At 30.0% G+C, this 72,089-nt stretch overlaps 6 protein-coding genes across 6 annotated transcripts; 2 read left to right on the top strand and 4 right to left on the bottom strand.

Moving 5' to 3' along the window:
* Positions 1–20,065: 20,065 nt before the first annotated feature.
* On the top strand, positions 20,066–22,047 carry LOC114393226 (scarecrow-like protein 21). Its single transcript, XM_028354495.1, has one exon. It carries the CDS (start codon positions 20,207–20,209, stop codon positions 21,749–21,751), a length of 1,545 nt encoding a protein of 514 aa, XP_028210296.1. The 5' UTR covers positions 20,066–20,206; the 3' UTR covers positions 21,752–22,047.
* A 4,230-nt stretch (positions 22,048–26,277) lies between these two features.
* Positions 26,278–30,502, top strand: LOC114393331 (nucleoside diphosphate kinase 2, chloroplastic-like). Its single transcript, XM_028354627.1, has 7 exons — positions 26,278–26,630; positions 26,721–26,777; positions 26,960–27,046; positions 28,382–28,462; positions 28,561–28,673; positions 28,804–28,853; positions 30,240–30,502. Exons 1-7 carry the CDS (start codon positions 26,403–26,405, stop codon positions 30,305–30,307), a joined length of 684 nt encoding a protein of 227 aa, XP_028210428.1. The 5' UTR covers positions 26,278–26,402; the 3' UTR covers positions 30,308–30,502.
* Positions 30,503–30,621: 119 nt separating this feature from the next.
* On the bottom strand, positions 30,622–33,828 carry LOC114393332. The gene is made up of 3 exons (XM_028354628.1): positions 33,727–33,828; positions 31,551–33,124; positions 30,622–31,403 (listed from the first exon to the last, which is right to left on the bottom strand). The coding sequence occupies exons 2-3, from the start codon at positions 31,642–31,644 to the stop codon at positions 30,982–30,984; spliced, it is 516 nt and encodes a 171-aa protein (XP_028210429.1). The 5' UTR covers positions 31,645–33,124; positions 33,727–33,828; the 3' UTR covers positions 30,622–30,981.
* Positions 33,492–41,497, bottom strand: LOC114393330 (uncharacterized protein slr0889-like). The gene is made up of 12 exons (XM_028354626.1): positions 41,146–41,497; positions 40,936–41,064; positions 40,525–40,719; positions 39,598–39,645; positions 39,393–39,521; positions 38,392–38,516; positions 37,158–37,268; positions 36,036–36,144; positions 35,689–35,807; positions 34,735–34,888; positions 34,041–34,185; positions 33,492–33,863 (listed from the first exon to the last, which is right to left on the bottom strand). The coding sequence occupies exons 1-12, from the start codon at positions 41,266–41,268 to the stop codon at positions 33,823–33,825; spliced, it is 1,428 nt and encodes a 475-aa protein (XP_028210427.1). The 5' UTR covers positions 41,269–41,497; the 3' UTR covers positions 33,492–33,822.
* A 1,333-nt stretch (positions 41,498–42,830) lies between these two features.
* On the bottom strand, positions 42,831–46,025 carry LOC114393925 (26S proteasome non-ATPase regulatory subunit 6 homolog). Its single transcript, XM_028355429.1, has 8 exons — positions 45,783–46,025; positions 45,598–45,712; positions 44,461–44,551; positions 44,236–44,381; positions 43,922–44,141; positions 43,693–43,801; positions 43,294–43,462; positions 42,831–43,197 (listed from the first exon to the last, which is right to left on the bottom strand). The coding sequence occupies exons 1-8, from the start codon at positions 45,916–45,918 to the stop codon at positions 43,023–43,025; spliced, it is 1,161 nt and encodes a 386-aa protein (XP_028211230.1). The 5' UTR covers positions 45,919–46,025; the 3' UTR covers positions 42,831–43,022.
* Positions 46,026–63,228: 17,203 nt separating this feature from the next.
* LOC114392493 (GDSL esterase/lipase At3g48460-like) lies at positions 63,229–64,981 on the bottom strand. The gene is made up of 2 exons (XM_028353649.1): positions 64,299–64,981; positions 63,229–63,944 (listed from the first exon to the last, which is right to left on the bottom strand). Exons 1-2 carry the CDS (start codon positions 64,932–64,934, stop codon positions 63,438–63,440), a joined length of 1,143 nt encoding a protein of 380 aa, XP_028209450.1. The 5' UTR covers positions 64,935–64,981; the 3' UTR covers positions 63,229–63,437.
* Between the last annotated feature and the right edge of the window lie 7,108 nt (positions 64,982–72,089).

The raw sequence follows: 72,089 nt of genomic DNA, 5'->3' as shown, positions 1-72,089 counted from the left end.
TTGCTTAATTTACTTTTAGAGGATTCTACCATGTCACGCGAGCACATGAGTTTAGAAAAATGAACAATTGTTTTCTTCCATTATACATTTCTTAAAATTTTAGAATATAATTGTCTTATACTCCTTTCTTATCAAAACTTTTGATGTTTTAGTTTTTTTTCTAAACTGTTTATGTTTTACGGATTTCAAGTCTCATTAATTATTTTCTTTTACATATATTCGTATTTAAGATGGCATAAATTCCGTAATTATTCCCATCATAAAGAGAGTATTTTAGACTAAATATATATTGAGTAATATTAAATATTTGGTAAGTCGTATGCATTAACCTTAATCATCAAAGAAATTTCGTATGAAGGGAGTAATTCTTAAGAACTATATTAACAACAGCTGCATCGATTACTCTGACAATAAAAAGTTGCATTATTTATATAAACAACAATTCTCACATAAGAAACTGCTACATCAATTACTTCAACAATAAAATTGATATTAGTTCTTAAGTTGCATGTATAAACAACAGTTCTCATACAACAAACTGCGTATGGGATGATAGACAGTTCTCATATGAACACACGGAAGTTAGTCAATAGGATGATGGAAGAATTAATACATGTATACGGTTTGGTAGGAAACTTGCTTAGCAATTATGCAGAGTTCGCTGATTGTGTAGTTTCTGCAGATTGGTTATATTAGGTAAAATCTTAATGCAACTCCTGTGCAGAAATGACTGCTGTTGATGTTACTATGTGGAGGGTGTTTAAAAAAAAAATTAGGATTGAACCGGATTTTAATCGAAAGTTAAATTGAATTAGTTTATTTTTTCTGAACTAGTTTAAGTAAAAATAAGTGTACTATTTTATAAAATTAATTTGGTTAATCGAATTGTTTCTATAAAATCAGTTTGGTTAATTGAACTGGTTTTTATTTAAAAAAAATAGTTTAAAAATTAGTTTGAAAACTAATTCAAAACTAATTCGGTTCTTAGAATTAATTTAAGATTGATTAAAAACTAATGCATTTCAGAATCAATTTTTTAAAATCAGTCCAATCTTGAATCAATTTTTAAATCAATTTGACTATTTGAATATAAAATCAAATGGGTTAAAACAGTTCAAAATTAATTCGGTTTGATTTGTTTACCGAACTAATTTTTGCACACCTCTAATTATGTGTCTTTTGTAAAAGGGCTGCCACCCCCTGCCATTTAGAAATGTTAATTGATATTGTCTTTGCTGATAAATATATATTATATATAAGAAACTGCTACATCAATTACTCCAATAATAACAACCCACAACCCCATAGTAGTTCTTAAGTTTAACAACCTGTTAGGAACCTAGCCTAAGTAGATTAATTATTGTAAGTGTATTAAAGGGATTACCATTAGAGATACTTATAATTTGTTATAGCAATTTAACGGTGGATTTAATTTAATTGATTAAATAATAATACGTGAGTTATTTTAATCTCTCCAATATTGTTTTTGATTTCATAAAAAAAAAAACCAATTTAACAGAATCTCCAAAATGTAGTTTTTTTTTTTTACTGAATGTAGGCTCTTATCTTATGCATAGTTATTGGTTAGTTGCAAAGCAACATCTGCTCTGGAAATGTACTGCATCAACACTGAAAAGGGAAGCAATGAATTGAGCCTCATTTTCCTTCTTTAATTCTGGAGGTTCCCTTCCCTGGAAAGTAAGGATCTATCACAACCCCAATTAACAACTCTCACATCTCTAAGACGATACTTTAACCGAGATAAAACCACCCGCATGATTGAGTTCAAATGTTCAATCAATTAATTACATCTCTGTTTCGGTGTGCCCTACTTTTATCTAGTACTTCAATCGGGTGACCCCGGGTGTTATGATGTATTTGATGACAAAGTGACCACCATTGTCATTTGACAACAATATAGATATAGGCTGATTCAGAATTTTCTTCGGTGGGACTAAAAAATAGTTTAATATTTTTTCAAACAAAAAATTATATAAATTTTTATTGAAAATGGTAATAAAAAATTTAAAATAGTAAAATTTAAAAGAATAAAATTAGTATCAATTTATTCTCTCTTTTATCTTTTACAACTATTTATATTCATCTTTTTTTAAAAAAAAATTATCTTATCAGAGCAACATTTATTTTTTTATAGGGAAAAAAATATTTATTCAGTATATTTAAATAAAAAAATTTACCTTATGGGAACAATTGTCCTATTATCCTCCATTTAGACCCGCCACTGAATATAGACAATTGCACTGGCAACCTTCTCACTCACCAACAACCAAATTCATGAACCAATTGTGATGTTTAGCCTGGACTCCTTTATTAGTGATAACAACAACTGATGATTTTTGTAAATAGGAGGATAGTGTCTTTGTCACAAAACTTATGCTAGGAAACAAAGTTGATGTGAAACACTAAAACGCCCAGACTCCTCATGTGACCAACTTAGTTATATAGTACCCATTTACGTACACACTCAAATTAATTCATCTTATGTTCCAATATCTTATATTTAAATTAATTTTAAATACAATTTTTAACATTAATTGTTTAATAATTTAGAAATAATTTGATCAAACATAGGAGTTAGGAATTAGGACCCTCTCTTACCTAAACATGGATGTGTGTTTTGTACATGTCCGTAGCTGCGTGGAGAATTAATTATATGCGCTATACAAAGAAATTCCAAATATTACAAACTATAAGCAAACTATATATTATTCTTTTTTTTTCTTTTTAATAAAGAATAATAATTCATAACGTACATTGTGATATCTTTATTCGGATTGATGCTCAGAGAAGCAATGAATTTAGGCAAGTGACAGGGTAAACTAATTCCTCCACTAAGGGCCCTTGGGGTCAAAACAATCAAAATGGCCTTGTTCATGGAATGGCCAACATCCCATTTTCTAAAATCCAGGGCCCTGCATGCCTAGAATTATGGGTTCATGTCCTCATCCTTCCTTTACTTGCTTGTCGATTTCAATTGCGACAAACATTGGGTTTATGAAGTTTAGCATTTCAGTAAGTAGATTTTAGGTGAGTTATTAGAGTTAGAATTTGATTTTAATTAATTGGGTTAGGAGGAGGGTGCGAATGTCACTGTAAGAACCGTTTTAATACAAGAATATATAATTAGGTTATTAAAGCATGTCCAATGATAGTTTTATGCAGGGTACTGAAAGTTAAGTTCTGTCCCTAATTGAGTTTAGTATTGGAAGATAATGATGTGGATGTGACGTACCATAACCATTCTTATAGAATATAATTATATAAGAACCTCTTTTAAACCATAAAAAAGGTTGGAATTTGTGGAACTCATTTTAATTTTAATTTTGAATTCCAGTATATTAGTAATTTTCTTGGAAATAATTTATGAGTTGAATGTTTATCCACTCACATTATAAAATATTTATATATCGTCATCTAATTACAAATCATCGTTTGAATTATTTTAAAAATCAATAAATTTATCATATATGATAGATTACGATTGAATGATTATGAAATTTTTTTCATACATAACTTTTTTTCTCAAAATCAAATTAAAATATGATTGAATATTAAATATAACCATCATTTTTAATAAGAATTTAAATAATATTTTGTTATATTCTAAAAGACCATCTCTTTCTACTAAATCCAACCCAGTCCCATTAGTTATGAGAGTCATTTTAAAGGAACATTAATTTGTTAGATGACTTGAAGCCCATTTTTAGCTACTAAAGAATTATGTCATTCGAGTGAAAAATTCCTAAAGTTCATAAAATGATAAGACCTATAAAAAAGAATTAAAATCCAGATGTTGTAATTGTATAAAACTGTATAATTAAAAATAATTTAAAAAAATTAATTAGTATTATTTATATTAATAAGATGTATTTATTTTTTTATAACATATAATAATTTATCACATAAGAATAGAACAGTTAAATGTGTATTTAACTTTAAATAATAAATAAATTTTTTAAAAGTTTTCCAAGAAGTTGAGGATTCTGACCATTATTTCAAATGCTCTTAAGTCTTAACTATTAAAAATAATTGAAAAATAATTTTTAAAACTTATTTGAAGAAGTATAAAAAAGTAAAATAATTTATAAGGTTTCATCGTTAAAGTATTCTTTAAAATGATATAATAAGATAAAGATTAAAGATAAGACTGATCATCAAAAGAGAGTTAGGAAGCTCTGACAGAGTTGAATATTGGAGATGTTCGCCTTATCATTTTCAATGCAGCAAACACCGCAAGCATCAATAGCAAAAACTTTTGGCTTTTGGCTGTACATATGTTATTAGCATTTAGCAATTAACCTGTTTCGGTTGAATAGAATCAAAGTACACTAAGATTGGCCACCCAAAAAAAAAAAAGTACTCTTAAGATTTTTCAATTATTTTTTAATAAAGTGGATATAATTTGGAAAAAAGTTGTTTTTAATATTTATACAAGAAAGTTGTACAAAACAAAACAAACAACTTTTTTAAACCTCAAAATAAGGGACGTATTATATATAACTAGCGTAATGAAAATTATCGAACTTAATTTGGAAGTAAGGTAAGTTTGAATGTGGACGTATACGAGTTGAATTATTATTTGTTAATTATTTGAAGTCAACTGGTTAAACGTCCAATTAACTAACTTGTTTTTTTTTTACTAAATTAATAAGTTTAAGCTTGACTTTAAATTTAATTATGCAAGCAATAAATTAAGCTTAAACTTAATTAATAGATTTGACGTTATAGATTTGTAAATAGCTTTTGTGAGTGTCTATATCTATACGATAACCAAAAAAAATGTGATTTTAAATAAGGAAATGATAAGATAATAAATAATTGTTTCAAATACTTAAGAAATTATATTTTTATTTAGATAATTATATTCATTTTTAAAGAATTTTTATCTCTCTCTTCATCTTTATACTTTATCTTCTAGTATGAAAATATTTATAGTAGACTAAATATATAAAGTTAAAAATATCGAAAAAAAGTTTAGATATAAAGAAAAATAATAATAATCAAATATAGATGAGTTAAACAAGTTTTATTAAAAAAAACAAGTAAAGCAATCTTTTTATTTCCCACATATCTCCTCTCTTAGAGACAATCTTATTCAAAATATCATCAAACATTTAATGTGAGTATCTCTTTCCCTGACTATTTAAATTTTTGATTCACCATATTCTGATAAACTTATCCTTTCTACTAAACTTAATCCTGTTGCTTAGAGTTAAACAAGTTGGCTCAATAAGTTTGATGTTTTAAAATAACTGAAGCCTAAATTTTAAACCACTTTTAAATAAAAAGTCAACTTTGAACATTTTGTTTGTTTGCTAAGCTGAACTTGTTCAAGTCTTAACTATGCTTAAATCGTTTATATTTTTTTTTAGTAAATGAAGGTGTATATCTTATATATTATGGACAAAAATGTAATAATGACAGTGCCAAAAGTTCCTTTATGTCTAATCTATCTCATGTGATATGTTGGGGGAATGTGAATCAACCAAAGGTTTGATGGAAAAGAATTCTCAAATGGTATTGTTCGAGTTAAGATTTAGTTTGTTGGTGATTAGATTGTTATTGTTCGAGTTAAGATTTGGTTGGTGATTAGATTCTTCTGTTATACATGGTAGATGCGTATTCTTCACTGCAAAGCCTATAATTAACGAGTGTGAGAGAGTGGCCATGGACATATATAAAGACACTTTAATATTTATGAACTTGAGCGAAGGAACAATATGCATACCCGAGATCATGCATAATGTCCCTTATCATTTAAGTTAATTCCTTTTAATCACGTCTTAACCATTGAGAATGGCAAGATTACCAGCAAAGATAAATCCATTAAGAATGTATATTCCAAAAGCAAATTACTCAAGTCAAGCCACAACCATATTCTGAATTTGGGTTGTAATTGCAAATTTTCGAACTGTTTGATTTGAGGGAAAAAAAATCTGTTTCCATTTTGTTTCTTATTTTAAAAAATCTGTTATAGAAAATATTAAAAGTGAAAATAAAAAATATTTTCATTACTTTCTATATTTTTTTTCAAAAAATGAAATAAAATGAAATTTAAGTGAATTTTTTAAAAATAAAAATAATAATAATATTTTCTTAAAAAAATAATTTCTATTTAGGATAAAAAAATTTATACTATCAATAGATATTGTTATTAGCATAATTTATAATTAATTATTATAAAAATTAACAAATTTATTATATATTTTATTTTATAAATTACAATTGAATCATACCGTGAAAGAGGTTTTTAAACTTTTTCTTTGATGGTGTTTGGCCCTAGACCACGTGTTGTTAGTAAAACAAGTAAAATTTCAGTATTAATAGTAGCAGTAATATTTGTCCAAAGACATTATATTACTTTTAATTTGAACTCATTTTTCTTATCATTGAAAAAGGTATGGGTATTGATGAATAAAAAATTCCTTCAAATATTTATAAAAAAAAAAAAAAAAAACTGCTACATGGTGCAGTGGTTGATATAATGGTTTAAATTTTGCCAAAAATAAAATGGAACATATTTTGTGGCTATTATTTCATGCAATTCATTTAAAACTACAAATAATTTCAAGTTGACTATTGATATATCTATTAACATATTGAGATTCGTTCAAAACACTAACATCTTTTAATATAGAGATGATATATTATATATATATTGACCTAATAATATAATATAATATGATTGACAGATAAATATGTTTTTAAGTATGTGATTAAAAGTTCAATTCCTAACTAGTCTCAATCTTAACAGATAGATATTGTGTCTGATGGGTATGAAGTATCAAAAAATACATGCATGTCCTAATGATTGTATATTGTATAGACAAGAGTATGAAGAAATGCATAAATACCCCAGGTGTGGGGTATCAGAGTATCAAGTGAAGGATAATGATGAGTGTAACAGTGATGAAAGCACAACGAAAGGTCCCCCAGCGAAGGTGTTATGATATTTTTTTGATCATTCTAAGGTTCAAGCGTTTGTTTGCTAATGCAGATGACGCAAAAGATCTTACATGGCATGCAGATGAGAGAAATTATGATGGAATGTTCCCTCATTATTTGACTTATTCCTCCTAATGGAAGAATGGTCGTTTGTATCTAAATTTCGGCAAAGAGACAAAAGATATTAGGCTTGGACTTACCACTGATGAAATGAATCCTTATGACATTTTAAGCACTCAGCACAGTTCATGACTTGTTTTGTTAGTAATTTACAATTTGTCTCCTTGGTTGTACATGAATAAAAAATACATGATATTGTTTATGATGATATCAAACCCAATACAACCAAGAAATGGTATTGATGTTTATCTCAATCCCTTGATTGAAGACTTGACAAAGTGTTAGGACGAGGGGGTTGCTATATTTGATGGGTATCGAAATGAGACATTCAAGTTGCGTGCAATGCTATTTTCTACTATTAATGACTTCTTAACTTACTGAAGTTTGAGTAGATACAATGTTAAGAGCCATCATGCATGCCTTATCTGTCACTTAGACAAATGTGGATTGTATGTCGATGACAGTCCTCTCCGATTGGTTGTATGTCGATGACAATCTGTCACTTAAAAAAAAATCACATTATATAATTATTTTATATATTTAATAATAATAAAATAAATTATATTAAAATGAATATTTCAGGAAATTAGATATTATTTTGTTTGTGTTGTTTAATGCATAACATAAAAGTTTTATAACTCAAGTATTTATTTTGTGTTGTTATTCTTGTATAGTCCTGTGTATCGAATATACAGTAATGGTCTTCAAAATTCCATTTATGTACAGAAATTTATGATTCATTATATAGAAGAAAAAAAGTTTTTATTCTGAGCCAGAGAGAGTGTGCGTCGCTACTCGCAACATCAACACATTAATTATCATTAATCGTTCATCGAAAACAAAAGGGTCACGTGGAGTTCAGTTGATAACATGTGAATTAAAGACGATATTCGGCTATAGTAGATATAATAACTTATAATGGTAAGCTCACATTGTGAAGGTAAATTCATGTACCAACCTAGAGATACGTAAAATGTTTTCTCATCACAGACACGCTTTAGTATATGCTTATTAATCATTATTTTGGTGATTAGGTGACTAAATATAGAAGTGGGCCATTAGAAAATCCGCAGACCACGGCTAGTTATTGTTGTTGTTATTATAAGTTACAAAGGAAAACCGTTGGGCCCAAAGGAAGTGGATCAGAGTAGAAGTGGACGAGAAGTTGAGCACATGCTCACATGGTTTCGCACATGAAGAGCTCTCTATCCCACAGGGTCACGACAACAATTCACTGTACAACGTTTATGCCGCACATAGACTTCAAACCAATGCTGACCCTCTTCGTATCTATCCTTTATAAAAAAAATTTAATCATCATAATTATGATTTTTAGTTTTCCGGTAAGATCTCAAGATATTCTCTTAAACTTCAATCAATTGAATATATAATGAAACTAATTTTTCATTTCAGACTTGATTATACTTAAAATTTCTTGTTATTCTCTAAGAATGTATTGAAACCATTTTCCATAAACTCAACTTGTATAATTAATTGAGCTACACTGATTGGGTTTGCCCTTTATAATTTGAATCCATTGAAATAATACTATTTTTGTCATGTAATGGTAGGTGTTCAGATTTTAATTGTATACATGTTCTCTTTTTATTACAACTTCATGAGCTTTTGTATGTACTAATTAATCATTGATTCCAATAATGAACTAAAACATCGTTAATTCTTATTATTTGATTCTATCATCAATAATTCGACATGCAAGAGGATGATGATGCCTTTTGATAGCCAAATTAAAAGAATTACGCACATGCTGATTCAATTAATGATTACTAATTGTTCCTAAGCAATGTCAATAATATAATAAAGACAACCCTGGTTTAAGTTCTAGTCTGGCAATTGCACATTCGTAATCCCATTTATTATAATTTGTAATTATACAATCATCTATGGTCTATACTCTATACACCTATTTTTTTGGGATAATTTTTTTTCTCTTTCTTTTAAAAACTCTCATTTTATCCCTTGTTCAGTTATTTGTGAATAATTTCTGCTTAGGTGTCAGTTTTTCTATTATGTGGACATGGAAGGGGGACCAAATAATTGCCATCTTGTTTGATTTATATGGGTAATACAGATTTGCGAAATTTACCATCAAATGTTGGAATTCATCAAGTTTGGCATAACAGTGCAAAGTAGGGATCTGTCTGTGATAATGGTAATATGTAGTTGTCATTTGTCAATGGTACTAGTTCATTCCAAGTTTACAACTTGGATATATTGTAAACATATATACAAGAAGAGCAAAACGTTCTTGGTTGGCATCTATCTCATAATTTTTATTAATATGGGAAAGGGGGTCCCAACCTTATACCACTTGAAGTAACTGATAGCTAAGTGAAACCTGGCAAATATCCATTGTATTACACCAAGGGCAATTTCGTACCAAAAAACTCTATAAAAGGAGAAGGTGCATGTAGGGCTGTTTCCATGCACAATATTCTCTCTCTTGTCTCCTAATTTTTCTATTTCAGTTTGCTTATCAACATCACTTAAGGAAATAATGGTGTCTAAAGTGGAAGAAGCAATGAAGAGGAACAAGCAAATGCAACCACAAGCACAGAATCAGCAACAGCAGCTGCAGAAACAAATTCAGTGCAACAAAGGAAAAGCTGGCAAGTTCAAGAGGAGCAGCTCCAATCTGGAAGAGGATGGCGCTTCTTCTGCCATTCTCTTTCTAGCTTGCATAGCTTGTTCCCCTTCCTATGCTTAGCGCGCATAATCCATATATATATATATATATATATATATATTATCAAATAGAAATATATAGATATGTTCTGTTCTGTTCTGTTCTTCCTATGTCTCTCTGTATCTTGTTTATAACCTTTGATGTTTAGTTAATTAGTAGACTATAGCTTTTATGCCTTCATTCTTTTTTAGTAAGTGTATCATTGTTTAATATATTAATTGCAATTTATTTGAGTAAGTTTCTGAAGTATGAGTAGTCAATATGTCCTCTTTCAAGTATTAACACTTCTGTTTAGTTCCACTTAAAGGGCTGAATATGATTTTAGTATTGTAGTACATAAGACGTACAGTTTTTTTCCCCCCAAAAAATAAATTGTCTCATTTTATCTCTTAAATGGATACGTCTTTTATAAAAAAAAAATGTCTGCCTTTAATCCTTAATAAATTTATAGAAATAAAATTTATATATGACACATTTTCAAGGAGATATATGGTTTATTTTTTAAGGATTGATAGTCGTCAAATATTTTAGTATACACCTAATTGTATTTTTGCCATTACAATGAATGAAATTATATATCTTCTTGCAGTTTTAAAAAAAAAGCAAACATTATCCTATTTGTAGAAATTAAAAATATATTTAATCCCAATTTAATTTAATATGTTTAATTTCAAATAACAAAAGAAGTTCGTGGACCATGTGCCAGTAGTTTACCGTACTGCATTTCATATTGCAGATAAAAAAGAAGAAAAAAGTCATTAGGTAATTTAGCAGGGGTTCATTGGATTGGATGTGTGTGTGTGTTCTTTCTAGGACAATATCGTTTTTAAATAAATAAAAAGGAATCATTGAGTGGAGTGCTTTGAACATATCTGAGTAAAGAAGTAGTTCACAATATATTTAAAAGCAATGAGCAAACTAAAGGACTGTATATTAAAATGGAAGCATCCGTATACCTTAAAATTTAAAGCTGATTTTTTTTATAAAAATAAAAAAAATATAAAGTTGATCAGTTAAAATATGATATTAAATTTATGATAATTAATTTTAAAAAAAACATTAAAATGAAAAAATCATTTTTAAAACACGTGATGGACATGTTCTCGCTGTTCAATAGCATGTTATGTATTCAATGAGGTAAAATAATGGCCATGCTCTGATACGGTAGAAATTAAAGAAAGGAAAGTGGCAGAAGGTTCAGATTTTCACAACGGTTAGAATGCATAAGATTACAAGTGTATCAGATAAGATAAGATAATTATCTTTCTGTTACAAACAGTGTTAATTTGAGAACATCTGCATAATTCGAATTAATCCTACTAACAGCAATTAGCAGATTAAATCTGTTACAAAAAGGATATTTGAATATATTAGAATCTGTTATCCTTTAACACTACTCTCACAGTTTAATTACACGTAACATGTTTGCAATGGGGGTAAAATAATCATAATTAATCATCAATCGGTATACATTTGAGAAACACATAATAAAAAGAACATATAAAAACTAAAGATATTCAAGAAAGCACTGCAACTGAAAACCACTGGTATGGACCTATGTATTAGTGAGAAAAAACCAAAGAACTGCAATACTCAGCAATAGAACTGTCATACTCACAGCATTTGACCTCCTTAATAAATGGATGCTGTCTATATATTGTCGTCTAAGTCCACGTGCATGTGTGTAACAAAAATGTAGTTTTCTTTTGTACCTAGGCCTGAAAACCCGAACAAGTTGTTTGATAGGGCTGGTACTGCTCGAACACCAAAAACTTCCATTGGTCCACTGAAAGTAATTTCCACCATACTGTACTTGTAGTTTTTGTTTTCTAGATCTTCATCTTCACTTGTGCTCAAAGGCCCAATATCGAGTAGCCTGAAATTTAGTACAATGCCAACCTGCCAATGTTTTTTTAATTTTTTACCCTTAATTAAATCAGTAATGACAGTAATTAATTTACTGTTTATTAATTTAGTCATCAATTAATACTACATATTAGTTATATAAAAATATATTTATTATATTATATAATATAATAAATTATAAATTAATCTATAATTATAAAAAATAAGTAAATTTTTAAATTTACTTGAAAGACCATGTTTTATGCTTTAAAAAAATAATTAGAAATGAAAGTTGAATTAGTAAATAAAATAAATTTTATAAATAAAAATTAATCAATATTAAATTGAATATCATTTAAATTGTAATACTATCAAAAAGAACTTAAATAAAATGTTTTAACATCTAATGTTGACATAATAATGAGCTGCGTTGATGGTGTATCAAATTACAATTTTTTTTTCCCGAAATCATAGAAAGATACCAAGTTTGAGCCATCAAATTAGAGCTTTGTATTTTTTAACCTATTTCATCCGTTATAAGTAGAGATGAAAATAAGTGTAAATTTAATCCGAGTTAAAAGTATATGACTTGAGTCTTATTTGTTTGTTTGTCAAGGACTTTTTTTAAAAAACATAAATTTGACCTTTGATTAGACTTACAAACATATTTTAGGGGTTTAGGTTGTAACAATTTATGACTAAAATATAATTTTTTTTAAAAAAAAATTAACACTAAAATAGAGATAAAAATATGTTTTATAAGAAATAAATTTAACTTATTTATATAATATAAGTATATTTTAAGGTTTAACATACATTAATGATCTTATTTAAAATATATTTTACAATAAGAAATTTAAATATGATATAAATTTATTTTTCAATAAACTTAATTATCAACTTTAACTTAATTTTTTATGTAGATCAACATGATTAATATTTAAAAAGATAAACAAATGTAAGATTTTAATAAATTATAACAAATTTAATATAACAATAATACAATGAATAATTATTTATTAAATTTTTAAATAAGATTAAAAGGCTTTTTGAATGATTTAAGGCATATCCTGTTTAATTAAATAAATCTTACTAAAATCCTTGATCTCATTTTTTAAAAAAAAGTCTGACCTTACCTAAACTTGATATAGACTAGACCATATACCCCTCTCGAGTAATTTGAACTATTTTCACCCGTAGTTACACGTATTTGAGGGATGTTGATGGATTAGTTTCCAATTTGTTAGGTACACATATAAAAGTTTTCATATTAAATGTTAAAATGTTTGAGACATATTATTTATAAAATAAATAAAATGCATTCACAAAAAGTTACAGGTTAACTTTTTTGTATATTTTAAAATTTGCAAGAAAATTACCTATGAATTCAAAATCTGTAGAAAAATTAAGTGCCAAATTTCTTGTGAATTTAATATTTGCAGAAGAATTACATGTGAATTTTAAATTTACAAGATTTCTAGCAATTTTTTTGGTATGAAAATTTGTAAGAAGCATTGAAAAACAGAAATTCCACGAAAAGTTTTTCTACATAAATTTCTACATTTGTTGCAGAAAAACTCAAAGAAATTTCACACGGATTTAAAAATTTGAAGAAAACTAATTATCCACGAAAGTATTACCTTATTAAATCAAATTCCTTAATTTGGAAATTCCACATGTTGTTAAGAAAAATCTAGTAGCATCAATAATAGTACTAGACAAAAAAAACATTAAAGAAAATAAGTTGAAAAATGCTGATGTTTATTAAAGAACAAGTGTTAATGTATTTATTTTTAATTTAACTTATTGTACTTTTAACTCATTAAAATAAAAAAAGACATATCTCTAATTTTACTTTAAAATAACTGTTTTTTTTTTTGTTTGAAAGATAGTATAAGCTAAGTAACCATGCTAAGAAAGTTGAAAGTATCATGGGAAGCAAACAAACTCAAACAAGAAAATTAACAAGACTCGTCTATGATTTAGTCAAGGTATATTGTTTCCCTTAGCTTCCACATCCAATTCCAAGATTAGTTATGGAGAGTAATATACTAATTTTCAATGTTAAATTTTATGTATCGATTGATTTAGTCTTATTAAATTTGGTAGTTTATAAGCATGTTTCCTGTATCCTATGACAAGACTGCAGATATCCTAAAAAAAAAAATGATAAGACTGCAGATATATATAGCCGGCAAAATTAACCCAAATATTCTTGTTCTCGATATTTTTTATTTTATTAAAATAAGAAGTATTTTTTTAACAGTTTTATAATGTTGGTTAAACTAGATGTTTATAGAGAAAAAAATAAATTTTCTATAATCAATTGAATTAAATTATAAAATGAAAACTAAACTCTCAAAATGTTGCTATTTGTATTTGCTTAGATAACATTTTGTCATTCATAAAAAAATAAAAGGATAATCATCATTTTGTCAATCAAGTAGGATTTCTGTTTTGAAGAATTATTTTTGGAGACTCAAGCATCACAAACACTTGCTTGGCACAATGACACCCTCAATTTTCCTCTTATTACATTTATTATTTTCTTCTCTCTGCATGTATATATATTAGTCTATGGGTTGTCCAAAGAAAAACATTCTCCTTCTATTTTATATGTATTCTTTCAAATAAATTAAGGTGTTGCTTACTTCATAGCTTACGAACAAGATTCACTATAGTATTATTTATATATTTTAAGGCAAGATGTTAAATGGATATAGCTATGCTTGATGAGATGACAGGTCTAGCGTCTAGGCAATGGATTTGGATCCTGACCAGATTCCTTGTCACAAAAGACAAAGATTATCTCCATTATAAAAATTCTGTATCCATGTTGGTTTGCATATTACCCATGATGTATTGGGGCCAAGAGAAAAGTACCTGTTTCACATTTTGGGGTCTCTCTCTTTTTTTCCTTTTTTTTTTTTTAACTCTCGTTTCCTTTCATCTACAAACACTCCAAATAGATTTATCTTTATTAGAGCTCGTTTCCAAAATGGGAATATGTGTGAGGATCAAATATCCATATGGTAAGTATCTGTAAACTTATAAAATGCATTTTTCTCATGGAGCATACTATATTTTTTTTCCACTTTTGAGAAAATAAAAATTTATAAATTTTTAATCAATTCATGATGAGAAAATAAATAAACTTCTGTAAATGTAATGATGTATAATTATTAATATAAATTATATAAAACATATAACCGAATATAGTATATTATTTTGATATATTATTTTAATTTTATAAAAATTTAAAACTTAAACAAAATTGTGATATGTTATATTAAAGTTTATGTATTTTATATATTTTTTCCAACTAATAAAATGTTATATCAAAACTCTCTTTTTTACTACTGATAATAAATAATTGTAAACCAACGGAGATTATGTTCAATGCAAGAGATTAATTTCTCACTGTGTGATAAACTAAAGTTCGAATGTTCGTAGAGAGGAATGCTAACATTTAATATCTATAGAATTTCAAACAAGAGAAATAAAAACAAAAACAATAAATAGATGGGGGGGGGGGGGGGGGAGCATTCCTTGCTTAGTTGCGTTGCTCTGCTTCTATTCCTTTATTTTATTATTATTTTTTCACATTCCAATTTATAATATACTAGCCACAGGTGTTGTCGCATTAAATAATGAAATAAAGAAAAAAATTAACAATAGAGAAATAATTTTACGAAAGTGATATGGGATATTTGTGAGAATTTATTGAGTTAGAAAAAATATATACATACAATTATATTATGATTTTTATTATAAATGATGATAAATAGTAGAAGCATGAAAATATACTCCTTTTGTTTCTATTTAAAACATCCAAGTTCACATTCCATTTTAGTAATTAATTTTTAATAATTTATTTTATTAAGTAGTTTTATTATTATGTAATTACAATATATAATAAGAAAAATCGTTATAATATTTGATATTTTTTGTAATTTTTATTATATGCTAAAATCAATATATCTCATATTCTAATGGATGTAAATATTAGTTTGAGATAAATTATTTTTTTCTAATTTAATACATTTTTACCATGTTATTGTATTTTTTGTGTTAAATTTAATATATTATAATGATTTTTCTTATTATATATTGTAATTACATAATAATAGAACTACTTAATAAAATAAATTATTAAAAATTAATTACTAAAATGGAATGTGAACTTGGATGTTTTAAATAGAAACAAAAGGAGTATATTTTTATGCTTCTACTATTTATCATTATTTATAATAAAAATTGTAAATAAATAATATAATTGTATGTATATATTTTTTCTAACTCAATAAATTTTCACAAATATCCCATATCACTTTCCTAAAATTATTTTTCTATTGTTAATTTTTTTTCTTTATTTCATTATTTAATTCTTGGTACTTTCTTTTTCTTTTTTATATTTAAAAACCTCAATTTTTTCACATACTTTTAACAAACTAATGCTTTAAAGAAGAATATTGGATCTTGAGGTGTTTTATAATTCTCCATGTTCAATTCATATTTTAACTATCATTTTTTATAAGGTTGTTGGATATGTTATAAAATATTTATTGACTATTGACCAGTATTATGTTTGTTTCTAATTTAGAGACATGATTCTTCTTATATGCTTAAACGTATTACCCCAATTTGAAAAGATAACATAACAATTTAAATTCAAATGCAATAAGATAACATATATTAATGTAGCAATTTAAATTTAACTACATTGTTAATGTGATATTTTGTGTGAACTTGAATAAGTGAATATTACATGTTAAGAAACATGTACTACAATTTTTCAAATAAGTTTTAAAATCAAAATGAGTTTTAAAATCAAGAAATAACAAAATGAAAATGAATTTTAAAATAAAAAATAGACACTTTCAAATTTGGTTTAATAGAGATGATTGTGTATATGAATACTAAAAAGATGGTTGTACATTGTCAAAAGAAAAATATAAAGACAATAAGAAAAGATGAAAATAATTATATAAGAAGGATATTAACACAAGTTAGAGATTATTTGTCTTACCATTTAACTACTTTTGCTTAATAGCATTAACATAAAACCACCAAAAACTATAAAGACAATATTTATACACATTTCTTCGCAGTCCTCCTTGATACTCTTGTAGTAAGACTACTGTGCTGCCGCCATGTTGCGCTAAAACTTGTTTCAAATTACAGTGTAAAACATTTGTTATGGCTTCGTTCATAAAAAAAATGAAAATATAGGTAGTTATTGTGTTTTGAAGAAAGTGAATAGTTTATATAAAGTGAGTATTTCCATGAATCATTTATGTAACTTGAGTGGTTACATGAACACAAAAAAAATTTTGAAGAATAAAATAGTTCTCATAAAAAAAGGAAGTTTTGAAGGATAAAATAGTTCTCATAAAAAAAGAAGTTTTGAATGATAAAATAATTATAGTCTCTATGCCGCCGCCATGTTGCGCCAAAACTTGTTTCAAATTGCAGTGTAAAACATTTGTTGTGGCTTCGTTCATAAAAAATGAAAATATAGGTACTTATTGTATTTTGAAGAAAGTGAATAGTTTATAGAAAATGAATATTTCCATGAATCATTTATGTAACTTGAGTGATTACATGAACACAAAAAAAGAAAGTTTTGAAGGATAAAATAGTTCTCATAAAAATAGAGATCAAAAGGTGGTTACCAAAAGATATATCTCTTTATCTATTAGTATAGATATGTTTTTCTTTTCCTTTTAATAAATATTGTTTGAAGCATTTTTATGCTAGAATATTCATGCTGGCGCGACCTCGAACAAGAGTTTTTTCTTTCGTCTATGAAAGAAAAACAAGAGGGGAAAAAGTACATGCTAGAGTTTTGGGAGCAATAAAAACTAATAATCCATTCCTAAGAATTTAAAAGCACTGCAATTTTTAATATAAAGTTACATTAAGCAACGTACGGGACTCAATTAGCAATTCAAACGGGAAGCACCTGGCATGTTTTGTTCCTTATTTTGTTGTTCTTTCTCGCTGTCGTTACTTGTCACTAAAGCCGGCAATTCAATTTTGAGCAGTTTTTTTCTCTTAATTGGATCACTTAGAGCATGTTTAATGGTGTAATATATCATTGACTTATTTTTTTTTATACATATGTTATTTAACTTATTTAACTCTTTTTTAGTCATATAATATCATATTAATAAGTCTCACAAATAACTTTACATCCTTATATCTCATCAGCATTAACTTTTTTATTATATATATACATATATTATATTATTTATTTTGTCTTGTATTTTCTGGATTCACACAGGATGTTTAAAATAGATCAAATCCAGGGTGTTTAAATAAACATTGGGTAGTGTTTAAATAAGCACCCATTAGTGCTTGTTAAGAACTCGTTCCAATAGTTACACGTTAAGATTTGGGGCTTAAATAGAAGATCCACATTCAGCATCGTAAATGGAGATGTCCTAAGAAAAATAAATTTTATTTTAATACTGTTTTAGTCTCTTAAACTTTGAAGAAATTAGTGTAGAGGAATATTGTTGTTTAAAATTATGAGACTAGTCTTTCTTATTATGTTTTACTGTTATTAATTAGTAGATCTCTTTCCAATTCTATTTTTTCTCTCTTAAAGTTAACATTGTTATGGGACAAACTATTTCTCGAGAATTAACATGATTAAAATTTAAAATAATATTTTTACAAGAAATTTCAGAATTTAAACCTTACGAAGAGTTTGTTTTATAAAATCTTTTTACACTTCCCTAAATGTTATTCTCATTAATATAACATGGAAATCATTCCGGGATATTTAAAAAAAAATATGTTTGGTTACATTTTAATATTTCTAGAAATAATTTTTAAAATTTTAAATAATTTAAATAAAAAAGTTTAACATGCATGTATTTAACAAGAAATTCTCATATTTTCATGAGAATAACACTTTCCCATTCCTTTTCATGATAGGAATGTTGAAAAACATAATAATAAAATTATAATATTTTCATAAACCAATAATATCAAAATATTTTTTAAAAATTATAAGAAACATGATAATATTATATTTCCATTTCCAAATTCTAAGAAATCTTAGAAGATTCCGTGAAACAAACACCTGTAGAAAAATGTGATTAACATACCATTTAATATTTGTTGATTGATCTCCTATCTTTGAATTTGAATAAGTCATTTTTATAGTCCTTAAATATATATATATGTATATATATAATTAAATAGATAAACTTATCACACAGATATAAATTCCATCAATAAATAAATGTCATTAAAGTTAGTGTATGCGATTGTTAATTCAGTCATTAACATCATTAAACATGTATAATTTTGACTAACTCAACTTTTAAAAAAATCGACTAACCGAAATAAAACTTTAGTATAGATATTGTTAATTAGTTTGTAATATGATAATTAGTAGGAGGATTTAGCTTAATTGATTAAATAAGATATGTAAATGTTGTAAATCTTGTTTAATTTATATGGATAAAAAAGATAATATGATAATGACTAAACACATATACTAACTAATATGAGATTATTTTAATTTAGTAGGCTCAAGTATGAAATATGTAACTGCATTAATTAAATACTTAAAATAGATCTTTTTTTACCCGTGGTCTTGTATAAAATAATTTAATAATGTGATATATTATACAGAAAATACTTGATATTTTGATTGATATATCAAATTTCTAAACCAACAAAATTATCTATAAATATGATATATCATGTGAGAGTGTAGTTCTCGTTACGTTTATAGACATATATGTATGTTTTTTTGGCGTGTTAACCGCAGTATAATGCAAATTGTGAAAAAAGGAGGTTAGAAAAGATTAAGCCTGAATTAGTGGTAGAGTTAAGAATAACAGCGGCAGCCGCACCCATAGAAAATTTCCCACGCTACAGTAATTACAATAATACTAAAAATGTTGAAGCCACCTCTCACCATGCACTATACAATAAGTTGTTTTAATATAAAGTAACTGATTTGATTGGTATTGAATTTAATTTTCTTAAATAAAATAATAAATTTAAATTCTGTGAAAGAAAAATAATTAATTAAAAGAATTTATTTTATTAAAAGTGGTGGATCAAATTTTTTCTAAAATTAATAATCGATAGAATGAATATATATTTGGTATCAATAAAATAATAAAAAAAATTCAATATGATATATTGCATGGTTCTCTCTCTGTAAAGGACAAACTAGAAAGGTACAAAATGGACAATGTTGTTTCATTACGGAATATATTATGTAGTGGCTACCAATTAGCGCGTAAAACCGTTCAGGAGAAATTCCAAACTCCTAGGAAAAACATGCTTCGGGGATATCTAATTGATCTGTGCATTGCAATGCTGGATTTTCAGGTGACAAAGATAACTTATGCTACATATTTTTATGTATATCTAGTGAAAAATCATAGTAGTTAACGACTTCACGCGTCTATGAGGAAACCAACACATCACCTCCGTGTGCCTTTATATACTGACATCATTTGGACGAACTTTCTTTCAGAGCGTTGTTGAATATCTTTAGAAAGAAAAGGAATAAAAGGTTGCAAAGATTTAATAGAGATGGCCCCTCTTTATAGTGCCTTCAACGGCGAAATCGATGGCGAAAATCTCCCTTTAGCTTTTGATATCTGGGCAACCAATCTATGGGCCTATGGCTATTATCCTCATCAACCTGCTATATCGGAGAATAGCACTTCTAAATTGGTTGATTTCCCCTTTTGCGATGGCACCATCATCAGGGATAACAAAAGGGTCAAGAGAACCGTGTGTTTCCCCATTTATAACAGCGTTAGTTGCCATAGTTTCTTCAACACCAACAGCAGTAGTAGGAATAGCATACCAAAACTCCACTTCAGAGATCACATACGGACTTACACTCAAAGATATCTCGCAGCTGAACCCGTAGAGGAGGCATCAGAAGATACAAACAGTTCAGAAAGTAGTGGAGGCGAAGAAGATGGGTGTGCTGATGGAGTGAGGCTTGTTCAGCTTCTAATAGCGTGTGCGGAAGCGGTGGCTTGCCGCGACAAGTCACACGCTTCCATATTACTTTCCGAACTTAAAGCGAATGCTTTAGTGTTCGGATCCTCATTCCAAAGAGTTGCTTCCTGTTTCGTCCAAGGCCTCACCGAGAGGCTCAATCTGATTCAGCCCATCGGGTCCGCGGGCCCGATGATGGCACCCGCCATGAACATCATGGACGCCGCCTCGGACGAAATGGAGGAAGCATACAGGTTGGTTTATGAACTGTGTCCGCACATCCAGTTCGGACACTATTTGGCTAATTCCACAGTATTGGAAGCCTTTGAGGGTGAGAGTTTTGTCCATGTCGTGGACCTAGGCATGAGTCTTGGTCTAAGACATGGACACCAATGGAGAGCTCTGATCCAGAGTCTCGCCAACCGTGCAAGTGGCGAACGCGTTCGTCGCCTGCGGATCACGGGGGTGGGACTCTGTGTCAGACTTCAAACCATTGGAGAAGAACTCTCCGTATATGCTAACAATTTGGGTATCAACTTGGAGTTCTCAGTGGTTAATAAGAATTTGGAAAATCTGAAACCAGAGGACATAGAAGTGAGGGAAGAAGAAGTTCTTGTGGTGAACAGCATTCTGCAGCTTCATTGCGTGGTGAAGGAGAGCCGCGGGGCTTTGAATTCGGTGCTGCAGATGATTCACGGGCTTGGACCCAAAGTGTTGGTGATGGTTGAGCAGGACTCGAGTCATAATGGACCCTTTTTTCTAGGGAGGTTTATGGAATCATTGCACTATTACTCTTCAATTTTTGACTCGTTGGATGTTATGCTGCCAAAGTATGACACTAAGAGGGCAAAGATGGAGCAGTTTTACTTTGCCGAGGAAATAAAGAACATTGTGAGCTGTGAGGGGCCGTTGAGAATGGAGAGGCACGAGAGGGTGGACCAGTGGAGAAGGAGAATGAGCAGAGCTGGGTTTCAAGCTGCACCTATAAAGATGGTGGCTCAGTCTAAGCAGTGGCTTCTCAAGAACAAGGTTTGTGAGGGTTATACTGTTGTGGAAGAGAAGGGGTGTTTGGTTTTTGGATGGAAGTCGAGGCCTATTGTTGCAGTTTCTTGCTGGAAATGCTGAGCTGAATCATCATCAATCTCCACTGTCCCAGCAGTTTAAAAGTTGGTGTCTGGGATCAATGTCAATAAATAACAGTTTCATGCGAGCTGTTGTGTGCTAGAATAATTTGTTAGGACCCAAATTGTGTTGTTCAACACGCTAAAACTTTGGGTGAGAATAATGTCTTTTATCAGTAAGTGTTGTGGCTGCTCGGGATCGAATGGATGAAATAAAGTGATAACTTGTTTGGTGTGCATATGGGAGAAACGTAAAATTATATGGATAGCATTCATATGACATAAATCCACAGTTTCTAACTGTACAATTTTTTTAAAAAATTCACAGTTTCACACAGAATATTTGACATCGCACAGGATAAAAATGTGTAATCTAAAGAAGAGTTAGAGAAAAAAAAAATAGATTATAAAAAGAATAGTAAAAATACAATATAATATGAATGTAATGTTACTTAAACATTTAATTATTTATTTAGTACATATGGTTTTTAACCTTATTTCTTTTAATTCTCATAGTTAATAAATAAATTTTTTAGTATTTCAAGTTTATCTTTTAATGTTTAAAATGTTTATGCCGTTAAAATTTTTTAACTAAGAAAATTTTTGGAAATTAAAATGTAATCTTCATAAATTAAAAAATTCACTTATTAAACTTTATAAATTAAAAAATCACTTATTAACTATAGAGATTAAATTTTTTTAAAAAAATTCATTGAATTAAAAAATCCACTTGTTTGGTTATTTATAATTCAGTGTTGTTATAACTAATTATATAAAAAATTATCTTTAAACGTGTTAAATGAAAAATATTTATATATTTTTTCATTTGAATTGTTTAAAAATTATTTTATAATAAATTATAAAAAGACTTAAGATTAGTTGCAAATTTCAATGATTGATTTTATACTCAACTGTTAAAAATAAAATTTATTTTAAAAGTGATTTAATATCTTTTAATCATTTTCAAATTTTACTTGTGATTAAACAATATTTTTACCATAAATTTATTTGGCTTAATTGCTCAAAATTTAAAATCTTCAATTGTTCAATTTTGGTTATCAAGTTTTCTAAATTGTGTAATTTTTATCCATTTATTTTCTAAACAATAAATATTTGACAAAAGGAAAAAAATTAATTCTTATATTTTGGTCAAACATTTAGTTTCTATATTTTCATATTCGTATTGATGAATTTAATTCTTACCATGTTTTTAAAGAATATTTACCATGCATTCATACCTAGGTCCACAACATAGACAAAATTCTCACCCTCAAAGTCAAAGGCTTCCAATAGTGTGGAATTAGAGGATCGGTGTCTGAACTGAATGTGCGGACACAACTCATTCAATATAAGCACATAACTTTACTTCTTTGCCTTGTATACTTCTATTATTTTGGCTTGCGGACTAAGATAATTAAGCATATGAATGGTTTTGTAGTCCTTGTTTGATTTTAAACTTACAAATTGATTTTTGGAATTTCTAGTGAAAAAATACATATATTTCAAGGTAAATATGATGTTCATATTAATGTGAGCATACATCTCATTCGTATTTAATGATTAAAACCAATTTTACTAAACTCTAAAGTAAGCAAACACACAAATATCTTACCTTGGCTCCACTCGATCACCATTTTCAATCAGCAGCATAAATCTCCATGATGTAATCAAGTTATCCTTCTCAAGATTGAGAAAAAAAGAGTGAGTTAGATAGTTATCTCTAATTTTATGCAACACATTTTTTGAACTAATTTATGCAACACATGCATGATGTACGAATTTTTTTTATACAAAAGCTATACAACAAAAAATGGAGATAGAAAGAGAAAACTAGAAGAGACTCTGTCATAAGTGATGTGATAAAAAGAAACAAAGAGAAAGAAAAAAAATGTTATAAAAAATATTTTTCTAAACAGTATTATAAAATAGTTAACTTATTGTATGAATATTTGAATAGTTGTGTAATCTCTTATACCTGTCATGTTGCAATCCGTATCATAGTATCGTATGCTTGTTTGCTATACGACTACTGTATATCACTGTCATCTGCGATCCTCCACCAAATATGCGGCCATATCATCTCCCCTGGAGTAAATATATATTGGTATTTGTGTGATACCCACTCCTTTAACAATTATCATCCTTAATTTAATTTGATAGTGTCTTCATACTTTTATTTTTAAAAAAATTAAGAGAAATCATTCACGTTAAGGACCATGAATTCATGATCTTAATAAAAAATAGTATATTATATTCTCGAGTCTTAGATATCCGTGTGTTCTAGCTTTGGCACTTATCTCATATATTTATCCTGTTAGTCTCTAACAGAAGAATGCTCCATTAATTTTCTATCTTTCAAATATATTAAACATACCATAATGTATTAAAAGCATTTCATTGCTTTTATACCCTTTTTCCACACACGTAAAATAATTATATATAGCAAAAGAAACGCGACTTTCCTCACCAATTAAAGATCGGGAGTCAGTGAGTAGGTTCTTCACAGCAAGGTTGTCACAGTCTGCAGGAAGCAGTGGCTGGCTGGGGAAAGAGGAGCCAATTATAAATACCGAAGATTGGCTTGAAGTTCAGACAGTACTGAAATGGAAGGGTAGAATTAATATTCATGTGGTGTTTTTCTCACTCTTAATTGGCATTGCAAATTTGCAATTCCTAGCTATTGTATTTGTATGGGCTTGGCCTTTTATATCTAATGTGACTTGTCGTTAAGTGCATGTGGAGGCTACATGTTTCACGGGAGTGTCTTACCATGCATACATATATATATGGTTCTCTCCTGAAACGGACAAAATAGTAAGCCACAAAATGTCGAAAATAACTTGGTAATAACAGTAGATCTGAATTCGACAACAATTAAATAGAGTTCATGAAATTCCAAAATCCTGGGAAAAACGATGCCTCGGGGATATCTAATTGATCTATGCTTTGCTTTTCAACAGGACAAGTCGATAATATATTCATGCTACATAGTACATACTCGATCTTGTGTATCTAATGAAAATCATAGTACTTAACGTCCACGAGAAAATCATATTTGTTTTGCTCTTGTTTGATTAGTTGGGTCTGGGCCTTTATATACTGGGATCATTTGGAGGAACGTTCTTTTAGAGCATTGTTGAATATCTTTAGAAAGGAGAAAAAGAAGCAAAAGGTTAATAGCATATTGGAAGTTGAGGTTGGTTTATAAAATCTGCGCCCATATTGGAAGCCTTTGAGGGACTGATATTGGAAGCCAATCCATTGAGAGTGAGAGTTCCCCTGATATTGGAAAGGCTAATCAGGAAAATAATTTTATATCTTGAATCAACTTTTTTCAGAGTGCAAATCCAAAATTTAAAGGAAGTGTATGGAGAAATTTATGGGAGCAGGAAGAAAGAACCCGTGGGGACTGATCCGAAGCCCTCCTTGTTTGATCACTGGGCTTGGCCTTTGCATTGCCAGACTCCAAATCATTGGTGGTGTGGTGAACTCTCAATTTACACAAATAAATAATGCATTAATTTGGAGTTAATGGTGGCACGCTCAGAAGAACTTTGGAAAATTTTGCTACATGAATCATGAATCATGAATGCGTGATACCTGTTTGGAGTGGTAGTGAATTTTTAGTTTTTAGTTTTGAAATACAATTTTTATAACGTTGAGGTTCCTTGTGGTCAAATAAAGTTTTTTTTAATGATTTTTTAAAGTCACACTTTTTTTTTAATAAAGTCACGTTGTTATGTATCTATCATGATTTGTTTTATATAATTGTACAATAATTAAGTGATATTCAACCATGGATCTAATTCAATTAATTAAAAAGAATATATAAATATTATATAGTATAGTATTCAATAATTTTTATAGATAAAAAAGTGACATATTATGAATTAAGTATGATATGCAAGTGATCCGTGTACTTGATGATAAAGAAGAAGAGTTTAATCACTTGTTAATTTGTAAAAACATCAAGAGATGTGAAATTGAGAAAAATTTCAATTTTTCCTTATTCTTAATTAAATTATTATTATTATTATTATTATTATTATTATTATATACAATAATATAATAAAATAAAAAAATTAATTTTATTAAGTTACATAATTGTGTTTAACTATATTATATATGAATTTTATAATATCAATCAATGAAATATTTCAGTTATTGTATTTGTGTTTTTGACATACATATAAATAATAGAATACTCTAAACTCATTTTTGAAATTAAAAAACTGTTTTAAAGTTAAAAAAATGATCAAATTGACATAAATAATTAATTAAAGTAGCAAATAAGTAAAAAAAAAACAAATTTTATAATTTTTTTTAGTTTGAATTCTGTTCAAATTGAATAAAACAAATAAAAATTATAATTTTTTTAAAAAATATTTAATGCAACGGGCTAAGCAAGAGACTTGAATAGGGGACCAAGGTAACCTGAAATAATTTCAGGCACATTTGATGATTTTTATAAATAATAGTATAATACTACCAACGAAACCATATTTGTCAAAAAGAAAAAAAATAAATTAAAAAGTGGCTTTCTTTCTTTGCTACCGCATCCAATTAAACCCAAACTGGACACAAGAAAGGAGCGAGATAGCGAGGAAATTTGGTTCGTACTTCTTACCCGCAGACAGAGGAAGGAAGGGAAATAGATGGAAGCTGTGTGTGGAAGTGGAAGCAGTGTTTGGGTCACATCCTCCCTTACACGCTCACCCAAGATCACACTCCCTCTATTCCGCGCCAGTTACCAGCACCTAACAGCATTTCCTTCACAATCCCTTCTTTTCTCCTATCACCCTTCTCGCTATGCTAATGCTAGAACCCTCCAAGCCAGAACCTCCTCCAAACCCATTTTCCTTCCCCACTTAATTGCTTCTCTGGTTTCCTTTTCTCTCTTTTAACTATTTCAATTTTCTTTGTCTAATTTATCCCAAGCTTCATCTGTAATTGTTAATTATTCTAATGGGCAGGAACAAGTTGACCAGACTTACATTATGGTGAAGCCCGACGGCGTCCAACGTGGCCTCGTAAGCCTCCTAATTTTTTCACTGCAATTTCATCTGTTCTTCTGGTTTTAGGAATAGAGAAAAAGAATAATTGAAGTTTAAGCTTAGAATTGTTTATTTGTTTTTTATATGCTGATCTTTAGCTCATTGTTGTTTTGGATAATGGTTACTTATGGCTGGATACCTGTGCTTGAGAATTTTAGGTGGGAGAAATTATTTCTAGGTTTGAGAAGAAGGGGTTTAAGTTAACTGGCTTGAAGCTCTTCCAGTGCTCAAAGGAATTGGCCGAGGTTAGTACTCGCTGCTATACTTGCTTGTGTGTATATTATGTGTTGAGTGCAGTGGTTTTTCTTATTGTTGGGATTATGGGGTTCAGGTAGGAAAGGAGGAAAAAAGAGAGATAGAAGGCTCCCGGTAATATTTTCTAATTTCTATCTAATTGATATGGAGTATAATAATGTTAATGATATCATATGATATAAACTATTAAGTCAATAGTCCAATTCAAACTAAGAATACAGTAAACCGTAATAAGGAAATATGATGAGAAGATTGATTCTTTCCTTGGTTAGAAAACTAATTGATTCCTCAATATGTTCTGAAGATCTTCTAAGATGTTCAAAGATACACAGAGGATACAATGGTAACACTCCCTCTATAAACTAGCTTGTTACAAAATACAAATTAACATAAAAATAACTGCAAGTGGAGTAGTGCATGCAATGGGAGATGTGCTCTTGTTAAGGTGCATACCAAGAGAGGCACCTTCATTAGGGCACACAACGGGAGAGGAGCCAAACCACATTTTCTGTAGAGCTAATCTGCAAAAGGACAGGTTGGAACGGAGCCAACATGCTGTTTGACAGGTTCAAACAAGGTCAATCTGTGGTAAGAGCAGGTCTGCAACAGAATTCTACAGTTCAAAATGTAGCTGGAACAGAGTGATAAAAGATGAGAAGAAAAACAATATATGGGTTTGGTGGAGTTGAATAACTATTTAATGAGCTCCATAAACTTGAGACGGGAAACGCTCTTCAAGGTGGATACCAGGCCTGATATGGGGTTTAGGTGGGGAAGGAGGAAAATAGAGAAAGGAGCCTCCTAATAATAATCTATTAAATTAATAGGATATATAATGATATCAATACAAAATATTAACTCAGTGGGACTAATTATATTAATGATACAATAAAGAAGATTGTTTTTCCCCATGTAAACAAAGAAAAAAAATTAGAATATGCAATATGTTAAAAAGATCTTTTAAGGCTTTTCAAGATACACAGAAGATATTATGATATATTCTAACTATTATATCATCTGAAAGGTATGTTAGAATCATTTCGTGTATACGATTTCAATAGAACATTAAAAAAAAACTTGTCTAATAATTGTTAACATATGCTATTTGATTTGATTGTAGTTTCATGAAGTGCAACAATATGGAATGCTTGAATAACTGATTCCAACCATCCAATTACAAATCTCTTGTATCCATGCTTAAATTATTGATTACTGAACCATATGATGTGGACTTACATCTTGTGTTTGCAGTATTGTTGTTCTACTGTGTTTTTTAATGTACTTATTATATTTATTAGGCTTACTGTGACTGTTTATGGTTCCAGGAGCATTACAAGGACCTAAAACAAAAGTCATTTTTCCCTAAGCTGATTGACTATATTACTTCAGGTCCTGTTGTGTGTATGGTATAACTTGCTCCTATAGAATTCCAATTTCACCTGCATTTTTGCAATGTACCTGCTGAATTTATTTTCTGGGTTTCATATGATGCTATGTTTGCAAGGCTTGGGAGGGTGTTGGAGTAGTGGCATCGGCACGCAAGCTTATAGGGGCTACAGATCCTCTTCAAGCTGAACCAGGCACAATAAGAGGAGACCTTGCTGTTCAAACAGGAAGGTAAGGCCTTTTTTAATTTTGCATCCGACTTTCACGTTTGAGTGCCTTCACTCGGTCAATAATCAAGATAGGCTTCAGAGCATCTGTATCAAGATTTAGGATTGACAATATTTTATGTTGAACTTGCCAGGAATGTTGTTCATGGCAGTGACAGCCCTGAGAATGGCAAGCGTGAAATAGGTAAGGCCTCATAAGCTATCCAGTTTAACCCAAATACTTGTAATAAAAACAGATGTGAATTGTGAAAGAGAATAGAAAAGTTAGCCATTGATTTAAACATTAGAAGGGTGCAGAAATGCAGAAGTATTATGGATAAACAATAAAGTTTGAATTTTAAATTTTATTCACCAGCTATAGTTTCTGCCATGCATTGCTTTGGTGACAAGTTTGAATTTCCAAGAAAAATTTATGGAATTGACCCATCTTAGGACCTGAACTTTGCAAATATAAAAAGATGTTTTATTGCAATGCTTAATGCTGGTGATTATAGAATGTTTTATAACAATAAGCAATACCTTTTAGAGTAGTGATTGTAGGAGTGATTTTGTGGTATTATGGTAAACTTGAGATTTTTGGTTAAGTCATAAAACTCTAGTAAACTCAAATCATAAGCTTCACTTGCAAACTCTTCAAAATTAATTGTTTAGAAAACATATCTTAGTACCCAAACATAAGTTTACCATATCCTTACTAATATCCAACATTACAACTTCATAATAAAGCAATTTAAAGTATTAAAATATGTCTCTTAAAAAAAAGTAAAGTATGAACATAATTCAATAATTGACCTAACTGTAATATTATACTTAACCCAGCACTTGATTATTTTGTTGTTGGACAAAACATGATAAAATTAACAGTGGAAACTTCAAACTAGCATTATAATCCCAATATATGTTGCTAAACATTGAGCTACTGAGTATACAAGAACATCATCCAAAACTGTATATTTTGAGGCCAAAACCATGGATAAATCCGAGTCAGTAACTTCAACGAGTGTACTTGATTTAACTCATTTGTATTCTTTGTGTCATATGCTTATAAACTCACAACTGTTGAGAGTTAAGCTCAAGAATCAAGATACATATCTAATCAAGATACATGCAATTGTAATATATATTGAATATTGAATACATTATTTGGTCAAGATCTATGCAATAATCCAACCCATTGTTATGAACTTCTAGTCTTCTACCATCAAGTTTGCCAGTAACTCAATTGCTACCTTAGACTATTAGCTTACCATCTATATTGTTAATAATGCAATCATATAAAATTATATACTTAATCTTTTGAAAATGTCTTGCAAACCAAATAATCTTGTGTTAAAGATAATAAATGGTTACTTTTCTTGCTCTATTTTGTTGACTCTCCCACTTCCTTGATTATTCTTTTAAACGAATATGGGTGGGGGGTGACTTTTTTTCCTTTAATTCTTGGTGTAGTTTTGGGTGGATACAATTGAATTGGGCATAATTTTTAGTAGTTAGGGGAATTTGGGCAGCAATGTAAATGTTACCCATAATAATGGGATTCTTGATTAACTGTTATTTCCATGTATGGCAGCTCTATGGTTCAAGGAAGGCGAAGTATGCGATTGGACCCCAGTCCAATCACCATGGCTGAGAGAATAATAAACCACAGATGCCCAATTAGAATGATTCTTGCCGTTTCTAGGTTCAATAACTGCATTAATCGAGTTTAAACAGTAACTCAAATTTTGTAAAATTTTGCTTTTTGACTCGGATTCTCCAAGCCTATTCCTGGCATTACATTTTCTGTTTCTATCAGATTTGAATGGGTCATGCGATGTTTTGTTTTTTTTTTTATCAGCATGGGTCATGCGATGTTACCTGAATAGAAAGTGCATACAGCACATGCACTGAAAATTTACTCTTGAAAATACAGCTGTGTCGATCCAGTTAACAAAATTGATGAGCAAAACAAGAAAAAAAGGGGGAAAAGTTTTGACTGAGTTAAGTTCGGAGAATTCATAAGAATTCAATGAATGCTTACAAAAATACTTAGTGATTACTCATCAACCAAATCACTAACCCTAACTAAGCAACTTCATCTAATTTTTTCACTGGAAACACACTCTTAATTTACCAAACTTTGGTATATGAAAACAGTGTATCTGATATTACGATACATGGTCCACACACGAAGTGTAACCAGAATGGGATACAATACAACACAACAGAAAATATTTAGCATGGAATTTAACTGATAGCAGTGGAAGCAATAAATATTTGCATAACCTTGGCACAATTGCTCATTCCCGTACTTCCAGGTCATAAATCCACCATTAATCCAACATTTCACAATCTTCCAAAATTCGAACACCTTCCACTTCACCACTGTAATCAGATTCAACAGAAGTTGATGAGATAGATTCAGAACTTCCATTCCCCGTTGATGCCGTTGCCTCTTCGGAAGAGGACACACCGGCGTGTCCGGTATCCTGAACTTTGAAGAAATATAGAATGGAAACGTTGCTTTGCTTTCGCTGTTCCGAGTTCCCACTAGAAACGTGGTCACTAACCCTAGGTGAAGAGTTATCAGACTCTGTGTCCATCATCGTTGTCTCGGAACAAGAAGTGCTTGTTGCAGGATTTAAATCTGGCTTGAGATTTGCTTCTTCCGCACAAGGTGAATTAACTGAAGAATCATTTGTAACCTCACTTGTATCGCGTCGCGCACCAAGCTTTAGCTTCATGAGAGTAGCCTCTGAATCGAAATCAAAGCCAACTTATTAACAAATTTATACACAAACGCTATGCTTCATACTGGATCTGAACTTGCAGAAATTAAACATTGAAAATGATTTTATTTCAATTAAGCGAATTAACAAATGAACGACGAGAGAGAGAGTACCGTAGATGGAGAAGGTGTCGTCTTTGAGAATCTTGGACGGAGAACCGTCTAAGGTGTCGAGGGACGAAGTGGATGCTCTGATTCTGCCGAACATTTCCGATGCAGCAACTCGCTTCGGGTCGGGTCGGGTAATGTGCAGAGATTAGAGAAATGAAAATAAATAGACAGAGAGAGAAGCAGAATTTGTTGGCGCCCTTTCGGGATTGAATTACAGAGTTAAGGCGGGAATCGTACTCCGCACACTTCTTTTCCGTCCACTTGCTTGTGAGAATTTTATTTGCAGCTCTTTTTCGTCTGGGCCCAAGCCCATGTTACTGGATTGCTATTTACATAGTTCTTTTCTAAATACACCATCCCTTGCTTGTTTTTAATGATTATTCCAAAATTAGCTCTATTTAAACATGATGACTATGTTTTTATTTCAAAATTATTATTCGAGAATCTGTTAAACGACCGGAAATTTAAGGGCCATTCTCTGTTTTTATATTTTATTTTAAATTTGCATGAAAATAGAAAATTAAAAATAACAAAAAAGTTGTTTTGATTCTCTCTTATATTAACTTTTAAGATCAGAAAATAGTAAAAGTAATGTGACATTTTTGTAATTAAAAGTAGAAATAGACAATATTTTCTTAAACTGATCAGGCCCTAATTCCACAGGTATTTATAAAGAGAAATATTATGTGTACATTACCTCGCACAACAAATTTTAACATAGAGAGGGAGAATGAGAAATAAAAGATCTAATTAATGATGATAGAGAGAGAGAGAAAAAAATGTTTTCTATAAATTATTTTAAAAATTGTTGTACTGCTCTTTTGTAAATCATTTCTGAATTAAATTTTCAAAAGAATATTCAATACATTTTGATATTAAAGTTCCAAAAGGATTTCTAAAATTAAAATCTTTTCCAAAGTTAAACACAAGAATAGTTTTGAATAATTGACAAACATAAAAGATGCTGCAAAAAGATAATTCCATAACAGTTAATACTGCAAGTCAATGATGTCATGCTTCTGTTCCCGGCCGACCTACACAAGTGTGGTTCAATTTTTTTTTGGTATATACAAGTGTGGTTCAATTTATCATGTCGTTAAAAATGCGATGAATTGGAAATTGAATAACCCTCAGCTACGTACCGCAATGGGAATTGGATATAATTTTGCAAAACAATATTTATAAATTAAACTCAGACCAAGCAAAAGCTCTCTGCTGGGCCAACACTAACACTAAGAGATGAAAGCAAAGAGAACGAATGGGATTAGATATGCCAGTAGTCCTACCCATAAACGATGGATACTAATTGCACAGGTCAAGCTGAGATTGGATTGGTGTTGACTGCTGAGGGACTCAAAATCACTGACTGCACCATGAAAAAGTAGAAGCAAAGTATCTCTATGTTGCTTTGCTTTTAACATGGAAAATCTGAATTATTGATTTTGACAAAAGTGAAGTCGAACTAAACATAGTTTTTACAGGAGTTACTTGAAATATAAGGAGAGGAGGGGTCTGCTAAATCTCCCCTTCAAAATGTTGCCATAATACTATTATTGTGCTTCCTATGAAACAGGTGCCTGCACAAGCACTGTATAAAATTCATCATGTGCATCCACTGAATAGGAAGTCATCTTTAACCGTGTTTCTTAAATTGTCAAGCAACATTACAAAACTTGTTTTATTTACCACTAGAGGAGTCTGCATAAGTACGGCAAAAAATTCATCATGTGCCCCACACTGACTAGGATGTCTGTTGGGCCATCTTTAACCGTGTTTCTTAAATTGTTAAGCAACGTTGCAAAAAAATTTATTTACACTAGATGAGTCTGAAACTGAAAGAGCAGTTAAATTTAAGCTACGGTTGCTTGTGCAAGTAACTCTTAAAACTTCAAGAAAAGGGTGGGCTACCTAAAGAATTGTGTTGAGTTGCACGGCTATTGATGCTCTTAATCAAGCATTCAAATGTAAATAGATTGCATGCTGTTGTTAAACATTCTTCTCAAAATTTCAAATAATGGGCTAATGGTAATGCAATTACTCGTTTGTGAAATGTGTACAACCTGGAAATATTCTTAATTCCCAAAAAAAAAAAAAATTTGCTGAGGCACCACAAAATCTTATTGTGATTGCCATCAATGTTGAACTTATATATCGTATTTAAGAGATAAAGTGAATTTACCTTTCTTCAATGTCGCACAAGAAATGACCAGTTAATCAGAATCAAGAAAACTCGATCGATCCAGACCTGCCTTTTTAGTTTCTCCAAATAAATATTTTACTTAACTTTTTGCTGCCTCTGGGGCTTAACATCCTTACCTGTGAAAACATCAAGTGACATCATAATTAGATGTAGTTGGTTTAGTAGGATGGAGAGATATCTGAATATGAAATAGACATATCAGAAGTGACCAACAAATGATAATAATACTAGAAATCATGCAAGACACCACGTCATTCTGAAATGTCTGTCTTAAGCAAGAGTCACAGTGCCACCTTTTAATCTGCCAGCTCGGGACAAAGCTTCTTCAGCGAAGGGTCTCCACTGTTCTGCACAAGAGCAATTGATTCCAAGTCCAACACTAAGTCCCCTCAGTAGATGCACTGTCCGAAGTACAGAAAACAGTTCTTCTGGAAAAGACTATCATAAACAGGCACAGAAAGAATTTAAAATTAAAGGAATAAAAAGTAGCAGCATAAATTAACAGGTTATTTCCTTCTTATTCTATCACTATAAATACCATTAACTAGCATGCATCAATAGTTACTACATTATTTAATAATTTGATTCAGAGAGCCAACATATTTTCATCTACTAACACTGAGTCGTCATAAAAAGGTTTGCCACCCCCAACCTTGGACATAAAAGAGACTAGACTTTTTTTCTTTTTCTTTCATATTTTAGTTACTGTAACATTCAAAAGCACCACACTATCGATACACGGACATTTCTCAGAGGTTACGAGGGGAGTTAACAACCTTAGATTTGTTCGAGTATAGTTGGACTTCCTCCCTTCGTATTCACCCCCCCTCTTTTTCTCACCTTAATCTCTGGTTTTTTACTTTCAATGTGTAACAGAATAACAAGACAAAATTTATACACTGATCTGTCCCCTACTCCCCTGTATGTGTGTTCTCCAAGAACAATTAAGAAATGGAAAGTTGGATTTTTTATCATTCTATAACATACCTGAACAGCAATTTTTTTAATTGAAGATTCCTCTGAGAAAGGTTGCAGCATTACCACTCCTGGAGGCAATTTTGTATCAAACATTGTTTGTGCTAGTTTAAACAATTCTTGTAGCTCGTTTTCACATTTGGTAAAGGTTTCTATACCAAGCTCCCTATAAAATAAAAGTAAGACAAGCAGTTAGATAATTTGATTTGAACATACCAACTAATTGAGTGTCATTTTCAATTAAAAAATTATGAAGTTGAAAGTCAACCGTCGTCCAATGAAGTTATTTGATATTTCACATAATCCATATTCTGGTGAAACACTTTAACATCTATAGTGAAAGATAAAATAAGAAAAAAATCAACTTTAGGAAAGGATACCAAGGTATATGGGCATTTTGTGATTAATGTTTACTATATTTCATATACATTCAGCATTTGAGGATTCAATTTTAGTCCAGACAAATTGAGATTCAACTCACAGTTTCTAGGATTTGGCTCCACAACAAAGTGAGAAATTACGGGAGGATCCACCCTTGACTAGAAGTGGGTTAAGTTAGGGAGATATTTTAATCTAAATTAAGGGTAAATACATTCTTACTTCCTCACTTTAGAAGAGCCAAATCCAGTTTCTTTTGTCTTGGTATAATGAGGGCAATTCAGAAAGCCATCAAATCTTTTGTTAAAAATGAAGAAATAAGTAATATAGATTTTTCATTTTTTCCAATATTCCCTTAATTTCTTTCTCCTCTCTAGTCTTCTTTCTCTCTCCTTGACTCTGGAATCTATTTGTAACCAAAGTCATATTATATTCTGCATCAATTAATCCTTGCTTTCATTATCTATTCCCAGCAGCACTGCTAGTTCAGTTTGTAACTTGGTATTAGCAAAGATATCTATTTATGTTCTTATTTTCAACAAACAAGATAGCATTATATAGATAAGACTTAAATGCATGTTTCAGTACCTATAGCTCTCTGCAGCTCTTAATGGGTCACCATTAGCAATCGCAAGAACTAGATTAGCATAGGCAAGCCTCAACTGATCTGGGAGATCCTTCACCTGTCCATAGTCTAGCAAGGCAACCTGAATTGAGGGAAGTTACTACATTACGATAGTAAAGAGTTAAAAAAAAAAAAAAAAATTAGACCCTGATGTCTATAACTAATTCTCAATATTCTACCCACTATTATGGTCATTTCCATATGTAATTCCTCTTGATTAAAACAACTCTACAATAACTGTAGGATACTCACCTAGAGATGAAATAACAGTTAAGGAGATATTAGAAAACAAATATAGCTGATGACTTGCCTCTGATCCTTTACAAATCAGGATATTTCCTGGATGAGGATCTGCATGGAAGAATCCACTTTTCAAAATCATTTGACCATATGCTAGAGTCAAGCTTTGAAGAATTTTCCTGCACTTTTACAAGTTAATAGTGTAATACACTTAAAAATGCATATGAAAAATCATCTATATTATAAATCTTCAGGGAAGAAGTTGGTGTTATTGTTATTAAAACTTCCATCTCCCCTTTGTTATCTGATTCTGGCATTTGTGTACATTGTAAAACAATCAGGAGTCAGGACAGCAACCAAATACGTTCAAAGTTGAATGAGTGCCAAGATTTATCAAATCTGTTGTATTCTTACAATTTGGTAATTTATGGTTCACCATAAGAAGTATAACAATTTTCTTATTTATTGTTTGCGCCAAATGTATGGCTTACATATTTTAAAAGTATAGGTTAAATTAAGCATCATTGTATATACATTTGATCATGGAACAAAAAATCATTGTAGGAATTCAATGTCAGATTGTTCCTAATATTGTATTCCCTTTTTCAATAGTAAGAGTTTAAAGACAATTATTATCCATATAAAATTGAAATGTCTTCATGTAAAAAAATAAGTGCAAGCAGACACTTTCATTGTTTTCTTCAGACTATGTTGCTAAAAGACAATGATTTGATTATTCATTATAGAGGTTTTGGCAGAAAGCATGCAAACTGAACTTTGGTTCATTTAGTTGGAGCTGAATGCTCACATCTTTAAGGGCATGTTGATCTCTTCAACTCATTATGAGATAGGATTAGGTTTGTGACATAACATTCTTCTGAAGGTTTATTCGAGAGTGGCCATTTTTTACATTATGACTACCACCTTGGTGCATTATTAATTTTGTTCTTGTTTATGGTGTCCTTTTCTTGTGGAGGACATCACAGCCCCTAGTTTTACTTTCCTTCTCAAACTTATTTTTCAATGTAAAAGACACCAATGAATAAATGAATAAGTTTATCTTGATGATTTAAAAAAGACGAGAGCTAAAAGCAAATGTCATAAGTAAGAATTTAGGCCATGTATAAGTTATTAACTGAAACAAAAGTGTGGTGTAAAAGACTACTTTAGGATATATAGCTCAGCAGCTTACTGTTTAGCTGCTGTTGCAACTTTGCCATGAGGATTTATGCCCCTCTTTGCTATTTCATCACCGAGGTTCATTATAGGAATCCCATCAATATATTCCATAACTAGGACCCTTCTGTAACATCCAAGAAGCACATTATTACTTAAAAAAACTTATCACAATATTCACAACTAAAATATGTGAGTAAAAATTTAACCAAGAAAAAAAAAAAAAAAAATATATATATATATATATATATATATATATATATATATATATATATATAATTTGCTAACGTACACCAACTTGTCTTTTAGAAGGAGTACGCTAGCAACCTGCACACGAGTGTATTTTAAGATCAATCGTAGTTTTAGTTTGCTAACACTTTCCTTCTAAGAAATAAGTAAGCATACATTAGCAAACCCCACAAGCATTTGTTAATGTACACCCACTTGTTTTTTAGAAGGAGTACGTTAGCAAGCTAAGTGTTGTACTTTTCTTGTCTAAATACACTTGTGTTAGCAACTTGCACACGAGTGTATTTTAAGATCAATCATAGTTTTAATTTGCTAACACTTTCCTTCTAAGAAATAAGTAAGCATACATTAGCAAACCCCACAAGCATTTGCTAATGTACACCCACTTGTTTTTTAGAAGGAGTACGTTAGCAAGCTAAGTGTTGTACTTTTCTTGTCTATTTGATTAAGTCATCATGATCAAACATGTAAAATAGGAAAAATATTTTTCCATAGTGGATATTTTTTTTATTGTTTTCAGTTTAACCTTGTTTTTATCAATAAAGGGTCTTTTTATAACATATAGAAAACTGAAACTTAATGATGACATGCTTGAGGCACAACATAGAATTATAGATCCTGATTGCTGCACAACTTAACAGTGCCCTACCATTCAAGTTTTTTCTATTAGTTTTACTTTTAATATTGTCCAAAATCCAAAAAACAAAATATTACCTAAATTACTCAATTTGCAAAACTAGTTTGCTAAAAAAAACTCATGTTAACATACAGAAATTAGTAAAGCTGGCGCCAAGCCAACTGGCATTTAACATGTAATTTTGGACTTTGGGAACAAAAACTAAAGAAAATATCAATCATTTCTAAAACAGCCGTACGCACTAAGTCCAACGAATTAATAGCTAGCACTACTCCATGGAAATAATATACCGAGTTAAGCATTATTGTCCATTACTAAAACTATCTTATCAAGATTATGTAAGATGATAAACTGCATAATATACCTAGTAACCATATCATGTATTACTCGCGGCACCAAAACAGGAGACTTTTTGTTATTTTCATACAAGAACTTTCTAATCCTTTGCATCGCATTAGCCTCCCTTGTGAAGTCAAATTCATATCCAATCTAAAATGTCACAAATTATCAAGTAGATGTTCAGAACTTGTCATAATAAATTGCAGGAAGAACCTCAATATTAACATGACTATGAAGCTATATAAGCATGGAAAAGAAACTAAATAATTTATAAAAATTCTAAGATAATCAACTAAAGGTAGAAGGGGGTAAACCGGTGGTGTTTTCTCAAGCATCAAACTATGTTGTTCATAAATAAAGCAATTTTAGTCCAGTATTCTGTACATGATTTAAATGCTAATAAAAGATGCTTGTTCGGATTTCTTTACAGAAGCAATAACTTGGTTTTACACAAAATATATGTAGCAAAAACAAAGGAAAGCCTGCTAAAGGGTAAATTCCTATTTTCCTCCCAAAACCTCCATAGTAACACAATTTAGGAAAGAAAAATCAGTGATAATAGTCGCATTCATAAAGATTTCAGTCTAAGATTTAATATCAAAATACTCCAAGATACCTCTGAAAGAGTGATGACATCTTGCCCTTGGACAAAAAAGTCATTTAATGTTACTCATTCAAAAGCACAAAACAATTAGGTAAAAAGGTCAGGTATGTTTGGAACTTCCTTACCACTTGATTGTATAATATTCCTTTTAACTCATTGCATGTTTCTAGTATGAATTGCATCCAAATTCTAAAACCAATCTGTCATACATTTCACTATAATGAAGGTACACAATCCATTTTATTCTTAATAGGAACTTTCTACATTAATCTGTAATCGAAAAACAAATCCAGCAATATGTTTCTTCTTTGATTAGGATGCTACTAATAAACAAACCCATTTAAAACAGGGGAAGAAAACAGGTGGGAATCAAATAATTCACATAGATTAAAGAAGAAATCTAGCAGAGAAATAAAGTCCACCTGTTTTTCCATTTCCTTAGTCACTGAATATAGATCAAATTTGATATCTGTTTTTTGCATGTACAATGCAAACGCTTGCAAGTTATGGATATCCGTCATCATCAGATCCTGAATTCCAGGATGTTGAACCTATTATATGCAAAAGAAATCAGAATCAGAGGTTTACTGGCATCTCAAATCCATTGGGCTTATTAGGTTCATTTACCTTGACAACAACATCACCTGTATCACCTTTCAGTCTTGCTCTATGAACCTAATATTCGCACAAGACATATGTCAGTTACAAGGTACTAAATCCTAATATAGAGTTGAAGACTGTTGCAAAATATACTTCTTTTAGTGACTAATCACCCTTCTGAGGGCTTATATGAGATATGGACATGAATATGAACCCCAAGAAGCAAAGCAAAAAATGATTAATTTTATAAGCCTAAATTGAATAAAAAAAATCCAATCATCATTTGATATTTTGATATTAATGTTGTTCCACCTTACCACCATGCCAGCCCTATGGCTGATCCACCTGAGTTTTACAAAGAGCAATAGGTAAACCATGTATCCCCTTAACCAATCAATTATTACCCAAGACAAGAAACTCACTACATAGCAAAGGAACCCCATATAAAATATTCTCCCATAACAGAATGGACACGCATTATCTTCCGATACTGTAACAGAAAATCTCACTAAAATCATTGCAAAGCATGGGCCAGTACATACACCTGTCCCCAAAATCTTTGCACCTTATAAATAGAAGTGAGCTTACTTATTTTTCAGGTATGTCTCTCCTTTTAGCTGAAAAAGTAAACAGTATAACCTCCTTTGGTAAACACTAACTAAGGTGTTGGATAGACTTGGAGTAGCCTTACAAGTTACAGACCCCTCCAGTGATCTGAGCAGCAGTAGCTGATCCCCCTCCCCTCAAAAGCTCCAGGCAGCAATTGGAACTTAAATTGTTATCCATAACTAATTAACTAGTGTCCTAATTAGTAATTAATCAGTGCAAGCATGCATAAACACTTGATCTTGGAGAAAAAAGAATACTAGTGCAATTCAAATGACAACCATTACCGAGGGGCAGGGCAATGATAAATAAGAATATAAGATAGCAGGTCAGAAGTTTGACATGGACCTGAGCAATTGAAGCAGAACCAAGGGGTTCGACATCGAACCTGTCGAAAACATCATTAATACCCTGTCCCAGCTCATTCTCCAGCACTAGCTTCACCACATCAAAAGGGGTTGGAGGAGCCCTATCACATAGCGTAACAAGCCGTTTCACCCACGCAGCCGGGGCCAAATCGGGCTTCCCAATAATCTGAGCAATCTGTACTACATTTAGTATCACACGTCAATTCCATAGGATGAGCAAAACAATCCAATCATAAGGGAAAATGCAAAAAATAAAAAAATGCCAAGTCATTAAAATCCTCCAAAAATTAAAGGCCAGGGTCCATAAAAGAGTCTCCTAATCGAGGAAAGAAAAGCCATTAATAAAATTGAAAAAAGAGGAATGAAAAAACAAAATGAAATGTTGGAAGACCTTGAGGAAGAAACCTCCAAGGTCATAGCACATGGAGAAAATCTTATCGGCGGCAAGCTCGTGCTGCCTCTCCCACATTGCTTCCTGCTTCTGCGCATCTTTGACGAAATTCACTCTCACTTGAAACACCTGAACAATGAAGACAGAAATTGAAGTGAAAACATGCATTATAAGAATATTAATGAATATAACAATGGTTGAGAGAGAGACCTTGTATCCGGTGTAAATGTCAATGGCTCGAACCCAGAATTGGAAGGAGCGTTGCCAAGGGCGGAACTGATTGGAGAGCTTATCTTTTATACCGTTGATATCGAAAGCAATAGGAGGCAACATGGTATGCTCCCACCAATACGATGTTGCAGCATATAATAATGTAATGTTTAATAAATTGCGTGCTATTGCTGCTGCTACGTTCTAAACTCAGTGAGTCAGTGTCAAGTGTGTGTGGCTCGTAAATGATAAACCAGCAATGGAATGGAATGGATACAATACAATTCTCTTTCTCTGTCACTTTTAGCACTTTGCTTGCAAGGCTGGTATTTGTCATACTGAAGAAAGAAAAAAAAAAAGTCAGAAGGTCGTTAGAAATAGAAACATTACTCTCCACTGCATAATTTTGCCCCTTGTCACCCTTTTTAATTGTTACTACTTCTCTTTTTAATTAGAACCACAAATAAAGGTTGGTTCCATTTTGTGTTTTCCTCGCCTCTTTACATCTATCTATTTTACTCTGTTGTTTTAGATTTTTAATTTAACTCGTTAAAATTTAATAGCGTTTAAATTTAAATTTATTTTGTAAATAAGAATAGTTAAAAAAATTATTTTAAGTATTTTTAAAACTGGGTTTAAAACATTTTAACAAAAAGTGAAGATATTTCTTAATTATTATGTGTTAATTGTATTTATTTATTTATTTATTACGTTTTGTAAATATTTGTTTATTTAAGTTTTATTTGTACAAAATTTAATATTTACATGTCAAATGAGTATAGTGAGTATAAAAGAAAGGAAAAAATGTAAAAATTCGTTTAATTGTGAGAATTGATGGGTTCATCAAGTTGATTTGATTTGGTGAAATTTTTAATATATGAAAGAGAAAGTAACTTTACTAAGACTTATGTTGAGTAATTTGATCTCTCTTCTAAATATTAAGTATTCTTATTTTTTATTTCTTCTAAATTTCTTTGTTTATTTAGAATATCCAAATACCATTTTTTTGCTGAATATACTAATACCATATTATCATCCAATTAATTCGGATCAAAATAATAATATGGAATTTAAATGATAAGTTTCTGTTTCTTTTTTGAAGGAGATAACTTTCTATTTTATGAACCTTCAAAAACATTTAATCTTTCCGTATCTAGTAGGGAGATTAATAGAAAAAATGATTTTGTGCGAAAATTTAAAGTCATTTTCCATCTCAAAATTTGGTCATATTTTAAGTATCATCATCAATAAATACATTACTAAATTTAGAGTAGATTCTCCTGTTCTAATACGCCAAAAAAATCCCACTAATTATACCCTCCTTAATCCTCCAAGGCATGCATAAAAAAATGATAAAAATCGCCTACAACCATGACAACTCACCGAGCAGTACTAATTAAGGCACAGCCTGGTAGTTAAGAAGAATAAAGAACAGAAAGCAACTCCTTCTAACCGAGGCACACTCAGTGATTATGCAAGTTACCAAGGGCTGTTTAGAACAGAAAGCAACTCCATCTAAATATTGGTAACACTCACTGATTATATAGGGTACCAAGTCCTCCGTTTCAACCTAGCAGGACTCGGAAGAAATCGGGTGAAGGGATAGAAGGGAAATCTCGTCGAAGGCAAGCACAATGATCAAACATGTGTTTGCATCAGCCAGTCATATCCTATACGCAATCAGATAAACAATTGAATACATTCATCACAGAAATAATTGAAAACTGATTGACATATTTGGATGCAGCAAGTTCAACCGTTCATATTTGGAAATCAAATGGACTACAGAAATGTATTCAAAAGGATGTCCTTCAAATTTGAAATTGTCATTATCTCTGCCTTTCCAGTAAATTTTAATCTAAAATGCAAGAGATGACCTAAAGATCTATCACACGTGACAATTTCTGGATCCGATTCAGCAGGAAGTCCCCTTGCTTAATAGTTGCTTGGTAAAGAGCATTCTTAGCATCAGGGCGATTAGTTTCAAGAACACCTGCAACTTTATCAATCTTACAATGAAGCTTCCCTGCTGCAATAAAACGTGATAGCTCCCTGGAAGCAAAAAAATGTAATGAGTTGCCTTCTATGACATCTAAAAACTAAACAAATACTAAGCCAAAATTGGGTTTGTGATATGCATTTACTTACACATCAATGAAATCTACTGTCACTCCAAAGGCTTTTGCCATGGCTTCAATTGTCACACTCTTGTAAGATTCCAAAAATTGGGAATAAACAACTGTTCTGACCTCCCTCATGTAATAACGGAAGTGTGGATGCAGATAGCGGTCCAACTTAATTTGCTCCGTCAGGCCAGCTGAAATAAATTTCAAAACAAAACAAAACTATTAGCCCAGAACCAACCAAACAGATAAGAATGAATTAAGTGCCAGCACATTGAAGTTCCTATTGTACATTGGATGATTTCCACAAATTGTCAAATTATATCACCAGAAAAAAAATTGCATACAGCATAAAGTGTCTCCAATGAAGAGTGAAAACTTCACAAATCACTTAATTACTGAGATTTGGCAGATGTCAGCTCACCAAATGCTGAGAAAAAAGACTTGTATTGGCAATCATATAAGGAGTTCAAAAACTCTGAAAGATATGGGATTTTGCCAATCACTGTCAAGATCTCTGGAGCATCTACTACCTGTGCAAATTAACGTAAGTTAATAATTAATAATATTCAGAACACTTGCCAAGAAAGATAAAACAACAGTAAAAAAGAAAAAGATAAATACTGTCATGATCACAAGAAAGATCAGCATACCTTTTGCTTTAGGGAAACTCTATCCAATGATATAATGCTGGTCAAAACAGTATAAAATATAAAGGTGTCATAGGGAAAAAGTTCATAGGTGGTGAAGGTTGAAATAGAATCCAAAAATAACTTAGCAGCCTTCTTGAAATTTCGAGTGGACATGCAGTACAGGCCTTCATACACTTTCAGCCTATTCTTCCTTTCCCAATCACCACCTTCCTCAAACAAGCTGCCACCGTGATGTAAACAGTTAGAAAACCAATACTTAACAGAAAAATATGGCAGAGGGCATAACTACAGATGTTTGTAATTCAAAGCATTACTTTTTGGCTTTGTCTATGCTTTTGGAAATGAGATCAAAATCCATGTCAAAGAAACCAAGCTGCAATGTATAAAACACCAAGTCCATTTTCTGGCCAACTGCAACTGTCTTGGTTTCTGTTACCTTCAGATGTTCCAAGGCTTTCTCCTGATACATAAGAAAGAACGCTATCAAAATTTGATTCCAGTAGCAGACAGGAAATAAGCAAGTTATAATTGTTATATACCTTGTCCATAATCCGGATGAAAAACAAGGATTTTGCCAAATGAGCCTCACGAACTTCACTCTCTCCTAAGTTTTCCTCGGCATCAGCAATCCTAAAAAGAGGCATCCACATGTATTATCATGACTGCAAGTATTATTAGACTCGAAACTATTGAAATCATAGTTCACATCCCAAGAAATCACAAAATAGAAAATGCAATGAGTGCGATATATCTGTCCCAGTCTAAGCAGTTTTCATTCTCCTAGTATCATATTTTTTAGTTATATGAGGATATACTGAAATTTCCTTGTTTTCACTCTAACAATATTGTTTCCAACCTAGAATAAAAAGAGAAATCTATCCTAAAGCATGTGAATCATTCATTATTGCTGTAGAGGTGGGCCAAATTTCATGCAAGATTCAAAACTTCTAGCCTCTACGAGATACAACAATGTTGTAGATGTGGCCCTCATAGACAAGTGGCAAGGATCATTATGTTTACCACAAATGTGTGACTTGTGGTATTGTATGTTCTCCAATAACTACCTCAAAGTTATTGTTATTGCATCTCTAGCTAAACTTTGCATTTGTTTAATTCCAATTTATTTCTTCTCTCAACTCTCCAACTAAGACTATGATATCATATTCTTTTCACTCATGGAACTCAACTTTTCATATTGAATTCAACACAAGAATTTCTTTCACAGAACATTATTTAGAGCAACTGCAATAACTTTGCTAGATGGGGAAATTTTAACTCTAGAGAGATTCCTGAGTAGGAGAATCATGAATCCATAACTTCAAACATACTTCAGCCCCAGGCATGCAGCACCTTATTTCTTAAATTCCATAACCTAGATACAGACCACAACCTAAGTGACAGACGCATAAGAATAAAATAACACGAATCAAAATACATTTGTATAATTCAAATAAGCAAATCTCATGAAAAACAGCGGGTTAATTGAAAAACATAATTAGCATATTAGAATCATATAATCATATATGCTACGGTGGTACAAGTCCCCATCACTACCCTTCAGATTCACGAACATTCCCAATTTAATCTAGTAAATTTCAAATCTCAAATCCCAAATCGGGGTCCAGAGAAAGCATCGTAGTTAAAGTAAGAGAGGACGAGAAGAGAGAGAAACTCACTTTTCGTCGAGCTTGGTGAGCTCGTCGTCAATTTTAGCGCGCATAGAGTCCAAAAGGGCACGATCCAAGTCCAACACGGAATCAGCGACTAGGGTTTCGTACAGAGGGACCATATCTGCACAGAAAGGAGAGTGAAAACACGTTTCAGATGAGAAAAATCGAAAGGGGGTGAGAGGGGGAGTTACCGTTTTCCTTGACATGAGTGAAGACATCCTCTTTGTAGCGAACCTTGTCAATGTCTTGCACATCGGGTTGCCGGAGAAGGAATAGCTTGTCCGCGAGCACCAACTGTGGCTGCTGAGAACCCTCTTCTCCTTCCATCTTCTCTGCCGCTTTCGCTCTTGCTCTTGCTCTTGCTCTTGCGTTTGCTTCCTTTACCTTCCTTCCTCCAAATACACTTTTTTTTCTATTTGTTTATCATTTATATATATATATATATATATATATATATATACACATATACTTAGCTATACATATTTATCAGATCTGGTTAGATAGTGGTTTAATAGGTGGATTAATAATTGATTCGATTTGATCTGGTATATATTAAAAATTTAAAATTAAATATGTGTCTATCTTATTCAAAATTATATAACTAATATTATTTGAGTAAGAAAATCTCATCCATACAACAAAAACTAAAATAATAATTGATAATAATAAAACATCAAAACGACGTTGTAGAGGGAATTCATTTTTTTTGTAAAATCGGTCGAGTTAAACTAATTCAACTAAGATCTGTTACCTAACCGGTCGAGTCATTCTAGAGCAATTGCATGATCGATACAATGGTGAAAATGGTCTAACTAGGCTACCGAATCTCAATTGGACCAGTCTAACCAGTCAAATCGAACTAAGTTTTCCGGTTATGTTACCAAGCTTAAGTTACCAACCCGGACTTTTTCAAATCTAACTAAACTAAATATTAATTGCAAAATGATTATAAAATAATAATAATAATAATAGACAAATTATTGTAGTTTTATTTTGTTTTAATATGTAAATGTAATTACTTTTGCTACTTTAAATATTTTAGTTAAATAAGTTGCATTCTTCGTGTTTGGATGGAGAAATTTAAAATTTTAAAAATTTTAAATACTTCAATTGAAATTTTTTTATTTTTAAATTTTTGTGTTTGGATAAAGAAATTAAATTCGAGAATTTTCAATATTTTAAGGATGATGAAGTTAGTAAGGAAATACGTGAACGTTTTAGAAGATCCTTTTGTAAGAAGAGAATTTCAATTTCTCACCTCTTAAAAGAAAATTAAAATTTCACATTTTTAGTTGTTTAAAATTATGTTTTAAAATTTCAAAAATTTAAATTTTTCACAAAAATACATCCAAATAATAAATACTAGATTAAAAAATTCAAATTTTCTGATAAATTACTTTTCTTATTTAAAATTTTCTATCCAAATACACTCTTAGGTATTCTTAAATTACACCATCTTATCTTATTTTAAAAATTAACTATTATTTTCTTAGAGGTTAAAATGTATTATATGCTTTTTTATCCGTTAGAATCGAAAACTATGTGAGAAAATTTATAAAAGCACATTCCTTCACTAAGTTAGATCCCTTGAGGCCTTGACAAGTATATATAGATGTCATTGGGAGAAATTGAATTAGGTCATTTTTAATGTTCAATAGACTAATCAATTTCATTAAATTTGAGTTGCTTCAAGTTTAGTCAACAAGTCAAAAAATGAAAAAAAAAAAAACTTATTTTAAAATAAAAAATTCTAAATAAGTCAAGTTCGCAAAGTACTACTATTAGAACTAGAGCAAACTAATTAAATAAGTAGTTATTTTTACATGATTTACTTCTTTTTTATTTATGTTTATGTCTGTTTAACTTAGCGCATGTTTATATTGTTGTTGGAATTGTGACAATGCAAAGTCTAATACTCCTTCCCCGCGAAAGTATCAAAGACAGTGCTTTTGGAAACGTAGGTTGGAGTTGCTTGAACGACAATCCAAATATGCGCTTAGATATTGAGTCGAGTTTGTGAGTTTATGTAGACTTATGTTCACCTATATTACATTTTAATCCATTTCTATTTAATCAAATTCTTAAGATATTTCTTAATTGTTGATAATTAGTTTTAAACTCGTACAGATAGTTTCGATAACTAATAAATTCAAGACAATTGGTAATTAAATCCCTCGTACCATTAGTTTTAAGAACTAATAAATTCAAGACAATTGGTAATTAAATCCATTAGGCATATTGGTTAACGAAGTTGCATTTCTCACATCCTTACTAGATTCAGACCTTCAATTGTTGTTGATTCATGTTCATTGATTGGTGGTTAGTGTCAGTGTCATGGATGTTCTATCCCAATTTATTACTCCTTCCTGCTAATTGGCATGTTTGCTTCATTTGAATTCTACAATGGCAACATTTCCGAGCAATTGTGTATCGAACACCTCCCACCCCCAACATTGGAGGGATCACAGGCTGCTGCAACCACAGTCCACCATGACCCGGTTAGCCTGGTTCCTGAACCATCACTTTTTCTGTGAAAAACTAAACTCTTCTTATAAACAACTATTGCCAAGGGTATTTTTCTTATTGTATGTCATATGATATTTGATCTACATTTGAAGTTGTTGTTGGGTTGCAAAGTGACATACTGCCATGTTCTGATTCACTCAATATCTCCCTCTATCATATACATAGCCATTTCCTTGTTTTTTGTTTCATTGTCCTGTATATACCCACAACAAAAATATAATGTTGAGAGACTTACATATTTGAAATTCATCCAAACCAATACACACTCTCTATACCCATTTCATTGCTCTTTGATATCTCATAAATAAGAAAGAAAACTGTGTTTATTTATCTTTGGTTTACTTGAGTCACAGTTTTAGTTTAAACAATCCAGCTAATGGAAATTTACACAGCAAATTCATGCTGAAAGTGGAGAGTTGTAAACTTATAATTACAATTCTATTTTTTTTTTTACAGAATATAATTATTTGCATATAGTCTTTACATATAGACATAGTCTGACTGACATGAAAGAAAGGATAAAAGATGCAATGAGCTTTTTTGGGATTCTCTTAAACACATCATAATTAGTTAAGTATGTCTCAGCAGAGTTCAGACCAACATCAACATAATGAATCTCTCACTGATGTTGTTTAGTAAGCCTTCCTTTGTTTCAGGTACAGCATAAATCTCTTCAGAACTGCTAAACTTTCTGTCCTTAGGGTGTCCCACACCCGGTGAATTCACATTAAATCCAATATCTGAGAAGCCAAGCTCAGTAACTATCTGGTTAAGAACGGTTCCACCTTTTCTAAATCCAAGGATGAATGTCTTTGTCTGAGAAAAACAAAAGGAAGGAGTGCAAAAAGACTTTGTATCCATTTGTGTTTCTAAAATGACTTTTTTTTACCTGCATTACAAGAAATTCAAAACATGGAAAGCATTCAACACAAGTAGTAAATTACAAGTTGAAAACAGACACAAACAGGAACTGTTGTTACTATTGGATTTGGATAATCACATAAGCGATATCTCCTGTTGTGTAACATATAGGTACCTGTATCAGATCAGAATAATTTTAAGTAAATAATGTTTGGTCTGCAGAAAGGCATCGGTATTCTATTTTACATTTTCCAAGTAGTGTAAACCTTTATACAAAACTCCCTCAGTTCACATAATTCAACTACAACTTAGGAAGTAACCAAAAGAAGCCAATCTATAAGAAATAAATGTTCACTATTGATTACATAAAAGAGTAGCAAATGGTTAACCAATTTCTTCTCATGTATGCACAGGTGAAAGCATTATTAAGCCATGATATGATTCCATTTTCTGTAAGTCCATTACAAAAAGAAACTCAAATAACTTGCGTTCATCCCATTGCACGATTTTCTACTTCTGTAAAAATAATTATGCTAAGCTACATACCTACAGCTAAAAGCCTAAAACACAAATTTAAAAGACTCGGGTAATTTTGATTCACTCAGTATCTCCCTGTCGTCCCATATTCTACATAGGCATTTTCATGTAGTTTTTCTCATTGTTAAGGTTGGATTTCATCTTAAAACCAATTGAGTAAAATTGTCCAACAGATATATAAGGTGCATTCCAAGGAGTGAGGCAACCGATGTGAAACTTGTGTATTTACCAACACACCCTCTCACGCACAACACTTCTTAGGCTTGTGCATGAATAACAAATGGTGGGTGATCACAGTGGAAGTGAAAGCGAGGTCTCGGGAACAAAGTCTGACTGTGATACCATGTTAGATTTCATCTCAAAATAAATAATTAGCTTTATTTTAAGCCGATGTGAGACTTGGGTATTTTCCAACAGTTACATGCCCACAACAAACAATATGATGTTGAATATTTTTCATATTTGAAATTCAAGCAAAATGTACGTTTTCTCTGTAAGCTTTTTCTATACATACCACATATCACAAGATTTTTTACATCCAAGTATCCCCACCAATGTTTTAACTTTTATCTACAACATTAAAGAGGACTTTTACTTCGATACCCAAACCAATACGCCCTCTCGATTCAAATAAACTACTGTCAGAAGTTAATATAATTGCAAACCTTGTGGTCCAAACGATAAAATGAATAAATATCATGGATTTTAGAGTAGATCTCACTAGTTGAATTTCCTTCATTACTCTTTTTCTCTTTATGATACCGTCCCTCCATTTTTCATTCTGTAAGATTTTTGTTCATAAACATTAAACAGAATCGGTACTCAGTAGAGGTAAAAACCATGGGATGAAGGTTATGGTTGAAATTAGATGAACACCTATGGTTGCTATGTCTTTACTCAAATTTGAGATAATTGAGTTGAGTTGAAGAAGAACCATAAAACCACATGTTGTCTTGTTTGTGAGTTTGTGAGTTTGACTGTTGCAGGTACTCCACATCACTAAGGTAATCAAATAGCTATGGTATTTATCTTAATTCATAATAATCAAATATGCTGTTAGATCTTAAAGTTTTTGGTTTATTGTTAAAGGATATATGTCTTTGAATTTTTAGCTTTTACATAAAAAAATTAAGAATATTAAAATAAGGATTGGAATCAAATAGGATCCTCTTGAACTAGAAGACACGTGGTTATTTACCATTTCAACGTACGCAAGCAAAAGTATTTTGTTTGGCGTGCATATTGCCCAACTATATAATTTTGAATAATTTTTTTGCAAATTCAACTATAAGAACAGAAATTTGGTAACCTCCAATTTTATAGTACTAACGGAGATCTCATGCTGCACATGTTATTGCTACTTCACAATCTCATCACACACTAAGTGCATGTTTCTACATTTGACAAAATTGGATTCATAGTTGCTTCTGTATTTTACTATTTTTCTCTAGTCATTTGTGTGGAAATTTTGCTAGACACACGTATTGAATGTGTAAACAAATGCTCCGAACACTCAAGTGGTCATCATAAATGCATATTGGCTCCTTGCCTCTCTTTCCCTCTACTTCACCACCTTTCTTCCTCTCCAGTGACATTAATTCCTAAGAGTTACACTTTCAAGTTTCAAATTCGTTGTTAAGACATTTAGTAATAGACTAATAGCCACATTAGTAATTAAAAATGCAAAAAAAAAAAAACTCTATCAAGATGCCTAAAAACCATACATGTAAAATCCATTAGTCATTTTTCCAAAGATTAACATGTCCGGTCTCTAACAATATATATGACTGACACCAAAGTGAAAAAATTACATTCTCATGGATTAACAGTGCTATATAAGCACTTTGGAGCTACATTAGGTACAAGTAAAAATTGAGAAATGGTGGACACCAACTATGAGCAGTTATGATCAGCTTTCAGACAACAATCAACGGAAGTCACCTTCTTGATCCAACTAGCTTAATTTGAGTAAAGACATAGCAACCATAGGTGTTCATCTAATTTCAACCATAACCTTTATCTTGTATTTAAAATCAAGGTTATCAAATTCGAGAATTTACATAGATTTGTGAGAGTTTCATAAACTTAACTCGTAAAAGTTGATTTCATATAAAAATAATAATAAAATATCTATAAATAACATACCAATTAAACATTTTAAAAATATAATAAAATAAAATAATAAATCATAAATTTCACATTAATTTCTCTATTTTTGAATTTTATGAAATTAACCTTTGATAATATATGCAATGAGATGAGATAAATTTTAATTTGTTGGTTTAATATCATTTATAATTAAATTAAAGAATTTAAAATATAAATCATAATTAATGTATATATTTTAAGATAAATAATATTAATATAAATATAATGTTTTATCATATAAAATAGTATACATTAATACAAAAAGGTTTATTATCAATATATAATGTTTCAAACAAATTATACTTTTTTAAATAATATAGAACATTCATTGAATTGAAATACTTTAACATATAACTTTTACTTTTTCTCATGATATACCAGCTTAAATTTTTAAACAAAATGGCTGTTGAACATCCAAAAATCTATTGACATCTAATAAAAAAGAAAAAAAATACAAATATTATACGTGATATGTGAAAGAAAATAAAAAAATAATATATATATAGTATTAATTAGATGTTTAGAAAGTTGTGTTCAAATATCATTATTCAACTCAACAAGCATAATAAATAACATATTGATTTGTCACTAGATGTATGTCATACATAGATAGATAAATGCCAAATAGGTCGATTTGATAAAGAATATAAACTCACTTAATATATGAACTAACACAAGTAACAAATTATATTTTTATGATTTTTTTCTAATTTAGCTGTTAAGAATGTGTTTGATAAGAGTTTATAAGTTTATTTAACTAACTTTGAGCGCATTTAACGGGTCTTTAAGAAGCACTGCACTTGGGAAACACAGATGCTTAGGGATGGATAACCTCCCTCAAATTAACTTCTTTAAATTATGTATATAATTTTTTTTTAAAAATATTATTAATAATATATATAATAACTATTAATAATATACACTAATTAATAATAACATACTACTTCTAGTAAAAAATAATTAAAAAGAATATATACTAGTCAATATATAATAATATATATTAATCAATAATATATATTACTTCTAGTAAAAATAAAATAATACACTGCTTAATAAATCTGATAATTAATTCTAATGATTATATGTTAATATTTTTTAGTACTGAATAAAAATATTAGTTTTTTAATAATATATGTTGCCCACCAATTATAATCTAATTCAAAGAGAGATACATATTAATATATCTTATTTTCATATGACTTTCCATCAATTATTATGATCTATCCTAACTATATATTGTGTATTATTATAAGTTTCATTTATCTATTTATATATCTAATTATTAATATTAATTATTATTAATATTATATTATAAACACATTTATATATATTATATATAATTGTTATGAAATTTGATGACTTTTGGTATTATTGTATTTTTTATTAGATTGTTGTTATTATTGTAAGATTATTTTTTATTGTCTTTGTGAGATCAAAAGTCTTTTAAAACTTGAAAAAAATTATACAAGTTGTAAACACATGTATTTCCTTCTCGTATAATTTGAAATAAAAAAATATTTTAATTTTAGGTATAAACTAATAAATAATTATATAAAAGTCATTATTTATTAAATATTTAGTTTTTAGAGTTTAGATATTTAAATAGTTTAAGGGAAAAAAATTGAACCCTCCTTTAATAATTTTTGGATCAATGCTTGGGAAGCTTAATGTCGTTGTTGAACCGTACGAGAGTTGCTTTAGGAAGCACCGGTGCTTGAGAGCTTTCAAATAAAAAAGTTATTTATAAATAAAATTTTAATAAAACAATTTATGCTTTTATGGCCGTTCTTAATTTTTAAAATTTAATTAATTTATAAATGATTTATTAATAAAATGTAACAATGTAAGTTTTTTTGGGGATCCATTAAACATTCAAGGAGAGTTGCTCCATTAGAGAGAGTTTTTAAAAGTGTTTATATTAGGAAGAATAAAAATAAATGATGTGTATAAGCTGACCTCATTAAAAACACCGAAGAGAGTTGCTCTATTAAAATGTTCAAAACAACTACTTTAACCAAAATTGTATCTATATTAATCTAAATTCAGTGATCAAATTGGGCATTGCCCAAAACCAAAACATTTGGTTAACAGTTCAAGTTAAAAGCTGGTGAAACTCCAAAGCCAAAGGCCCAAAAAGGACAAGAAAGAAGACGGTGACTTTCACATTATTAGGATTAAAAGCAAGTGAACTAATAAATTAATTATGTTATAAAATAATTAATGTAATTATATATAATATTAAAATATTTAATGTATATTTAATATATATTTAAATTTATATAATAAATTTTATGAGAATTAATTTTGATCTAATAATTAATTTTTTTATATATGTAAAATCTATAATTTTTATTTAAAATTTATATATAAAAAAAATATATTATTAGATCAAAATTAATTATAATAATGTCAAAAATTACATTAGTAGATTTATGTTAATAATATATTTTTTACATATATAAATTTTTATTAAACCTATGATTTTTATTTACAATTTATATATGTAAATAAATTAATTATTAGATCAAAATTAATTGTCAAAAAATTTATTATGTAAATTTATATGTGCATTAAATATATGTCAAAAATTTTAGTACTATATATAGTGACATTAATTATTTTATAATATAATTAATCTATTAGTTTAATTGGTTAGAGTGTCGGGTTAATAATGCAAAAATTAATAGTTTGATCTATATAAAAGTCTAATTTAATCGTTTAATCTACAAATTTATTTTAAGAGCTTATTTTATGATAATTTATCACTAAAATATAAGTAAAAATATATTTGTAAGGATTTAGAATAATCAAATCTAATTTATTTATATGATATAAATATCTACTAGTTTTTTTATCAGTGTCATTGAAAAAGAAAATAATTTTAATGAAGTTTATTACTAGTACGGAGTACTATTTATTATAGTAACACAAATTCCTTTTTTTTTTCTCTCTATTTTCCCCACTGCCTTTACCCAAGCCCCTCTACCCCTCCCCGCCGGTGAAATAAATAGAGAGTATTAAATAAATGGAACAACTGCCGACAATAACAACTAACAGCTCAACACAGATCAAAGAAAAGTTGAAGGCCTGTACTTGTGCAATTGCAAGCTTAGATGAAGTATATAAACTTGTAATAAATCCTAGCGGTGAAAAATTAATTTTTACGTAGTACTCCGTCTGTCTATGTATCGGTACAACTTTAGATAATAAATACTTGTAGGAGTACCTTAAAAAGGTGAAAAAAGCATTACATGATATAGCATTATTTATTATTCTAATCATAGTACTTTCGATTGTTTTGTTTTTCCTACAAGTATTTTTTTTTTTTTAGCTTCTAGCAATGAATACTAAATAAATAAATAAAAATACCATTCCTTTATTTTTGTTTGGAGGAAACTAATGACAGGAAACAAAGGAAGGTCAGCTACCCCTAGGATAGAAGAAACCTAGGGCATGATCTGGCAAGGATGATGAAAGTTGGCTTGGACAAGAGGAAGAGGCTCCTTCTTTGGCTAGCCAATCAGCAACTCGGTGACCTTCCCGTAACGTATGATTGAAGGTGTAACAGACCACTGGGCAGAAACTAAGCCACGAATATCGCCAACTAACGGAGCAAGAGGGTGAGTAGACCATGAGAAGACTGAGGGCAGAATCAGACTCACAAATCACCGACTGCTAGCCTTTCTGTTTTGAATTGCTAACAACTCCGCATTTGTGTTAGTCATAAACCCACTGTTGCCCGAGAAACCAAGAAGCCACATGGCCATGCTCATTACGAAAGACACCACCATAACCCGATATTCCTGGGTTCCCAAAGGAGCTTCCGTCAGTGTTGATTTTAATGGTGTTGGGATCTGGAGGGGAAGGAGAAGGGTTGGGCAAAGGCCACTTTGATCTCCCTAACCAGATGATTAATTTGAGTGAGGGTGTGCCATGGGTGCCACACCTTGTCTTGGAAAAGCTCCATGTTCCTAGACTTCCAAATGATCCAAGTAGCCGCGACCAAGTTAGATAACTCTTATATCTTTTTCGATATCAAATAAAAGTAAAAAAAAACAACACATTTTTTTCTTCAATATAAATAAATCTTAATTAATTTTACTTTATTTAATAAAAAATAATTTTTAAAAATACATTTTTAAATGAGATTGGTACAATTAAATGATATTTATTTATTTATTTATTTTAATAAATATAAAAATATTTTTTCTTATAATTGAGATGGTAGGAAATATATATTTATTAGATAAGACTAAAACATATTTTTCCTTCTCACCAATAAAAAAATATTTAGATTTAATTCTTGCAAAATTTCAAATAACTTTTTTATCCTCACAAAATTCAAATATATTATTTTTAACTTGAAGTTAGACTAGTTAAACTTTGTGAGTTTTCATATCTACGCGTCACTTTCTTATTAATTCATGTCTTTTTCTTATAATTTCTGTAGATTAAAAATTATCATAAAATAATAAAAGAAAAACATCACAAATATTGGAGTCCCTATCTCCTAAGTTTCTTCCTCTTCTTTGAAACTTTCCAGTCCCTTCTTTCCTCACTAGACGGTTAGCAATCAGGTTCAAGTGGTTTGAATCCCCTTGCCTTCAAGCTCGCACATGCCACCCTTTTCTTTTCTTGTGCTTCCAAGTGTGTCTTTCGATGCTTCTTCATTCATTAATCAGTGTCCCTCCCACAAAAGCCACCACCTTTACTCTTCACCAAAAGTCACATTTTTACTTTTCTCAAATATCTATGATTATTTCTTTTGTTGATTTTCTGGGAAAATGGTTGATTGGGCACCAGTGTTAATCGGGGTTGCTTTTTTCGTTTCCGAAAATGAGAAGCAGCTAGAGTTCGGTAGCATGAAGACTAAGGACAAAGCCATCTTCTTCCACACACTCATCTTCTAATCCATCCTCATCCTGGTCATTAAAGTCCACATCTACACCAGCTGAACCGGTTACCTGGATTATGACTAGTTGCTCCTTTGTCTGTATATTTGGTCACTACTAAGTAATGAAATACCATTGTTGTAACTGGCACATGCGATTCACCTCCGAGTGTCCCTTTGATCCCAATTTCTCACCGCCACAACCGTTGCCGCTCAACAATCTCCGTCGGTCACTCGTCAACCTCCGCCGCCGTCACTTCCGCAGAACTTCACCCCTCAACACTGCACCTCGGTGCTATCTTGGATAGACCAAAAACCACCACCTTTCCATCGTATTCGATCCAAACCTTCACTGAATCGCTGTTTTTGAGATCCACCCCGATGGTTCCCAAGTTGCTAACTTTCATCGAAACAATGATGTTTAGGTCCAATACATTCAATGATTGTGGTTTTCATCTGTGATTTTGGGGTTGTGGTTTAATGAGTTGGAAGAAGATGAAGAGGTTAGGGAAGAGAGGGCTTTAAAACTTGTGGCGCTTTTTTATTTTTTTATTTTGTGATGGTTTTAACACCTAAAAATCATTTTTTTAAATTTAAATTAAAAAGTAGGTTAGGATATATCCAAATAAAAAAGTAACATATTTTAATTTTATAATAAAAAAATTATTCAAAATTTTATAAGAATTAAAATGAAATATTTTGATAACTATAAGATCAAAAAATATATTTTATTCATTAGATAATTTAGATGAGGAGGAGGAGATCCACTACCATTTCAGGACTGGTATTTGTGAGGTGATGTACAGTATATGTTTATTAGAGTGCTTAAAATTCCCATTTTATAAAAACACTTACCATATTTGGAGACTCGTAAAAGATGTGTTTGTGTCATATAAGATATCAGCTGTTGCAGTATTAGGGATGTGGAGTTTGAATTAATGCAAAACGCTTACTGCTTTCTTATCAAAATGGGCGGACCCGTTTTGGCAAATGACCAATTAGAGTACTGAAAGCAACAGAATGGGGGATGTATTGAGTATTCATGTACCAATCTTTTTGAATTATTATGGCCGTCGACTTAGGTAAGAATTAAATGTTCCCCAATATTGTTAATAGTAGTATGATTTTGTGTTTGATGTGGTTCTTTGCTAAAGGGGGTAACTGTTCACAACCACCAGCATGTGCTATTTACTTCTGATCATGTTCTGCAAACATCAAGCAAACTGGAATGCATCAAACGGAAGTCAAAATTATGGCATGAATTTAATAGTACTCTTGCCTATGTGGTATTCTAGATTCTTCCTCCATCCTTTAATTCCTTTCACCGGTTCCAAGAGGCCCACCCTAATTAATTTGGAAGAAGTGAGCCGAAGAAAATATGGGACCGGATTTTATGTAGTTGGAAAGTTTTCGCATTCATGCGCTCAACTGATTGCAACGATAAATATAAATCCAACCACTTATATTTTATCTCGATAAATCTAATTAAAAATTTCATATTCATTCAAAAGTTATAATTTACCCATGCGTTGATGTGGCGAATCTATTTCTTGGAAAATATATGTTTAGGATTCATTTTTCTCTAAGACCAATAGAAGTTCTGACTTTCTCCGAATCTTTCAACCGTATGTCTATTTTGAATACTCCGTATGAATCTAAATAAAAGTAAATAAAAATTAAATTTAATACATTAAAATATAGTAAGTAAATTTAACTAACTCAACTATATTTAGGAGATTATATTGAATTACGATTTTAAAAGACTATTTTAGCATAAAAAATCTTGTAGATTTTAAAAATTATGTAAAAATATTATAACTTATCAGATTGTTTTTACAAAATTTTATGATAATTTGAATTTTAATGGATTTATATTATAAAAATTTAAAGGATTTGAAAGGATTTTATAGATTTATAAGATTTGAAAAGATTCCGTGAATTTTAAAAAATACATTCAAAATCATAAAAGTTAATGAAAAAATAATATAAAATAATGAGATTTGAATAAAAAAATAAAATCAATATAATTTTTAATCTTTTAATAGTTAAATTGATTATAGCTTTATGTCATTTTATATTAACCCTTCTTGTAATAACATTTTATCATTCTCACTTTTAGATTTGAACAATATACATTTAAAATTATATGCTAGTTTTTTTATTTTTTAATTACTAGAATTATTGCATGATAAATTAAATGACATGTTTAAATGGATAGAAAAGAGTGGTGAGTATGAAAAATTTGTAAGATGATTGGTGGGTTATGCGAATGAAGAAATTAAGAGTTATAGTCATGAAAATATTTCGTTGAACAGGTAATATACATAGTCAATAAAAAGAAAATACGATTAGTCTTAGCACATAAGACAAAAATTAATTTAGAAAACAAATGGAAAAGTGCAAATGCGAAAAATATATTTGACATTTTTTATTCCAAAAGAATAGGATAAACATATGACACACACATCTCGAAGAATATTAAAGCGATAAGAAGTATGTGTGATGAGAGAAAATAAAGTCTAGTAACCAATAGAAAAATACAAGTCTAGCAAAATATCAAGGATTTGGGTGAAATTGTTTGATAGATATTTTATACTACTTCCGATTTTATATATAAATAACAAATGATATTTTTCTTAGATCCTAGTTACAAGCAACAATGACCAGTTTTTTAATTTATTTAGAGTTAAATGTCTTCTATATCCTTAATTTATTGTTAACTTTATTTACTAGACACTTGGACTATGAGTATTAATATTAAATGAGACAATTACTTACAATATTTAAACTTAATGACACTTTTGGAATAAAATTTAAATTTATGATTGTATTAAATGTGACCACCACTTTTTTGGTCTTGATAATTTGTATTATGTTGTTTATATATCAAAGGAAGTACTTAAAAGTTTGATGAAATACATCAATTTTTTTTTTAAAAATAATTTATCGAAATTTGTATATTATTAAATGCCAAAATACTTTTTATACAAACAAACAAACAACAACAACGCCTTATCCCACTAGGTGGGGTCGGCTACATGGATCAACTTCCGCCATAATGTTCTATCAAGTACCATACTTCTATCCAAACCATTAATTTCGAGATCATTTTTGATAACCTCTCTTATAGTCTTTTGGGTCTTCCTCTGCCTCGAATTGTTTGTCTTCTCTCCATCTGGTCTACTCTCCTCACTACAGAGTCTACCGGTCTTCTCTCTACATGCCCAAACCACCTAAGTCTATTTTCCACCATCTTCTCTACAATAGGCGCTACTCCAACCCTCTCTCTAATAGCTTCGTTTCTAATTTTATCCTATCGAGTCTTACCACACATCCACCGCAACATCCTCATCTCCGCTACACCTACTTTATTCTCATGTTGGCTCTTGACCGCCCAACATTCTGTTCCGTACAAAATCGCCGGTCTTACCGCAGTCCGATAAAACTTTCCCTTTAGCTTGATCGGTACCTTTGCATCACATAACACCCCCGATGTTTTTCTCCATTTCATCCATCCTGCTTGAATGCGATGATTCACATCCCCTTCAATTTCCCCATCATCCTGTATTACAGACCCAAGATATTTAAACCGTGTGACTTGAGGGATAATATGGTCTCCTATTTTCACCTCTGAGTTAGAAACCCTCCTTCTTTTGTTGAACTTACATTCCATATACTCCGATTTGCTTCTGCTTAGGCGAAAGCCATGTGTTTCTAGAGCTCGTCTCCAAGTTTCCAACCTCTCATTCAACTCCTCCCTCGACTCTCCAAGGAGGACTATGTCATCTGCAAAAAGCATGCATCTCGGCGCTATCTCTTGGATTTGTTCCGTGAGGACATCCAGAATTAAGGTAAAAAGGTAGGGGCTAAGGGTTGACCCTTGATGTAAACCAATTGTGATGGGAAAATCGTCTGACTCTCCACCCTGTGTCCTAACACTAGTCGATATCCTATCATACATATCTTGGATAGCTCGAATATATGCAACCCTAACCCCTTTCTTCTCTAGAGCTTTCCACAAAATCTCTCTAGGCACTCTATCATACGCTTTCTCCAAGTCAATAAAAATCAAGTGCAAGTCTTGTTGGGCCATGCGATATTGCTCCATCACCCGCCGTAATAAATAAATCGCTTCCATGGTCGACCTTCCCGGCATGAAACCAAATTGATTCTCAGTAACTTGAGTCTCCTTTCTTAATCTCCGTTCAATCACTCTTTCCCATAATTTCATGGTATGACTCATGAGCTTGATTCCCCTATAATTTGCACAATTTTGTATATCCCCCTTGTTCTTATAGATTGGCACTAACGTGCTTCTCCTCCATTCCTCCGGCATGCGTTTTGACCTCATAATTTCGTTAAAGAGTTCGGTGAGCCACTCAAGACCTCTATCTCCAAGAGTTTTCCACACTTCAATAGGTATGTTGTCTGGCCCCACCGCCTTACCATTACTCATTCTTTTCAACGCTTCCTTTACTTCCTGTTTCTGAATCCGACGATAGTACTTATAGTTCCGGTCCTCTTCTCTTGTGTCTAGACTGCTAGAGTCATATCCATATCCATCATTAAATAAGTTGTGGAAATACGCCTTCCACCTTTCCTTGATATCCTTTTCATGCACTAAGACTTTGCCTTCTTCATCCTTAACACACTTTACTTGATCCAAATCTCTAGTCTTCCTCTCTCTACCCTTAGCAAGCCTATATATAGATCTTTCTCCGTCCCTGGTTCCTAGAGCTTGGTATAGTCCGTCAAAAGCTTGGGCTCTTGCCTCACTCACCGCCTTTTTGGTTTCATTTCTAGCTATCTTATACTTATCCCAAGTTTCAGAATTTCTACACCTAGACCACTCCTTGAAACACTCCTTTTTTACTCTAACTTTGCTCTGAACATTTTCATTCCACCACCACGATTCTTTACCCCTAGGTCCAAAACCTCTAGATTCACCCAACGTCTCTTTAGCCACTTTAATAATCTCTTGGGACATCTTGTTCCACATATGCCAAAATACTTTTTATAAATTATAAAAAATTATAATTGAATGCCACTAAAGTTTGTTGTTCTCATTAAAAAATCTTAAAAGTGTTAATTGAATAACACAATACTTATTTATATCATTAAAGTCTGGTTGAATATCACAAATTTTTTTTTATAAAAAAAATACTTTTGAAATCCTTTGAAAACTTTATTCAATACACTCCCTTAATGTTACTCTCTCAACGTAATAATTGTTACTCTGTTATACTAAATCCAATTATTTAATTCATTAGGATCAAGGAAAATTCTTAATTTGATATATAGTAATAAATATGTCTTAAATTGATATTTTTTCATTAATAATCATTGTTTTTACTTTTTAGTACTCTTTTTTTTCTTTGATCATTTGTGTTACAATATCTCTTTTAATTAGAAATATTTTTGTATAAAAATAATTAATACAAATAACATTATGGATTGAGTCTTATAAAAAGAATCAAACATCACTTTTAATTTGGGTCTTATAAATAATACATGAGAGAGTATTACTTAAAAAATATCCTAAAGTTAATTTAAATGAGAACACCATATGATCAAGGATAGTTTAAGAAACAAAGTTCATTGTTATATAAAATGAATAAAATAAAATAAACTTAACTGATATCCTTAATGAATATAAATTTGAGTATTTTTTACTTGTATTTAAGTTCGAAAGAAATATTGTATTTCTTTTGGGGAAAAAAGTTGTACACTAATAATATGTTTTTTATACAATTATTTAACCCAACTCATCATGTATGATAAATTTGTTAACTTTTAAAATAATTCAAATAATAATTTATGATTAGATGATAGTGTAAAACTGTTTTACACTACATAAACATTAAATTATTTATTTTGAGGAAATAATTACATACACTTATTCTTTTTTTTTTTTGTGTACAACAAAGTTGGAGTATATTTCATATGATAGTGACTAGTAATAAACTATACGCCAAAAAATATAAAAGAGAGACATTAAAAATAAAATTTCAATTAATAAAGGATATTTTGAAATAGTCTTATTAAATTATATAAAATTAGTTGATATTTACTTTTATTTAAAATTGACACACAATTTTTTTTATATTTAAAACCGAATAAAATACATCACACTATTTATTGATATTAAATAAGAATATATTCAAGAGAGAGAAAAACATTGATTGAATTTTGAAATTCTAAAATGACAACTATTTTGAAATATAAAAAAAGAAGGCTAAAAGATTTTATATATATATATATATATATATATATATATATATATATATATATATATTAAGGATGTAGTAATATATATATATATATATATATATATATATATATATATATATATATTAAGGATGTAGTAATTCTTTTGAGGCAACAGGTTTTTTTCATATTCACAGCCTCAATTCTTTACTCTTCAAGAGCTCCTTTTACACACGGAAAATATAAAAAGTTTTTAAATTGTCAAGTATAATTAATAAAAAAAATTATGTTAAATATGATTTTAATTTTTTTTAAAGTTAATGAATTTATCTTCATGGTAATATTTATCGGATGAGATTACAAAACTATATTTTCTGTAGTTTTAAAACTTCCCAATAAAAGTTATATATAAATAGAAAACCACTTTATTAACCCAAAATCAACTAATCTAGATAAGCACTAACTGATACCGAGTTTAAGACAGCCTTGGCAGATACTAATACAAATACAAATACAACATATTCCTTTGAACTCATCATACATGATGTGCAGAGGACACAAGTTCTAGCAAAACAGGTAAAACCTGATTCCCTCACTTATAGTTACATTAGCAGATGCATTAAAGTCATAAGGACAAGCAAATCCCAAATATTAGTATTATTCTTGGGTGAACCATTCACCCCACCCTCTCCTTTTTTCCCAACAAAAAATTAAACGGAGGTTGGGTGAAATTTCCTTGCAAAAACATACTAGAAATAACTTTATACATGGCCTCAGTGAGGTGAACACCATCCCAATTGATGTACTGAGAAGGGCTTGAGCACACAGTGGCATTAGGTGTGCCACATGTGGCAAACACAGTGAAGTTGTAAGGTGGTTCTCCTGATCCACAGCAAACGTTGAAGGTCTCTTTGAATCCGAATTTGCTTGGATTCTTCATGACAGTGCGGTAGGCATCATAGTAATCAGCATAAAGTATGACAGCTTGAGGGTACTGTTTCCTGAATTCTTGTAATTTGTCTTGCAGCACAAGGTTGTGGTAGTAGCTTTGGTTGTTGACACTTTTCACACATCCAATGTCATCCCTATCATCTGGTGGAGCCAGGTACATGGACAATGTCAAGCACCCAGTTAGAGGCAAACCCTGCACTACTAGGTACTTGGCACCCTTCTCAAGCAATGTCTGCAAAACAAAGGAATGAAAATTATAAAATTGGGATAAGATGATCTGTGCACAAAATTTCAAGTTTTTGAGTTTTAACTACTTGGTATAAAAGACCAATTAGGACAGTAAACCAAACCACAAAAATTAGATGAAGATCTATAGATGTTTTTAGTGTTGTTTTTCAATTGAAATTTGAGTTCTACCTCGACAATTCACTTAATAAAAGTTTGAATTAAAGGCCAACACAAATTATCGAGGTGAATAATACAAAAAACAACTAAAAAAGTGAGACTCCAATTTTGATGGGAGAACAACACAATAAGAACCTAACTCACCTAAAGAATTATTTGTAAATTTTGTCCTAAATCATACCTGTAAAGCTCCTGAGACACTGCTGATTGCAAGCTTCCTTATGGTTTCATCTGAGACGGTAGATCCAAGAGTGTAGGCATAGTCATTGACTCCAATCTCCCCAAACCAAAATAGAGTGTCATCAAAATCATTGCACTTTGACTCTTGGCAGTCCTGGCTCTCCAGGTACCTGTTGAACCATATCATCTGGGTTTGGATGGACTGAGGAGTGATGTCAAGGGAGAGGTTGTGCTTGACAAAGAACAAATGGTTTATGGCTGTGGAACCAGCAACAGCAAAGTTAACACCAAAAGTGTCATTGCCTTTGCTATGACGGTAGGGGGGCAAGTAAGGCAGTGAAAGTGCTTCAGCCACAAAATCAATCACAAGCCTACCATCTGAGTACCTATTGGTGGAGTGGTTAAAGAAAGTGGTTCCATAGGGAGAGTTTGAAACATGGCCAAAGCCACTTGGACCTTCTGCATTTTGGGTGTTGCCAGTGTCTGTGAAAGAGTCTCCAAAGGCATAGACCCTTTTGAATGGCCTTGTTCGTCCCTCCTCTGTTGCTGCAGATGCAACTGACAGAAGTGAGGACAGTGTGCAGATGGTAATTAGGAGGAGGGTGGTAGAAACCATGGATGACACAGAAGAAGCCATTTTGAAAGGGTATTCCTTAGTTGGTTTCCCACATGAGTAGTTGCCAGTTTGCTAGAGTTTTCAGCTTTATATATACAACAATTTCATTACTTTAAGGTTTAAACATTAACTATAACAAATTTTACTTTTAGTTTATTTTAAAAAAATTACTTCTCGTACTAATATATGTTATTGGTCCAAGTAAAACTAAACAAAATTTCAAATCTTTTGAGTGGAAAAAAATATGATTAAAAGAGACCTATTCATTAAAAGTTAATCAATTAAATTTCTCTTTCTCATGAACATTAATAGTAAACATTTTTTTATCATATCATAAATTTATGATCACCCAAAAAATTACTTTTACTATTATTTGTTTTAGTGGTTGGCTAAACGGTAAGCAATTAAAACAAACTGTATATTGTACAAGGACGTAAAAGTAAGATTTAAAAACAAAAATGTTGGTGATATACTTTCTCTTAAATAACCTATTGTCAACCACTAGAATTAGACTCCTTCATGTTTTATATGTGTTTTGAATTACAAAGGAAAAAAAGGTATGATAAAAAGAATTACTAAAATAATTTGACTTAGCTTTTATAAAATTTTAAAATTACTTAAAATACAATTTTAATGTTAAAAAATTATTTAATAAATACAAAGAGTTATTGTTCAAAACTATTTTTTTTTTCCTTACAGTTTCAAAACTAAAATTCAGAAAAACAAAAAATTACGTAGTTTTTTCAAGACTGTCCGAGCTTTGTGTTTTTGTTGGTGGTTTGACTTTGCCACATGACTCTCTTTTTCGTTTATTATGGCACATTACACTTTTGTCATGCACCGTCTTGCGACTTGCTTGCAGTGCAGTCTGTGCAGATCTAGTAGTGTCCGTCTTACATTAATAATCCTATTAATACTTGCGGTTTGAGGGGGTAGCTGGGGAGCTAGACTTAATTAAGGGTCGACGTCACAAAAATTTATTCTATAAATAGTTTTAAATAAATTTGAGCTATTTAACCTGTTAAAAATCAAATTTAATAGTACAACTTTGTATTTAATAACATAAAAATGCAAACTTACTAACAACTACTCTCTCCTTTGATCTCAAATATTAAAAAATACATTTTTCTTGATGTTAAATATAATAAAAATTTAACTAAATTTATTTTATTTAATGATATTATCTCTAAAATATCTTACATTTAATTGAAATATTAGTTTTAATTATTATTTATTATATATCAAATTTCATTAACCGATAAGTTAAAAAATATAATTTTTTAATTAAAATTAATGTAATTAAATGTGATTAATTGATTTTCTTAATTATATGTTTTTCCCTTATATTTATATTTGAGACAAGAGGGAGTAGTACTTTAAAAATAAATACTCCTTGTTAAAAATTTAGTAAATATATTTTATGAAAATCAAAATAAAAGTATAATGTTAATATTGAATATTATATATGTATTTATTAATTTTCAATAGAAGTATGCTCCATAAATACATTTATGAGGAGATCGATTAGGAAAAAAAATTATTCAATTCCTAATAATCGATGCATTAAATGAGCATGTCCCCACCACACCAACCGTTTTTCACGATGATTTTATGAAATTAAGAAGGTGAGCGGCGGGAGAAGCATCCGTACCGTAGCCATCTTTTTTGTTATGTTGGAAGTAAATTTGCTAGCCATCTTTGGTTACTTTGGTGTGTGATTTATTAATGGCCACCAACGACCAGTGTCTCTATGCTCCACCGATTGAATTGTTGGAAGAATAGTTCAAAAATCCGGTTCGATTCGGCCGGTCAGATCGGAATCCAGTGATATAATTAGACCAATTTGATCATTAGACCGATCATACATCTTGTTCAAAATAATCTGATGAGAGCCATCCGATTTGGAATAAACCCAGTGATCTGGTCCAGTTTTAAACCGTTTAGCATAAAAAAAAACAAAACAATGAACCAAAAAAATTTGAGACTTATGTAATTGTGTTATTGAATTATTATTTGTAAATTTGTGTTATCAACTTTAGTACTTCAATTATTATTTTGAATTTTAGAATATGAATAAATTTTTCTTAATCAAATAATATTAATTATATACTTATATATAATAAATACATATATAATTTTAAATTTTTTAATATATATTGAGTCAAACCGAATCAATTATTGATCCGCCGTGAATCACTAACTCACTATCTCAACCGGTCACTGACCGAACCGAATTTTTTAACTTTGGTTGGAAGTAGTAGTTTAGAAGAATTTACTTATAATTATTTGGATTTAATTTTTTATATAAATATTTATTTAATTCTTTGAAAGGGTTTATAGAAATCATTTATGATATATTTACAAACTATTTGTATTTTTATATATAAATTACACATTTTAAATAACTTAATGTATTTTATTAAAAATGAAAATAATATTATTTATTTATTATCCGTCTAACCACGATTAGACCATTTGACTTTGAGTCATTACTTACATAAATTCAATGACCGATCTGTTTTTAAAAATATTGGTTTAGGAAATACTAATTTTTCTTTTTGGATTAGGAATTAAATAAAGAGGAAAAAAAAGGAAAGGATAAAACTAAAAAGAGTAGAGTGGAAATGATGCATTGTTTAGATGAACAAAGACAAAAAAAAAAAAAAAAAAAAAAGATAGAAATGAAGAAAAATTTATCTCTTTGTGTAAGTGGAAAAGAGAGTAGAAAGAAAAATAATGTATAAAATAATGCATATGACTAGACTATTAAGTCTTGTTAATATCGATAGTCATCTAAAAAAAGATAAGAGTCTTGTAATTGAAATTCCTTAACGCTATAAAGTACTCAAACTCTAATACCAAATTGTAAAACGAGTAGAAACACAAGAAAGATGAGTTGAATTGTGTTTATTATTATGTGTTTTTTTTTTTACAAATTTCTTTAGAAACACGTTGAAAATACTTGAGGCTTGTGGACCACGCTATTTAATAGAATTGTATTACCTATGTATTAAAGTCAGAAATAAATTGCCTGTCTTCTAAGATAAGCACTTGAGGTCGAGGTCATAAATTTGACTTAGTTAGTGATATGAACCAAAATAACTTCTCGCAAGATTAAGCCTAAACATAAAAAGACTTGACTCTAAGTGATGACCCATTAATAAAAGGAAACCTCCAAAAGACACAAGGGACAATTAGAGCTCCAGTGAGTGCAATGATGGCCTAATAAGGTGGTTCTAGTTTTGCAAGTCCAAGGGCATCGATACTTGATTTAACTATCAAGAATTTTGAGTCATTACTTGTAAATCTAATGAGTATTTGAGATTAGTTTTATTAGGAATTATAATTGATTTTAATAGAGTATGTTTTAGTTTATTTTTGGGTTTGGTTTTATTTAATAAGATGAGGATCCTATCTTTTTATTAGGATTTGATAATATTTGGATTTTATTTCTTATTACTTGTTTTTCTTGTCATGTTCCCTTTAAATTGGAAGGTGTGTAATTTAGTAAGATAAACATAAATATGAATGAAATGTAAGTTTTCTCTATCGGTAAGAATTATCTTTTAGTTTTAGGACAAATAACTAAATATGATCTCAAGAAAATAACTTATGACAATGAAATTTTCATTATTTGTATCTTATTTTTACACTTATGTTTCCAGTGTGACATCATATATCTTTCCATATAAAAAAAATGAAAAAAATTCCTAAACTTGAAATTTTCAAGATGATTAGTGTTTCCCATTAATATAACATACCAATTACTAATATTTGCCAATAAAATAAAAAAAATACAATGTTTGTCCGTCATAAAAAAAACCTTTGAAGGACACCTTACAACATGGGTGAATTGAACCCAATACCTGACTCATTTGCATTCAAAAGACCAATGGTGAGTAAGACCTAATTTTTACATCCACTTTCTCTTTGATTATCCAATTCCCTTTTCAATTTAATCGTACATGCATTATCTATTTTATAATTTGTACAAACCTTCTACGCTACAATGAAAATATTTTTTGTTGTAGATTTTGTACATAGCCATTGTACTAAATAGTTGTTTCATTTTAAGCAAAATATTACTCTTAAAAATACCAAAGTATAAAAGGTGAATCCATCCACATCAGTTTTTCATACATTTACTAAAATGTTTCATTTTCTCTAAGAGAATTGTTTAAGAGATTTAACTAAGTATCACAAGTGTTATCTTCCTAACTAGAATAATTTTATTTTTCAGTAATTATAATTCTAGCATTATTATAAATCAAGCAAAGTAAATATATAACTCACTTAATCAGTATTCAGTGTTATAATTTTAGTCAATTAATTAATATTAGTTAAACATTGTTATTAGGTTAATTTGTTTTTATATGAGAAAATTAATACAATATTAATCAATTTCAACAATGTATATTGTAGTTAGATTAATAAAAATAAATATTTAAATTAACCAATTAGTATCCACTACAATAATTTGAATTAATAAAATATCATAATCATTTAATAGTATTTTATAATTTAAATATATTAATAATTTACTCTTATATGTCTTTTTGTCCATCATACTAGGTTATTCACTTTATATTTTAGGTTTTTCTCACTTTACTTATTAATTTTTTATTTTGTTTTTTTATTTCCTTTTCCAAGAATTATCCCTTACATTGTTGTTTAAGTCTTTTTTATTTCATATTTTCTATGGTAAGTTTTTAGCCTTTTTTATTCTTTTTTTGTTACATTTTTTATTTCCTTTGAAATAATTTTAAAATTATTTTAATATTTCCATCTAAAGTTTACTTGTGTTATTATATAGTTTTTACATTTTCTATTACTGAAATAACATAAAAAAACTCGAATGATAAATTTTACAAAAAATAATAATATTTCTACAATTATTTTATAGTTTTTTCATATAAAAAAAGTTCTCTAAAGAAATTTTCTATATTTTTATTAAATTTTGTATAAAAAGTTCTAGCCATTAGAATATGAAAAGTTCATTTGTTGACTATATACATATTCAAAAAAGCATTAAAGACTACGTAAGGGGTTGTGAACAAAAGAGAGAAGAGGTCCTAACCTAAACCATGCTGCTTAAAGTGAACTTAAGCACAAATATTTCAAGTGAAGTCTTAAATTTGATTCTTGTAAATGAAAAAAAAAAACATAAAAAAAATTAGACTAAAAATTATTAGTTAGGTTCTTCAATAAATATTAATAATTGAAAAATTAGTAAATACTTAGTAACGATAGCATGTGAAAAAAGAGTTTTCATGGTCTAAAAATAACCTTATTTTTTTATATGTATCCATTATTATACAAATTAATTTTTTTCACTAATTTCTAATTATATGCACCTCATGTATCTATTACTACATAAACAAGTATTGACAAGTGCAATAGCAATTTTCATACATTATTTTTCTATCATTCAAAAATTTATAATCTCAAAATATATAAAATAAGTTTACTTCGTTTAGATTTTATATCACATGTTATCACTGAAATATTTTTTTCAACCTGAAATATATTGTTAATAACTTTTCATTAAATAAATAAATAAATAATACTTAAATGTAAATCAAATTACAATCATATTAATTTACACTTAATTAATAAATTTAAAATAATAAATAAATTAAAAGTAAATTATTCATATTTTTAGAATTATCATTACTTACCTTTAATCAAATTTAATTTTAAATAAAATTAACTTATAAAAATAAAAGCAAAGCTAACATTAATTGTAACTAATTTACCGAGTAACTATATCTAGCATACAACAATCTCGTGCAATACATATTTAATTTATTAATATAATTATATATGTCAAATATATTCACTTTAATTTATCCCTCTTGTTCAAAATTTTCCCATAATATTAAGTTTTTGGGGAGTTGATGAACTAATCTCATATGAAACCTTTTGAAACAATTATATGCTGAATGTTGCGTAAATATTATGATATATTTGATGAATGGTTAAAAAATAAATATTTTATTACAGTTTGTGTGTAATTTTTCTTTTATAAAATATAATAAAAGCCAAATGCCCCTTATTATTTACACTTACATTCTATCTGTTCTTATCAGTTTAACCCTCGCATTCTCTCTCTTTCTCTCTTGTTTTAAAAAAAACCATTCAATCCAACTAAATATATGTTTAATTATATGCAATTCCAACTGTTATTTAATGAGTAAAGCTAATTACCAGCATATTCAAATACAATTCCAAATTTGGAAATGTGAATTGAGTAAGTTGGTCATGAATAAATTAAAGCAGGCACGATATTGATGATGACTCCTACCTAATTGATGTTAATATTACTAGTATTAATTAATCAATTATGCCAATTTCGTTGTATCAGGCTACGAGCTAAACACGGTTGCCATTTATGAAAAAGTTGAATACGTTTTTGAAAACAAACCAGACGTTTGTCAATAATAGGTCAAATTTGTTCGTTATTTTTATTTAAGATTTCAGTTTAGTTATTTTTTTTTTTAACTTTTCTGTTTTGGGTTTTTATCGTTTTTTACTTTTAAGGGTTATGGCAGTTTTTAACTGTTAAAAATTGTGACAGTTTTAATAAATATGACAGGTTTTTTTATCTTTGCAATTTCGAAAAGGAAATAAAAGATTAATAGATTTTTTTTAACTTTCAATGAATATTATAAGAGAGGAAATGTATAATCAACTTACAAAGTATATATATGAAATAAAAAAGAACACAGAATTATAGCTTATATAAAGGAAACTAGCCAGTATCTCTACAAAATTTTACTAGAAAGCGTGACATACACCGGTGTATACAAAGATAAGACTTCATTGTACTTAGAATAACGAAAAACGAGAATAAATGTATACAAAGATAGAGATAGTTTTATTCAAAAATATAATTATGCGCAATGAATACGTCAAGCACATAGACATGTACTTAGATATTCTCAATGCATCATCTAATTCAATTGTTAGACAACCCAATTTATGTTGTAAATCTGTAATGTATTACGAAGGAATATTTAAATGCAAACCAATGTCTGATTGCTCAAGAATTAATGAAATATTGTGTTTCAGCACATTCTTCGTGAAGGCAATACCAGCCCAATTAGTTGGCCAACAAAGTGTTGTACTCGTTGTTTAAAATTAGTATCTCTTATTAATTATCAACTCACGATCATG

The sequence above is a fragment of the Glycine soja genome, chromosome 17 (assembly GCF_004193775.1).
Source record: "Glycine soja cultivar W05 chromosome 17, ASM419377v2, whole genome shotgun sequence".
Taxonomy (NCBI): domain Eukaryota; kingdom Viridiplantae; phylum Streptophyta; class Magnoliopsida; order Fabales; family Fabaceae; genus Glycine; species Glycine soja.
Note: the sequence above shows the minus strand (reverse complement) of the source record. Positions and strands in the feature narration are given on the sequence as shown.

Bases quoted from the DNA above. Each gene is read 5' to 3' on its own strand.
- LOC114393330 (XM_028354626.1), bottom strand. From the start codon at position 41,268: ATGTTGCCTCCTATTGCTTTCGATATCAACGGTATAAAAGATAAGCTC. The intron at 41,065-41,145 runs GTCTCTCTCTCA...TTCATTGTTCAG, and splicing joins ACATTTACACCGGATACAAG to GTGTTTCAAGTGAGAGTGAA. The intron at 39,646-40,524 runs GTCCATGTCAAA...TGCGAATATTAG, and splicing joins GTTCTGCTTCAATTGCTCAG to GTTCATAGAGCAAGACTGAA.
- LOC114393226 (XM_028354495.1), top strand. From the start codon at position 20,207: ATGGCCCCTCTTTATAGTGCCTTCAACGGCGAAATCGATGGCGAAAAT.
- LOC114392493 (XM_028353649.1), bottom strand. From the start codon at position 64,934: ATGGCTTCTTCTGTGTCATCCATGGTTTCTACCACCCTCCTCCTAATT. The intron at 63,945-64,298 runs GTATGATTTAGG...TTTGTTTTGCAG, and splicing joins GTGTCTCAGGAGCTTTACAG to ACATTGCTTGAGAAGGGTGC.
- LOC114393925 (XM_028355429.1), bottom strand. From the start codon at position 45,918: ATGGAAGGAGAAGAGGGTTCTCAGCAGCCACAGTTGGTGCTCGCGGAC. The intron at 45,713-45,782 runs GTAACTCCCCCT...CTTTCTGTGCAG, and splicing joins CACTCATGTCAAGGAAAACG to ATATGGTCCCTCTGTACGAA. The intron at 44,382-44,460 runs GTATATAACAAT...CTTATGTATCAG, and splicing joins TCATCCGGATTATGGACAAG to GAGAAAGCCTTGGAACATCT.
- LOC114393332 (XM_028354628.1), bottom strand. From the start codon at position 31,644: ATGTTCGGCAGAATCAGAGCATCCACTTCGTCCCTCGACACCTTAGAC. The intron at 31,404-31,550 runs GTACTCTCTCTC...ATTTCGATTCAG, and splicing joins CGACACCTTCTCCATCTACG to AGGCTACTCTCATGAAGCTA.
- LOC114393331 (XM_028354627.1), top strand. From the start codon at position 26,403: ATGGAAGCTGTGTGTGGAAGTGGAAGCAGTGTTTGGGTCACATCCTCC. The intron at 28,674-28,803 runs GTAAGGCCTTTT...TGAACTTGCCAG, and splicing joins CTTGCTGTTCAAACAGGAAG to GAATGTTGTTCATGGCAGTG. The intron at 28,854-30,239 runs GTAAGGCCTCAT...CATGTATGGCAG, and splicing joins GAATGGCAAGCGTGAAATAG to CTCTATGGTTCAAGGAAGGC.